The 62,771-nt window shown below is 41.7% G+C and overlaps 3 protein-coding genes across 4 annotated transcripts in view; 2 read left to right on the forward strand and 1 right to left on the reverse strand.

Annotated features, from left to right (window-relative positions):
* rwdd3 (RWD domain containing 3) overlaps positions 1 to 2,812 on the forward strand; it is a 10,667-nt gene extending 7,855 nt beyond the window's left edge. The window contains exons 4-5 of one of the 2 annotated variants that reach the window (XM_028582724.1): positions 2,260 to 2,378; positions 2,525 to 2,812. In XM_028582724.1, coding sequence (XP_028438525.1) covers positions 2,260 to 2,378; positions 2,525 to 2,639 — 234 coding nt within the window. In that variant the 3' untranslated portion in view covers positions 2,640 to 2,812. The remainder of the gene's footprint in view (positions 1 to 2,259; positions 2,379 to 2,524) is intronic. The other variant, XM_028582715.1, reaches the window with a different exon arrangement.
* Positions 2,813 to 18,659: 15,847 nt separating this feature from the next.
* Positions 18,660 to 47,701, reverse strand: pcsk6 (proprotein convertase subtilisin/kexin type 6). Its single transcript, XM_028576760.1, has 21 exons — positions 47,537 to 47,701; positions 45,183 to 45,287; positions 42,508 to 42,618; positions 42,268 to 42,411; positions 40,641 to 40,717; positions 39,566 to 39,654; positions 34,545 to 34,717; positions 34,260 to 34,472; positions 31,147 to 31,247; positions 28,955 to 29,058; positions 28,696 to 28,813; positions 28,396 to 28,584; positions 26,421 to 26,557; positions 26,158 to 26,313; positions 25,153 to 25,255; positions 24,864 to 25,060; positions 22,969 to 23,056; positions 22,777 to 22,880; positions 21,883 to 22,012; positions 20,513 to 20,625; positions 18,660 to 18,892 (listed from the first exon to the last, which is right to left on the reverse strand). The coding sequence occupies exons 1-21, from the start codon at positions 47,699 to 47,701 to the stop codon at positions 18,795 to 18,797; spliced, it is 2,715 nt and encodes a 904-aa protein (XP_028432561.1). The 3' UTR covers positions 18,660 to 18,794.
* Positions 47,702 to 56,460: 8,759 nt separating this feature from the next.
* LOC114558121 (pleckstrin homology domain-containing family F member 2) lies at positions 56,461 to 58,404 on the forward strand. The gene is given in 5 exon segments (XM_075447431.1): positions 56,461 to 56,963; positions 57,339 to 57,559; positions 57,561 to 57,593; positions 57,595 to 57,895; positions 57,898 to 58,404. Coding segments are annotated over 5 exon segments (840 nt in total). The 5' UTR covers positions 56,461 to 56,716; the 3' UTR covers positions 57,936 to 58,404.
* The last annotated feature ends 4,367 nt before the right edge of the window (positions 58,405 to 62,771 follow it).

Raw genomic sequence — 62,771 nt, forward strand, 5'->3', positions numbered from 1 at the left:
GATGCACATTGTGTTATGTCTGTGGAACTGTTCATTAGCTGTGTAACGTTCTGTGTGATATCTGTAAAGCTGAACCAACTCACAGTAGTAAAACAGATTTTATTCTGATCCAAAGACTCTTTTTGTGAGATAAAGGACACTAACAGATTATACCCTGGACAGTGGACACTATCCATTATATCCAAATGTTAATGAGTAATCGTGTTAAATAATCGTGATTTCAATATTGACCAAAATAATCGTGATTATTATTTTTTCCATAATCGAGCAGCCCTAATTCACGGTTTTAAGTTTCACAATAGGATTTTTCTCAGGATTGGTTTTAACAGAATGAGCTGCACAAAGGAGTGAAAGATATTCCTTTACCTGTTACTTATACAAACTGTGCCAAACAACAGATGTGTCCTCTTATCAAAAGTGCAACTGAAATTGTATTTTATCTTAAGTAACAAAAGTTAAATGAAATATTAATAATTAGATGTCTAAAACAAATCCCACATCAAAATAACTAAATAAATAGAAAAAAAATCTCTTCAAATCAATAAACTAAGAAGATGTAGTGACAAATCAAAAGTAGATTACACCCTTAAAACATTACGCACCGTTTTAAAAACTGCATCTTGTAATCTTTACACATTTATATTGATTTTTAACCACTTCACGATGCATCATTACTAGGGGTTGACCGATACTGTTTTTTAAAGGCCATTTATTAGTAATAACAAAATGCAACCTAGGGTCTTTTTGTGAATGAACCCGAGTCAAACTTTCGTTTAAAAGCATAATTTGGACTGAAGCGCCACTTTTGAGATTGACCTTATTTTCGTTTTCGGTCAAATGGCCTTTTAAATGGGAGAGCTAGGGGCACTACTATGATCGCATCAAAATCACTATTTTTAAAACACTGAGAAGGCTCGACACAACATGAAACTTTGCTCGAAGTATCACCAGGAGCTCTACACATGAACTCCAGCATTGAGAACACTGTTTGTGTACACAGAGTTTACTAAAAAAAGGTTTTGAACAACTCACTTTAGCTGTTGTTTCCGCTCGCCGCCATCTTGCCAGTCAAAAAGTGTTGATCACCAAATGCGAATGAACGGATTCCATAGGAGGAATGCTGTCCTTGTCTCCTACTTTAATGCCTAACGAATCTATGTCTTTCTCTCCCTGACCCTGTCTTTCACTATTGTAAACAAATTAATAACATAACTAATTCCACTGGTCGGACTGTTGAGCTCCGTTTCAGACTGCTACCTCCGGTTCAGGCTGATCCTCATCCTCAACACGTTCCTTTTTCAGTAGCAGAAAATACTTTTCAATACTCATCTGGATTGAAGCAGCAAACATTCAGTGTAAGAGTAAAAAAAATGACATAACATTATTTATAATACGTTTATTTGATTCACAGCTGCTACATATAGTGTTTTGACCTCGACAGCCCAACTGCATTTTACCGCAAACTTGCGACTAGTTAACTTTCTAAAGCGGGCAGAATCGCTTGTTTGCTAAGAGTCGGGTCGGAGATTGTGAATGTGTGATTGTGTAAAGCTGTTCACGAGATAGATCCCATACTTTCATGAACTTGTGAATTTCGCCAGCCGTCTTCTCTCCTTTTTTGGAGACAGACGCTGTGTGCACGGTGGGCTCGATGGTGTTTCAAGCCTCCAACGTCGCCTTACAGGCAGCTAACCCTCACCTTAACCCTAACTATAACCATTGCCGCGCTGCCTGGAAGGCAACGTTGGGGTCTAACGGGTCCCGACGTTACCCGATGGGCCGGGTTTGGACAGATATTTAGAAATTATGGTCGGGGTCGGGTCGGGCTCGGTCACATCAGCGCGATAACGAATTTGTTGTAAAATGGTGCTGTGGCTCTTTTTAAGAGAGCTCAGTGCATGTGGGTTTGTGTGTGTGTGTGTGTGTGTGTGTGTGTGTGTGTGTGTGTGTGTGTGTGTGTGTGTGTGTGTGTGTGTGACAGAGAGACTGAGAGAGCAGGGAAAGGAAATGCAGCGGAACATGTTTTAAATAGCGTTTTAAGAACAAATGTGTAACGCAATGTGCGGCGGCCGGTGTTGATAGTGCGGCGCACCGCCACACATTAGTCTGTGTGGGAAACACTGAAACCACACTGTATAACTTGTAACTTTAGTTTCTAATGCTACAGTAACTTAATTGAATGTTGTATGTTTAGTTTGTGAAGGTATTGGTGGAGTCGTGAATGATGAGTGCATTCTGACCGTACTCATGTCTCTTCAGGAGTTCTGTCGCCTTTTGAAGACGGTGAAGGTGGATGTGGATTCTTCAGGCAAGAAATGCAAAGAGAGGATGATGAGGGTTCTCATTGAAAGCCCTTTGTCTTCCTCCTGCGGACATGGGTATGGATCACAGGCACATGACTCTGATGTAGCAGAGGAATGGAATAAAGGCAGGACTTCTAGGACCAGGTGGTCAGTGTTGGATCACACAGCAGCAGCTCTCATTTGGTTTCTCTCTTGTGTTTCTCTCCGTGTCTTTCGATCAGTCTCCAGGGTTTCGTAGTGAAGAACTACGAGTCGTTGCCAGAGCTGGCTGCAGCCTTCCAGGAAATCAACATGACCGAGGTCTACCAGCAGATACTGCCATCATTAAGGGACTGAGAGCACACAGGGTACCATGGTGACCATGGTGACTTGACCTGAACTGAGATGAGATTCAAGGAAGTAGGAACAGGTGCACACAGGAAGAGCTGGCTCCGTTGTGTCAAAATGTGATAAAATCTTTTTTATAATTATATTATTATATTAAGGTCCAGTGTGTAACGTGTTTTCATTATCAAAATCTGTGTTGCCCGTTCACAAACTTGTCCTTTTTCATGAATATTTACCACCACCATCAATTCCAAGTATTCCTTTTGGCTTGAAATTTTTTACATTTGCATTCGCATGAACTTGGGTAGACGCTCCATATTCATGCGCCATCTTGAAATACGTTAGCCGGTAAGGGACATACAGGACATACTCCTCCGCCCTACTGTTTTCGCTGTCACATGATAAACTCACAAGTGCTGCTAACGCTGCTAATGGGTATCGTAGCTTCCCGGCCCCGGCAAGTTTGAAGAAGGAAACATGTAGATACCACACGTATTCAAAATCCAAATTTCAGGAACAGGAGTCTCCTTCTTGGCCCAGAAAAAGAACATTGAAAAGAGCAAAAGACAGGCTTTTTGAAGCGTGAAGGCTACCAAAGCTGTAATACGTACTTTGAACTGCGTGGTGCAAGTGAGGTGATTGTAATATATATGATCTCAATGCTAAATGGGAGAAATTCCTACACATTGGACCTTTTTAAGGGCAAATATAATGTTGTGAGTCTTTGTGGTATAGACAGGTGACGGTTATGTCTGCCTAAAGAGAAGTCCCAGACTCCCCACCTCCTAGTGCCACTCTTAGTTGCTGCTGCACAGCTCCAGAGGCAGAGACTGACACAGAGCCAAGGCCTCAGGCGCTGGCACTGGAGATGCGAACTCGGCTAAAAACAAGCAAAAATCAGCAATATAACTCAACCAGAAAGACCGTCCTAAAAAGGCGGTCCTTGGACTCCAAAGTATCCAATTAGATTCTCACACCGCATGTCCTGAAAAGGATTATTGGTGGATTTCTTTTGGGGGAAAGTGTCTTTTTGCAAATATAAGATGACACTAGACAAAGGAATCGTTAGTAGGTTTTTTGTGTGTTGAATTCCTTTCGAGCACATTAAACTTTCTTTTTTTGCATCTGATTCTGACACTGGATTTTTCTAAGACCTTTTGTGATTTTTTTTTTTTTTTTTTTTTTTTTTCCATACTTTGAGGAAAGACAGGAAAGGTATTTAAAAAGGGCAGTTTGGGGCCGTGCCATTATTCTGGCCTTGGCGTCGGATCTATAATTTACTCCCAACAGCTGCCCAGAATTCCCAATGAAATGTAATGGCCGATACCCAACTCCAACACAACTCTAAAACTGTGTAGCTTCAGCTCAACAACAGACACAAGGAGACCGATGGTCGTTACACAGAATAAACATGGATTCATTACCCCTGATGTGTATTCTGACCATAGACTGTATATTAATGGACAGTGCATGTGTGACGTCACCCATTGGTTTGTGGAGATCTGCTATCCGTCGTCGAGTTTGCCTTTACGGGTGTAGCCATCCTGGTTGCGGATGTAATGATTTTATACACTTTCACTAGCAATCATATCACAGCCACGCCCTAAAACACCCCCGTTTTATCGCAGATTTTAAAATCAACGAGACCATAATTAAAAAAATGATCATTCTGTGTTGCAGAAGACTTGAAACTAGCGATTGAGACCATAAACTCATTATTAAAATGTTTACTGAGGTAATAAATCAAGTGAGAAGTGAGTCACTTTCTAATATACATATACTACTACGAAACTGACCTCCTTTTGCAACCGCATGTGTCGCCCCCTGCTGGAATTCAGATAAAATGCAGGTTTAAGGCACTTGGTATTTGCAGCACTTTGCCAAACTGGATGCGTTGTCCATTAATATTATACATTCTATGATTCTGACGCTTGATTTAATCGTCATTGATAAACCGATTGGTTTGTTCGTAATTAGTCCATGTGAACACAACTTGGGCCAGATCTATAAGAATAAAATCTTTTTGTTGTTGGTCTAAACCAATTGAACTGAACTACAGGTATAAAAGCTAGCGGTGGCGAGATGAAGCCTCATGAATCATTGAAGCTTTCCAGCAAAATGGTTCGCAAAAGAGTTTGTTTGATGTGATCTGTATTTTGCGCCAGGAAAGGCTTACAAATACAAAAGAGCTTTAGATTTAGAATAATAGTGTGCACATGGTTTATCCAAAAAACGTAGCTTACTGTTATGAAAAAAGCCATTTGATGCAAATGCTTCTTTTTGAGATGTGTTTATGGCATTTTGAAGGCATTTAGACTTTGAAGGAGATGTGAGGCATTTTGCATTTTGTGTGTAGAGTTTTGAAAAACGTGTTTAAACAGAAAAAAAAAAAAAAAAAAAAAAAACTAACCGATGAGGCTCCAGGAGTAGTATCAGATCTGTGAGTCATTGTGAAAAAGCGCCACCTGCCCATTAACACCTTGTTGTGGCCAAACATGGTAATGCAGCCTATTTCTCCCGGTCTCAAAGCCGCCATGTAAAGCTGCTTACATTTTTTTATTGCATTATGCTAATAACTTCATTGTTTATTAAGCTTTGACATCAAACTCTTTTAATGACCTTTGGCATAATGTAGATAATAGGCTACCTAGCCTAATCCTCTGTTGTCTGAAGACTTACAGTTGTCTGACTTTGTCTCAGTTTAACAGTTTAAAATTAGGGTAGCCTAATAAAGTATTAATTTCCAGGAGATAAAAAAAAACAGGCTTCAGTGGGGAAAAGTGGGGAAGTGCACCATCAGTGAAACAAGGTGGACATTGGAGGCCTTTAAATACAGCAACGATGAGGTAGCATACCAGCAGTAGTCTCAGATGTGTGAGTCATTGTGAAAGAGCGCCACCTGCCCATTGACACCTATGCCCATTATGGCCAAACATGGTAATGCAGCCTATTTCTCCCGGCCTCATGGCGCTCTAGATGAGGATTCGATTCTAAAGAGGCCACATTAAAAAATAACATAACGACAACACAATCTAATGGGTTCGTATTTTCAGCAGACAAAATAACTGAGAAAGTAGGCTACTACGGTGGCAGCTATGGCTAAAGGAAATGTGATTTAGCTTAGAGCCCAACTCACCATGACCATATACCTGATTAAAGTTCCCATTTTATGGATGAGTCATGAGAATTCGTATACATTATTTTTACGTTGCGTTTATCAGGCGTTGCCCACAATTCCAATGGGCATCCTCAGCCAAATCAAAGACAATAACATGAAAACTAAAGCAATTTAAAATCCGAACTCAGTGTCTGCAGTGACTATGAGATAGAAAGAGTGTGTCCTACATGAAAATGAAAAGAAAAAAACAAATGTCCACCGTCAGTGAAACAAGGTGGACATCGGAGGCCTTTAAATACATCTCGATTCCATTGTACTTATAGCTTTTGGAGCAGCTCCCAGACTTGTAGAGTCATTGACGTAAATATGCATATATGCATGTCTGTCAGTACTGAGACTGTGATCAGTTTGTAAGGAGTAACTACGTTTTTTGACTTTTTTAAGCTTTGTGATATCAAACTCTTTTAATGACCTTTGGCATAATGCAGATAATAGGCTACCTAGCCTAATGCCCTGTTGTCTGTTTGAAGACTTACATTTGTCTGACTTACAGTTTTAAATTAGGGTAGTAAAAAAACAGGCTTCAGTGGGGAAAAATACAGTGCAAGATCTTTAAACCCCATCAAATCTCCCTTTAATAAAGTAAAATTCCTTCAGGAGTAGTTTAAGAAACATTCTAGAAATTATTGGATGCCAATCACCATCAACTCCCCCAACATCTGTCCCTCTGAAGTAGATGAATTCACACATATTGTCCGCTTTTTCTAAACATAAAGACTTTACCGGACTTTACTGTCTCCCTCGACAGCGTTCTAAATGTTGAAAGAGGGCCACCTGACTATTGACCACTTTCTGTAGCCGAAAATGGTAATGAAGTTTATTTACTCCACCTCGTGTTGTGTTAGATGCGGGTTCGAATCCACGCGAGGAGTGGCCACATTAAAAACAACAAAACATGATGGGCTCGTATTTCCAGCAGACAGAACAATTAAACAGTACTACAGTCGCAGCTGAGGCTAAAGAAAATGTGATTTAGCTTACAGCCCACCTCACCATCAGCACATACCTGATTAAAGATTACAATTAATGTCTAAAGAGTTTAAAATTAGGGCAGCCTAACTTGCCTAAGTAATTACTTTGCAGAAGATGAAAAGAACAGGCTTCATAATAGGTTACAGTTCTTTTACAACTACTTAAACACAAAATCATTACGTGTCACCCGATTTTTGAAACCTCTAATTTAAAGACCAAACCTACACACCAAATCTCCAAGATCATAAGCTATTTCTCAGCATTTCACTCAGTTTTCAATTGCATAAAACACACTACACACACTTCTCTACTTAAGACACAAAAATCTGAAAGGAAATGACATGCTTTCCTTTCCCAAACACAACCAGTTATTCAACAGGTCACACACACTCTCCTCACATTTGCAAACACTAATTGCTTAACTGATCACTAACCAATCACTGCTTTAGTATTGGCTTATAAGTAGGTCAAAGGTCAGATTACCTGCTTTAAACGGCCGCTTAGGCCACGTCCACACGTACCAAAACAATCTTTTTTTTATCCGTCTTCCCTGGATTCGTTTCAAGAATAGTTGCGTCCAAACGAATCCATTTGTAAATGACTCAATACGCTACTTCATATTCAAGGCCTATAGGCGGCGCTGTTTCTGCTACAGGAATTCACCAAAAAACGGAGAAGAAGAGCATTGTCACTTCCATTTCCCATCATAGCATGACCAGATTATAACGTTCTCTTAATACATCTGTGGACTATAATAACTTTCACCACTGCTCATTTTATAAAGGCCGGCGCAAGAAAACGTGTATTTGTTTACATTGTATAATATGCTGTTGGATTGCTTTTCATTTTGCAATTCTGTCTGCCATCAGACATGATTGCTAGCTAACATCGGCAGTCAAACAAACATCAATGATCCATGAATAATGTCTTTTTGATAATCTACGGTTTTCTGGCAGTAGCATTTCTACAATAAGCCGTGGTAAAAGTTACTATTATCCGTTCAAGGAGTTGATAAGCAGACAGATTAGCTAGCTAGTTGCTAAGTTGTATACTTCCACTTTATAAACAGCCATAGCAGCTAACGTTAGCTACGTCGCAGCTGTAGCGGTCAGCTACTTTAGCGATGTTTAACGTTGGCTACATAACGTTAGCAATATATCTTGTGTAAAATCCAGGACCGGCAGGGCAGAGGGAAGTGTCAGGGAGCAGAGACAAAGTATTTAGATGAAGTGAGCTGGTTTGACCATGGAGATGGGATATTCTCGCTTAGCTTCGTGTGTAACCGGCGTACACTAGCACTAGTGCGGTAAGAGGTCGAGGGGTCTGGCGATGACATCATCGATACGGGGTCGTATTCGTATTCACCGTCCAAACGAAGCCAAACGAGAGCCGTTTTCGAATTTTTTCACCCTGAGACCAGGTTTAAAAAAAGTGCGTTTTCAGGCAGTGCGTTTACAGGATTCGTTTGGACGGTTGGCCCAAATGATGCAAAACGTGCGTTTGCACAAAAAAACGTTTCCGTGTGGACGGCCCCTTAGTCCCTCTCACGAGGAACGGGAGAGAGCTGCACGTCTTCCGGGAAGGCTGCTCTTGTGTTTCCTCGGCTATAGCTCCGAGGTGTTCCCTCCTCGATGCTCGCTCCTCAGCCCTCAGGACAGAAATCATAGATATATAAACTAGATGCATAGACAGAATATAAGAATGGACCAACAGATCCCGTTGCTCTGGACGGAGACCAGTGAAGGCTATTAGAAGCACTTTTCCGGTGAGCACCTGCTTTAATGCGCAGCCTCCAACTGAGAGAGACAACGTAGATGTGACGTGAGCAACGTGTCTGAAAGTTGTAAGTCTTCTGGTAGCTGTGCCAAGAGAAATCTCAATCATTCCCAATCATACAGAGAAGGAGAGCGTAGGTATAAGGAGATAACATAGGCACATGCTAATTATTGCTAACTAAAATGCTAGTTAACATTAGTAATTAACCCTAAACAGCTACTATGTGACACAATCGTTAGCCTATTTTAACAAAAATGTCTGCTACGGAGCCATAACGTGAGATACAAGGTAATGGAGCCTTTTATATGTTGTTGTGTTTCTAACAATTGACAAATAGAGTCTTTAAACGCTTCAGATGTAAAGTTATTCGCTGTCAAAGTGACGTCAACATGAATGCTAGTCAGTGGAATGCTAACGGGAGGTGATCTCTTTGTAGCATCAAAATGGCAGCATAGGAGGTTTGCGTTCTGAAGCAAAGCTGACCCCCTTGACTAGATGTCGCCTTGAGGTTCTAAGCATGCGTCAAAACCGCTGCCATCTTGGTCTGAAGTTGTCCCGCATTCAGATCAACGCTAAAGATGCCGGACTTTTGTGCTGCTTATTGATGTTCGATAGAGGAAATGAAAAAAAATATAGTTTATGATAGAAAATAAGTTTTATGATATATATGCCACCTTCGACCAGCAATCTGAGCTCCGGCGGCAGTGGGAGGCGGAGAGTTCCGTGGCCGGCCGGAGCGTCTCTTCTCCCGGGCAAAAACACAGCTTCGCCTCGCTGCTGCGCCGGTACCCGCTGATCCAGATCCTGATTGTCTCAATAAGACCCGACACCTCACTTCATGTCTAAACAGTTTAAAATTACGGTAGCCTAATAAAATAAAATAAAAATAAAAAATTATATTATTTTATATTATAACAGCTAACATTCAAACTTACGAATACACGCAAGTCTTCCGAGTCATCATGCCTCAAGTCAGGTCTCGAGTCATTAAATGGTAGGCTAACTACGTTTTTTTCAGCTACAATGTAAGTTAATAGGGCAATTGTGCAGCTTGTAGTTACCTTCACAAAAGTGCTTGTTTTGCCACTGACAGGCTCAGATTAATATTGTAAGGTTCGTCTCTGACCTGCAGCCTCTGCATGTCCTTCCCCCTCTCTCTCCCCTTTCATGTCTTTATCTGTCCTGTGAAAATAAAGGCCTAAAAACATCTTTGAAATCTTATGTGGCAGGGTTGGCTCAGTGGGTAGAGCAGGCGCACATATATACTTGGAAGTTTATGCTTCGACACAGAGGTCCAGGGTTTGAATCTGACCTGTGATGATTTCCTGCATGTCTTCCCCCACTCTTTCTCTCACCTAGCTGTCCTGTCAAGTAAAGGCGGAAAAGCCCCAAAACCCCATGCAAATTTTAGCATTCATTTTAGCATCGTAAAATACACGTCATTAAAGTCGACAGAAACAAAATAAAACTATGAAAAGCCGTTTCAGGTCGTCTTTCCGCTTTTCCAACCGTCCCAACTCTAGTTTTGGTTGAAATAAACACATAGTTTACCGTTTTAAATGTGAAAATATGTTGGCTCTATGCACGCTACAAGTTTTCCTTTTTTAAATGGAGTCTGGTGGGTTTAGCGACTTCAGAGATGTTTCTGGTTTAACAGAAAGGTCTCAAAGCGGTTTTAAAAAGGTCTATCTCTGAAGGGATCCTTTCCATAATGTTGTCCAATACATAGAATATTAATCTGAGCCTGTCCGTGGCAAAACGAGCACTTTTGTGAAGGTTAATACAAGCTGGACAATTGCACTATTAACTTACATTGTAGCTTGTTTCGCTGCTGCCGATTGCTTAATACTGGACAAATGTCAAAGATTGTTGTTCCCATTAGTCACTTAGACACAAAAACATGGGAAAATAGGGTCCAGGTTGAAAAAAAACAAACGGTAGTTACCCTATAACTTACAAGTCCAAAATGAGTCTTGAGTCGACTTGTCACCAAGTTTTAAGTCTCTGGGAAAATCTCTAAGCTGTGTAGAATGAGTTGCTGTATATAATGTAAATGTGATGTACATATCAGAAACAGAAGTTAAGCGATCTAAAATCTTATCTTAGCCTTTTTCATACTATTCATCCTGCACATACACTTATTCTTACTCTTATAACGTTACTGTTTCTGCACTTCATATCTGCTTATATGGTTCATAATGCATATCCATATTTATTCTGTTTTTTCTTATAATATATTCTGTTAACACACTGCATCTATCTATATTATTCTTACTACTATTATAATGTTACTGCTACTACATTGCACATATCTGTACATGTTGTTCATACATTGTTCATATTACATAGCCATATTTATTCTGCTCTTATAAGGTAACTGCTAATACACTGCACATATTTATATTTAATTTATATTACTCTAAACCCCCTTCTGTAAACCAACTGTATACTACTGTCTACACTGCACTTTATTTCTTGACCTGTCTGTCTATACTTTGTATATCGCATTGCACTTTTCTGGTCTTTTTGCACTTCTGGTTGGACGCAAACTGCATTTTGTTGTCTTTGTACTTGTACCCTACACAATGACAATAAAGTTGAATATAATCTAATCTAATCTTATGTATGAATACGATAAGTCTTCAGTTGGGCCACGTAGAGCTTGAAATATAAACTATGAACATCTATTTTACTCTAAACTGTGAGTCTTTGATTTCAAATCTTCAGACGTTTCTGCAGTCTATCCCGTGTGACTACCCTGGTATTAACTCTGTAAACCGCTGCTCTGAGCCATTCTGAGCTCTCTGAGTATCCCCCCCTCCGGTTGCTGCAGGTAGGAGTGGACTCCTCAGCATGGATACCTTCCTCTACCCACACAAATACCCAGCACTGAGCTGATCCATGCGTAGCCTCACCAGCATTGATACTCTTTAGCAGTCTGACTGTGTACCAGCACGCTTCCCATGGCCCATTCTCTATCAATAAAATGTGATTCTGCTTCGAGGCATCGTCCAGGATTCGGAATCTGAGCTGATTTGAAACAGGATGGCCTGTAATTACAAAAAAACAACAGCACACCAGTGTCTCATGCCTCTTGTACAGGAACATTTTAATAAGACATGTATCTGAGAAGTGGAGTAAATCCGACACCTCTACAAGCAGTGACCGTATCAGCACCATAGGCCTATCACAAAATCAATAATATATAGACTAATAAAGGTAAATGTGTCAATATTTAAGCATCTTTAAGCGTCTCAGTAGTTCCACTAAGTGCCTCAAGGACAGCTTTAAGGAACACGATGAAAACGGTTAAGAGCATTCTTCTAAAACACGTGTCAAACTCAAGGCCCGCGGGCCAAATCCGGCCCCTCGCAAATATTAATCCGGCCCGCAATTTGGCAGATTTGCAGACTTTGCAAATTCAGGCTGTGAAACAGGTTGCTGTGAGTTGGCTGTGTGGTATCTTACTTTTAAAAATGTAATCCTAGTTTTGCTTGATTTGTTAAATTCTCTGATGGCTAAGGAGCTTTTTTGCTGACTTTTTTAGGGCTTCATGTTGACCAAACTGTAAGTGAGAAGACTGTAAGAGACTATAAGACATTCAAAAATATGTTAAGTTGACTAAATAAAAGCATGTCAGTAAACTTAACATGTCTGGCCCTTGATGTGATTATCATTTTCAAGTGAAATGGAGTTTGACACCCCTGAAAGATGTTCCCTGATTTAGGATTTTCTCGATGGCGGTGGAGAGCGACATAACAACCATTTAGTGAACCCTCAAGGCTTGGTTCATTGTGTGTCTAATTTATTCTGCTTTCTCCTTTGATTTGTCACCCGTCTGTATATATGAGAAGTCAAACCAGAATCTGGAATGGCTGAAATGTGCTGTGCAGATATGTTATAGACTTTTCAGGTTTGCCTGCAGAGGGCAGTGGTGATTCAAGATCTGAATGTGCTCAGCTGTGGTGGAAGAAGTGTTCAGATCCAGAGTGAAAGTACTAATAACACACTATAACAATAGTCTGTTACAAGTAGAAGTCCTGTTCCTTTAGTAAAAGTTTGAAAGTATCATCAGGAAAATGTACTTATTAAAAGTTAAAGGACTCAATGCAGAAAAATCCTCCCATTTTAGAAAGTGGAAAGGATCCACACATTTGTGTGTTTAATGGTCTAATCATTTCAGCTGGACTTGTAGGCTGTTATATTGTTGGGTAGTGTCATTTATAATAAAACATCAGATTTTATAAACTACATGTGTTTTGTGTGCAAAAATCCTAATGTGTAAAGTAACTACTAATGTAGTGGAGTAAAAAGTAAAATATTTATCTCTGAAATGTAGCGGAGTATAGAAAGTGGCATGAAAAGAAAAGACTCAAGTAAAGTACAAGTACCTCAACATTTGTACTTAAGTACAGTACTGGAGTAGATGTAATTAGTTACATTCCACCACTCACTTTGTTTTTCTCACTTTCTTTTTCTCCCTCTAGCTCTCTCTCACACACAATAAAACCCAATTACAACTACCACAACTATTAAACAACTACAACACTTAAAACTATTACAAATAATCAGAAAGCCAAGTCATTTGCACAAATCTCCAACATAACTTGACCATATCATGACCTTCTTAGCAATGCCTATGGGGCACACTTTAAAAGTGATAGTCCCTTGATTAATTAAAATTTCAGGAACAGGGCCACCCCTCAATCCTGTTCCAGCATTCCTATAAACACCCACCTAAACCTCTCCTTGTCGTTCCCTCTCCCATTCTGCGCCTCTGCCTCCCTCCCTCCCTCCCTCTTTCTGTTTCTTCTTCCTCTCCTCTCTCCTCTCCTTAGGGTCCTAAGGGGGTCTGTCATGCCCGGGTACTATGGCAGATTCCCTGACCCAAGCTTCCCCACAACACAAACAGCCAGCAGGAGAACTACAAGCGAGTTCAAGCCTCGCACACCAATCATTTCTCATTGACACATTGTTTAAAAGGATCTCATCGGTGGCGTCCTGGTCCTTGCTAGTGAATATAATTAGTAACAGTTCTGTCTGTATTTACTGTGGGATGTTCTCAGTTTCTTGCTAAAACTGATTGGCAAAATAGAACTGTCTATTTACAAATGTGGAGCAGATATTGTAATTGTATGTGATATTTTTTAGAACAGCTCGAACATAGTAAAAGTACCAGCAATTAAATCAAACATTCTTTCGCAATTAAATGACAGGCTTAAAGGCAAGGTGGGGAATGTTTAAAACAATACGCGACGCCGCGCATTGAGCTCAGGCTCACACATTGGAGGGATAGAGTACGTACAGTGGGGCAAGGAGGCATTTCATTGGTTCTTTTACTTATAACAGAGTATTTTTACAGTTTGGTAATAGTACTTTTACTTAAGTAAAGGATCTGAATACTTCTTCCACCACAGCTGAGAACATTTAGATCTATTCTATGGGACAAACCTTTCATGAAACGCCACTTCCCTCGGCAGGTAGCCTGGATGCCACCAAATTTAGCCCCGCCCACAACATTTGAAGTCGGGAAGTTCGGTCTGGACTTGGTCCGTTGTGGAGCAACTATCCTCGAACCAGAGCTGTTTGGACCAATCAAATCGTCAGGGCGGGCTTTATACCTTGATGGACAGATGATCAACAGTAACGTAATCAACCACTTCACCAAAGAGCGCTTGGGTTGAATTTGTTTACAATAAAGATGGCTGCCGCTGGAGAATTGAGATGTGTAGATTCCGCCATGGCGTCTGTTATAGAAGATATCTACAGCGCATTAATTTTAAAAGAGTAACAGAAACTGCGATCAAGGCATTTGTCAATCGGAAAGATGTTTTTGCTGTCCTTCTTACAGGATTCGGCAAAAGTTTACACGTCACATACTCCATTTCTCTGATTGGTTGTAGGTCTGTATAATTGAGCGCAGAGGCATTTTCTTTCCTGGTTCGGTTGAAGCACGCCCCATAATCGCAGCCCAGTGGAGCAGTATCTGACTAGAATCTGAGTATGACGACGTCAGGCAAACCTCAAAAGTCTGTGACATGTCTGCACAGCACATTTCAGCCATTTCAGATTCTGGTTTGACTTCTCGGTGATATACAGACGAGTGACAAATTAAAGGAGAAAGCAGAATAAATTGGAAGCACAATTTTTTTTTAAAGGCTTTTCCCTTTATTTGAAAGTGGATAGATATGAAAGGGGGAGAGGGGGATGACACGCAGCAAAGGGCAGCAGGTCGGACCCGAACCCTGCGCCGCTGCAGGACTCAGCCAACATGGGGCGAACGCTCCCACTGGGTGAGCCACAAATTACACCTTTTATATGACGTTAATGGAATCAGTTGTCCTTGTTTACGTATAGAATGGGCTTTTCCAGACCAATGTGTTTATTATGAAATAAACAGAGGCCTGTACTATGAAGCAGGATTTGGCGTTAGCGAGCTAACTTCAGGTTCAATCCAGGATTTTCTGTATCACGAAGGTGGATCACTTGTTATCGGGTTCAATCGCCGTGGTAACTCATGCTGAACGCCTAACCTGGTCGGGAGCAGGTTAAGTTGGAGATTAGAGATCAACCGGTGTTAAAGCACCGCCTACTGACCAATCAATACTCAGTTGATAACGGCGTCACCGTTCTTAGAAGATCAGGCGGAGCTTGGTGCAGAGAGAGAGAGAGAGAGAGGGAGAGAGAGGGGTGTGCTCATAAAAGTTAAAACCTTTAGAGACCGACAACCCCGTTAACATTCACTGATGGGTATCTTTATGAAAGATATAGATTTTAAGAGGAGTGAATTACATATAGGCTATTTGTCAGCTTCTTCAGCCGTGTGTCGCCAATAGGCACATCGGTTAAAATAATGTTTTGATATTTTTTTTATTTTCTCTCACGATCGCTTACCACTGCCAGGGTTTCAACTGAAATAAATAGCTAAAGCAACGACAGTTCATGGAAAGCAAAAGTGTAATTATGGTCAGATCTTGTGCCTGATGGGGAAGTGACCAGTGTAGTCTAATGTAGGCTATTATAGTGGGTGTACTGTAGCCTACTGTATATTGGCCAGAATCTGCCTTTGGTGGAGAAGGGGGGCATATCATAGTGGGGGGCCTGGGTGTCCTCCCCAAGGGAAGTTCAATGACTTCATTGCCTGCATTCCAATTTACAGTAAAAAAAATACCTTTATTCAGCCTATATATAGCACGGATGACAATTCAAAATGTATCAAAAATATAATGGAAAGTAGCCTATGTTGTTACGTGTCATTGGGCATTTTTAAGTGGTTAGCCTATATAGAAATCCTGGAGCTTACTATCACGTAGACTACATCACTGGAAGTGATATTGATAGGAAAAGCGTTGCTTTCCTTCCTGCATTTTGCCTGTAAAACGTGTTTGTGTTGTTCATGTTTATGTAGAATTATAGTTTGCTCTTCTTGTTTAAAATATGCGGCTCTGGTAGATGTTTGCGATTGGTCATGCTGTGCAAACACCGCCTCTTTTATGTGAACGCGCCCGCCGCTGGATTGGGAAACCCTGAGTTGACTTAACTAGTTGATAACCAGCGTTGCGATACAGCTTATGCGGGACCGCGGTTGTTAGGTTAGGTGAGGCCGGATAACTGAAAGAGATCCAGGGCATGTTGATCTTGCTTCGTAGTACAGGCCTCTGGTGTCCTCACTTGCCTGGTTCCCCCCAGTTCTATAAGGAGAGTAAGCCTATCTTCATCATTACCAGGAACAACAACAACACACAGAGGATACAAAGACTTCTGGGTCTTAGATGAGCCAGTTTCAAGTTAAACACGAGGATGTAAACAAGAACACATTGTAGTTGCTTCATCTCAAGAATGTAAACCCCAGGTCACTCACCAGCTACAGCTGTTGTGTGTTTTTCCTCAAACATTTCTGACCATATATGGGATTTCGAAGGCTGGAATATGCTGTTTTGTGCTTTCACTCTCCATCCTCATCCTCAAGAATTGATTTATTTTTGTATTTGATTCATTGTACTACTAATATTGATCACTATTAATGTTGTTAACATGAGGCCAGTGGTGTTTCAGCAGCTTTTCACCCTGACACTTTTTCTGTCTTTTTCAATAAGGACAAAATTTGGGCACTCAGGCATTATAGCTGGATTTAACATACGTACTTGTGTGACTGTTCTATGAAATGTTTTGTCAGATGCATAAAGGCACTAAGACTGGGGGCTTGTTGTCTCTTCCAGGCCCGGCCATGCCACCCAGTTATGTGCATGGCCCACACATCACAACATTTCTGGTTACATGGTGAGTTTATCAGAGCTTTTCTTCAGTGAAAACAGCTGTCTGCTGCTGCTGAAAATGACACTGATGAGAGCAGTGAGAGTGAACAAAACACTGAAGCTGTGCACTGAAAAAAATGAGCTCAGAGATGTTCAAACCATAGACTGTATAATATTAATGGACAAAGCATCCGGTTCGGCAAAGTGCTGCAAATGCGGAAGTGCCTTAAACCTGCATTCTATCTGAATTCCAGCAGGGGGCAACACATGCGGTTGCAAAAGGACGTTGGTTTATGTAGAAGTCTATGAGAAAGTGATCCACTTCTCACTTGATTTATTACCTCAATAAACATTTTCATAATGAGTTTATGGTCTCAATCGATAGTTTTAAGTCTTCTGCAATACAGAATGATGTTAATTTTTTGACTTATGGTCTCGTTGAATTTAAAATCGGTGATAAAGCAGGAGGTGTTTTAGGGCGTGGCTATGATGTGATTGCCAGTGAAAGTGTGTAACGTAAAGTAGAGTGTAAGCAGCTCCTCCCTCACTCCTCCCTCTCGTCTAAAATTGTCACATCCGCAACCAGGATGGCTGCGCCCGTAACAGCAAACTCGACGACGGATAGAAGATCTCCACAAACCAATGGGTGACGTCACACATGCGCAGTCTATGGTTCAAACGCTAAAAATATCCGAGCTAGTTGGCCGGGTTGGCTCAGTGGTAGAGCAGGTGCTCATATACTAAGAGGTTTATGCCTCGACACAGAGGTCCAGGGGTCGAATCCGACCTGTGACGATTTCCTGCATGTCTTCCCCCTTTCTCACCTAGCTGTCCTGTCAAATTAAAGGCGGAAAAACCCCAAAAATAAATATCCGAGCTAGCATGGGGAGAAGTGATAATAAACTGTAGCATCATGTTTTAATAAAGCTGTGGTCATAGCAGTCACTGTAATAGAAGACAGAGGCAGCACTTCTGGATTTTAAAAGTTAAGTGTGCTTTATTATTTACATTTTAACTGAGCTGAAAATATTCAGTTCAAAATAAAAAAAATAAAAACTCATTGAAACAGAAGGGAAATAGACAATAGCTCAGAACTTTAAACTGAGATCATGAAATGGCATACAAATTCAAACTAATTTCATAAACCAGAAATAAAACAAGCGGCAGCTCCATGCTTTACTATCTTTGATTAAAAGCGGTTAAACTTCATATTGTAAAACGCACATGCATTCTAATGCAGTTTTGTACATGTTTATACCATTCAAGTTAAGTACAGAATATTTATACACATTCCATATACTGCTGTTTACAAAATGTTTTATGGAAATCACACCTGCCTTCAGGAACCTGTAAAAATACAACAGAAGATCATTCCAAAGTGAGACATCCACCATTTGAAAAAAAGTTGAATACCCTTTACAAATGAAGAGTAACTTATGACTTGTCCTGACAAAGGACTTCTCTCCATACTTGTCTTATTAGATCTTGGTGCTGCATTCGACACTATTGACCATACCATCCTGTTACACAGATTGGAACATTTAGTTGGCATTAAAGGAATCGCACTAAGCTGGTTTAAGTCCTATTTCTCTGATCGATCTCAATTTGTTAATATTAACGATAAATCCTCCAAGTACGCTAAAGTTAGCCATGGTGTTCCACAAGGCTCAGTGGTTGGACCAATTCTAGTCTCCTCCTATATATGTATATATATATATATATATATATATAATATTATTAGGAAACACTCAATCAAATTATAGAGTGTGGTCTAGACTTACTCTATCTGTAAAGTGTCTCGAGATAACTCTTATTATGATTTGATACTATAAATAAAATTGAATTGAATTGAATTTTGGTTCTTTATGGATGTTTGTAACAGACGTAGAGTAGGTTTGACCAAATGGTAACACTCCACTTGTTGTGTCTTCTTCAGACAGATTGAGAGTGAGAGAGAAGGAGGTGTGAGTGGTGTTTGGCTCCTCATCCGTTCATCAGACAGGTCCGGCAGCAGAACTGACGGTAAAGCTTCTTCTCACAGAGACGGTTGGACTTGACCATCTCACAGAACACCTCGTCAGCTGGCAGACAGATCGGAGCACAAGCACAGAATCAGCTTAAAGAGAAATAAAAACCTTACTGTCTGCTGCCTGTTACAAGTTTAAATTCTTTGCTTATACTGTATATATTAGAGATCTTCCGATACAATTATTTCCTTCCCAATTCTGATTCCGATACCTAGCACATTGGCTGATACAGGTATTGGCAGATACCAGTGCGAAAGAAAAATAAATAAATATAAGGTATATATATAAAAATATAAATATATATATATATATATATGTGTGTGTGTTATGTTTTTACAGCTGTATTCCCCTGTACAGCTGTGATATGATTGCTATTATTGTTGTATGGTCTGGCTCAGGTTAAACTCTTTGTGAAAAATGAATAAATACTGACAGAGAAGGAATGCAATAAAACTTTCTTTGATTATCTAGTTTGACAGTCAGTCATAACGAAAAACGAATATGAATGAACTACTTTAATACTGGCAGATACCGATACCAGCTTTTTAGGCGGTAGTTATTAGGAGGCATTTCTGACACTGGTATCGGTACATCTCTAATATACAGTATAAGTTGATTATGTTTTTCTTGATAGTTGAGGAAATATAATTGAGTCCTGCTGTCAGATATCAGCAGACAAAAACCGAACCCCTTTAGCAGTGTAAGTAGTCGTGTTAGAGGACCTGCCATTGACGCGTCATCAGAGCAGAGCTGAACAGTGATAGAAATAAAGAGGGAATGGTTGGACATAAACTTAGTTGCTAAAAAAAAATCTAAGTGGTCCATGACAACAACTACTTTGTTCGTACCTAAGAGAAAATTGGTAAATGCCACAATTGAACCGACCACTTAAAAGGTAAATTTAGTATTTTCCAACCTGGACCCTATTTTTTCATGTGTTGTGTCTAAGTGACTGATTTATTTATTTAAGCAGCATATATTTTTATCCACTAAAAGTGCTGTTTTTGCCACTGACAGGCTCAGATTATTATTCTAAGTGTCTGACAACATTATGAAAATTATCCTTATAGAGGTCGTCCTTTCTGTTAAAGAGTTACATCATTTTTGCTTTATCAGAAACAGCTCCGAAATCGCTATCACCAAACTCCAGACTCCATGTAAATGAACAGTACTTTTAGCGTTTATAGAGCCAGCATACAGTATTTTCAATAATAATGTAAATGGGTGAATTAGGGGTTTATTTCAACCAACCCAGAGTGGTGATTGTTGAAACAGAGGCTATACAAACCAAGACAGATCGCCAAACTGTTGAGTTTGGCGATAGCGATGCCAGGGATGTTCCATGTTAAACAAAAATTATCTTGATCTAAGGTCTATCTCTGTAGGGATCCTTTCCATAATGGGTTCAGACACTTATATAATCACTAATAATAATCTCAGCCTGTTAGTGGCAAAAACAGCACTTTTAGTGGACGGAAATTGAAGGTGCGCAATGCCCATGACTGTTACAGGGTAGCTTGTTTTGTCTTGCTTAATACTGGATCAATTTAAAAAAAATTGTTGTTCCCATTAGTCACTTAGACACAAAAACATGGGAAAATAGGGTCTAGGTATTGCCAATAGAACATCACCCTAGGGGAATGAAGCCTATGTGGGTTATAATTTCAAACTCACCATTATTACAGGATGCATTCACAATACAAGTCCTGCTGACCAGACTAAAACCCTCTTTGCATTTGGTGCAAGTTGTTCCGGCTCCACTGCAACTCAGGCAGTTTTCCTCACACCTTGAGAGACAAAGGCAGATAACAAACACCTGTTGAGTTAAGTTCCTTCCTTCCTTTATATAAAGAGAGTTGCTTGGGGGTACTCAAACAGTAAATGTATCATTATTTTTAAATAAATATGACTGAAGCTAGCGTATACCTCTCCCTTTGCACCAGTACATGCAAGGTGTATACTTCTAATTTAACTGCAATACAAGAACAATCCAAGGTTTAGATTTTACAGGCTATCAAGTTATACAGATAAGAAGCATCACACCCTGACTGACATGGCAACAAGGCAGGCCTGCTTGGTTCTTTCGGGGAATGATTGTAAAGATTTACAAAGTATATATTGTAACGGCTGGCAGGATGCTGTTGTGTTGACTGTTCTGCACTGCAGTGCAAAGGATCATGAGACTATGTTATTAAAGGATCCTGTCCTAGTTTAAGTGTGTTCATAATGTTCTGTTAGTGTTTTCGTTATGCATTCGTGTTATCTGGGTTTTAGTCTTCATTTAGTGTCAAATGGTTATTTACAGTACGTTTGTTGGGTTACCATGACTGAGACACTGGGGTAGGTTGATGACCTCTGTGTATCGAGTGTGTATACAATGTGAATAAACTACCTTAGATTCCAGTAGCTCTGGCTCTCTGACTTCTTCCACACATCTCGCTACAATATTAATTGCTTTTCCTCTCTAACTGGGATGTTTTGGGACTGATTGGTAGGATTGCTGTGGATGAAGTACACACGGCGATACAGTGGTGAGGTTTAACCATGTATCCAGCTAATTTAAAGTGCTCATCTTATGCTAATTTTCAGGTTCATAATTGTATTTAGAGGTTAGGGTGGACTTTGGGCTTTTTCACTTTGTAAACCTATAACGTGCACAAAAAAGATATATAACACAATAAAGGAAAGGGAAAAAGTCAAAAAGCATAATATGTGCAGATCATGTTACTTTATTAACTTAATTTAATATTGTATGTGGAGTTTTCTTTTGCAGGGTGCAAATGTTCCACCAAAACAAGTTCCTTCCAGAGACTATTTTGCAAAGCCCCCGTCACTACATCTGGAGCTTAACGCTGCCCAATACGATTGTGATTGGTTTAAAATGCAAACAACCCAGAATGTTTTTTCCTCCTATCCCAGAATGTATCAGTGGTGTAGCCAGACTTTACTCCACAGCGCTGTGGAGGTAGAACTGGCAATGCGAGACTATTGTAAGACAAACATGTTAAAATTATGCAGGGAACAACCAGTGATGAATCACCCACCTGTGACACATCTGATGAGGGACTCCTGCTGCCTTTCCAGAGTAGTAGCCAGGAGTACAGGCTTCCACACACCTCCACTCCTGCTGCAGGTAGCCCTCAGCACACTTGATACACTCCTCCTTACCTGGTCCTGGGAAATACACACATATTAAACTTATTGTTTTTTTGCCTAATTCCTGTTGCTTACAAATTATCAAGTCACTATGACTTTATGTGATAAATTCACACTTAAGGAGTGTTAATTCACATACTTTGTACTTTATGCAGCCACATTTTTGCCAAAAAGTTAATTTCAGACCGATGCATTTGCTCAGCCTCTCTGAAAGCAATTCCTTTTTATTCTCCCCCATTTTGTCAATTGGCACCTGCTAGATGATTTTGGTTTGGTGCAGCAACATGTACATGTTTGCATCTGACGACCAGTTACATAAAACAAAAAAATAGCTTCATAGTTATGTGAGAATAGGTAGGCTACTGTTAATTTGGTCGCATATCAATTAATGTATGAAGAAACTGTGAACTAACATTCCTTAACTGATTATCTGTTAATTGTGTACTAATCACATGAAGTCATAGTGACAGGATCATTTGTTAATGGCATGGGTGGAAGTAACCAATTTAATTTACTCTCGTTAATGTAACTTCAAATTCATGATGCATCCTGCAATAATTCCTGCATTAAATCATTATGAATCATGCAATAGTGAAACATGACTTAACTCTAGGATTTGTATGCTGATTATAAAGTGTTACCAAAATATATCCACGACTGTACCTACTGCTGGGCAACACGTGTTGTTTACCTCAGGTTTTTGAATTATCATTTGCCTGTATTAGTTCTGCGGCTTCTGTGAGGGCACTGTAGAAACTGCCCACGCGTGCAAACACACTGACCTGTACACGTCCTACAAGAGGAATGGCATGGGCTGCAGGTCATCTCTTCCAAATGGAAAAAGGTCCCATTGGTGCATTCAGGAACACAAGTCATCCCTGCAAGACTATAATCAAAAATCACTACATTACAACACTTTGTTTTAAACCAAAGTGCAAATATATAAATGGCAGTGTAAGAGTGTGTTTCCATACCTGTAGCCTTCGCTGCAGGCAGTGCATCTGTCTGCATACCTCAGGCATCTCATACACGTGTTATGGCACTTCAGACACTGTCTCTGATCTGAAATAGACGGCATGCACAGCCATCAGTATAGTGGTGAAAATAACTACATCATGTCCAACCTCTGAATCAGCGAACTAGCAGCAGGCCTCAGACCCTTTACTACCAGGCCACCAGGAAACGGAATAATATTCCTGACTGTTTTAGGCCATTTGTGCTGGAATTACCTTGGACTTGGTGGGGTTTGTCTGTGTTGCATCTTCTCTCATTACTTTCCATCATAGTGATTTTAAATAAAAGTAAGTCATTTGACTTGTGCTTTCTTGCTTGCAGATTTCCTTTGGATTGTGGTGGCACCTGGATTGTGGTTGCAGATGCTGCCATGGTCCTGCTCTATGCCCTGCTACGCCCTGCACTGATGCTACTATTAGTATTAAGTCATAGTTCTTTTATCTTTATCTTTACTTTAACTGCCACAGTTCATTATACCATTCCATTATACCCACTGCTATAATTATTATGAGTCATATTTCTGTATGGCCCCCCACCAAGAGTCAGGTTCCGTGTGAGGTTTCTGCCTGTTAAAAAAGGTTTTCCTCGCTAAGGCATGGATACCCGACCCGAGGCCGACGGGTCCCGACGGATCCCGACGGGTCCCAACGGGTCCCGACGTTACCCGATGGGCCGGGTTTGGACAGATATTTAGAAATTATGGTCGGGGTCGGGTCGGGCTCGGTCACATCAGCGCGATAACGAATTTGTTGTAAAATGGTGCTGTGGCTCTTTTTAAGAGAGCTCAGTGCATGTGGGTTTGTGTGTGTGTGTGTGAGTGTGTGTGTGTGTGTGTGTGTGTGTGTGTGTGTGTGTGTGTGTGTGTGTGTGTGTGTGTGTGTGTGTGTGAGTGTGTGTGGTAAGTGGGCAGAAGAGAGATAAAAAAAGAGGAAGCAGACGTGTTGTAGATGTAACCGGAGCAGAGTTAGTGGTTATTCATGTTATAACGTCGGCCCTGGAGGTAGCCTAATGAGTCCCCCCTGGTTTTCAGATCACAGTCGGAAACTAAGCGTTCAGGAAAGGTTAACACATTGAACATTTTAACAGCTTATAAGGTGCGCTTGTTGCCCCGTATGCGCTGATGCGCTCATCTGTTGACATTTCCGAATGCCTTCCTACAGTTGCCTAATAAAAAAGGGCTTTCCACACAAATACACATAGCCTACATGTGTCATTAGTAGCTATGAGAGGAAAAAAGATGAGATTTTAACTGTGTCGGGCTCGGACATAAATTTCTTAATGCCTGTCGGGCTCGGACCGGGTTCGGACACGGTTCTGTTGGACGCGGGCCAGGCTCGGACAGAAAAATTCAGCCCGATCCGGACTCTATTCCTCGCCACTGTCGCACCAAATGTGTGCTCTTAGGGCTAATTGTTGGGTCTCTGTAAATTATAGTGATGTCTAGACGTACTCTATCTGTAAAGTGTTCTGAAATAACTTCTGTTATGATTTGACACTAAAAATAAAATTACATTAAATGTAAGTCATCAGTCTGTCCTCACTTATTACTGTTGCAAGCTTGCTAATATGGATAAGGAACAAAAACATGAGTTTAAGGGATAGTTGTAGAGTTACTTTTAGGTAGGGGAGATAAAAAGTCCTAGTGTGTTTTAAACTACATTTAAACTACATAAAGCCTAATTTTATAACTCAATAACCACACACACCCCTATCACATCCATTTGATTCTTAATAACACTGACAATATATAAGAACGGCCCATGTTGCAAACCCCTGATCTACATGCCTGGTACATATCAGATATTTAATAAAAGGCCAACTGAGTTCAGATTACAATGTGGATGTGTTGACTTACTCTCATCAGCAAAGTAACCTTGGGGACAGGTATCAATGCAGCTGGAGTTGACTGTGTTGAGAAACAGGCCTCTTCGACAGGAGAGACAATCACCGGCTGACCGGGCTACACATCTCTCACAGCCTTTGTAGCAGCGTCTACAGCGACGGGACGCTGTGTCCTCGTAGTGTCCCAGTGGACAGTGGCTCACACAGGTTCTATACACAGTGGTGGGACGGTGCAAAGACAGTTAACAGCACAATAAGGACTTTCCACTTGTCTGGTTTTACTTATTTCTATCAACTCCTACCTGTCACTTTTCAAGCTGCCTGAGCTGAAGTGGACACAGTTGAGGCAGTGGTCACTATCTGGTCCGTCACAGCCCTGGTCTCCACACTCACTGTGGCATGGCCCTAATGAACACAACATTGATTATGATCAACATTCTATCACTAGTTTTAGACATCTTAAGAAAATATGTTTGGTAATTTTTTAAAGCCATAGTACTTAGTTTCTGTCTCCTCCATGAGGAATTCTAAGTAATGACAACCACTCCCACCCCATCCTCCACACAGTCTGGTTGGGTAGTGTTTGGTTCAGAAGCCTTAATCTTATTTTTGACGGTAAAACGTGCTGCTCCATTCCATTCCAATCTAACGTTAGCATATTGCTAACTATTAAATAGCTGCATGCTAACGCCAGATAGCTGTAATCCTGGCGGCCAAGGTCATTTCTCCCCAATTTCGGGTCACATTACTGATGGGACATGTCCCATCGTGTGGTACTTCGTTTAGAAGCCTTTATTAGTGATTTGTAACAGTACAAATGCCCGCTGTATACTCCACTGCAGTCAGTTTCCAGATGCAACAAGTGCAACAACAGCGGAGATTCCAGGATACCCGGAGATGTGGAAACGCGCTGACCAATCAGAGCAGACTGGGCTTTTTTGGGAGCCGGGCTTAAAGAGATAGGCGCTCCAACAGAGCGTCTCAGACAGAGGGTGGATACAGGAGCAGTAGCCATGGGCAGTATGAGAAATATAAAGTGTTTTTTAATATTGAAACATGTAAACATGTTCTAGTACAAACACAAAATACAAGTATGAACCTAAAAATGCTATATAATAGGTCACCTTTAATATAAAATAGTCGCACACTATAGCTTTAATAGATGTGATTAATGCCACAACTGCAATATTATATCTTGTTATTTCAGTTTAGATGTAAAGTTCGGAATAATTCAATTCAATTTGATTGTCATTGACACAATGTGCAGGCACATATGTAACGAGATGTGACTTCTTTAAATCTCTCACCATTGTACTCGTCTTCCTCCTCCAGCTCAGGCTCCTCCAGGATCTCCTCCGTGGCTGGGATCTCCACCATCCTTGAACCAGAGTGCTGAGCACTGCTGGGCTGGTAAGGGTTCTGAGATGTGCCATAAAGGACCAGTGTCCATTCTTTCAGGTTTCCTGTGCCAAGTAACAATAATAATTTTAGATAGCTCTGGATAAGGACACCAACATTAACTGTAGGACATCTAATGCCTGACTGTGCTGATTGTGCTGTTGGAACTCACCCAGCACCTCGGGGTTGCGATGCTTCGATGGTGAATCAACAATCTCCAGAGTCCATGTGCCCTCTGCCCTCTCACCCCAGAAATGAACTGTCATGAACTCCCAGTTCCTGAAGCCCTCATTGGAACTGTCAAACAACCTGTGAGCATAACGATGAGGTGAAATGAAACGCAAGCAAGGTGAACTTAAGAAGATGTTTTGAAAATTCGCACATCCAACAATTCTATTGTGCATGTGTGTTGGAAATATATGACATATCTTCTTAACTTGGGAAAAAGGAAAATCCCACACACAGCTCTTGCTGCAGCATCACTATTTATAAAAAGAAAAACTACTGTTCCGGTCCCTCTAAATGGTGATGCTGCAGCAAAAGCAGTGTGCAGGATTTTCATTTTTTCAAAGTTGAGAAGATAAAAGCTCTATGTTAATGGTTTAAATTACCCCTTAAGGGCCCTTTGCACTGTAGTATTTACATGTGATGAAATCTTTGGCCGGTTTAGAGCTTTGGTCTAAAATTCTGGGAGTGTCATAAATTTAGACCTTAAATCTCTCAATGTTCCCACATTTACGCACCCAGGAATCAAATCAGAATATGATATGAAATTGCACAGAATACACTGGCAGCTGCTTGATAATGTATATTATATTGGCACAGCATGCCAAAAGATTGAGAGTTGGCAACGCTGTTAGCATTTAGCTCAAAGCTAAACCTCACAGAGCTGCTAGTGCATCTGCTATACTTATACATAATATAAGTATAATAATGAATACATAATACACAGCTTACACACACTTTTTCTGGCCATTTATCACAGACTTTGCTTTCTGTTTGTTTCACTTTGTTTTCAACTTGATAATAATAATGATTCATTACGTTTATATAGTGCTTTATCATAGACACTCCAAGCGCTTCAGGCTTCAAACTTGTTGAGACTTTAAAGAGAACTCCACTGATTTATCGCTGCACCCCCTGAACAGTGAACACTGATGACTTAGTGGCTTCCCCAGACACTTACAGTAAAAAAACCATCTACATTTCAAAAGACATTTTTCTATGGTTTTATTCATAAGCATATTATGAAGAGTACCGACAATAAATAGTGCTCTGTGAATATCAACAAAGACGATGAAAGGTCTTTCATCGTCTTTGTTGATATTCACAAGGAAAAGCTAGGCCGAAAGAAAAGGCAAAATAGAGGGATATGTGCCTATCCCTCACACACACAAAGCCCCACGGTTATGCGTGTGTGTGTGTGTGTGTGTATGTGTGTGTGCGTGTGTTTGTGTGAGATGGATTTAATTCTTGGTCAGCCTTTTTATTTGAAGAATGCTTTCCAGATTTAATTTGAATCGTTACTGTTTCGTTGTTGTTGTTGTTAGTAGTATTTAGATGATTACACAGTCTTTTTGGAACATGCCTCATCATGACCTGCAAGCACACACCATGCTCAGAGATTGTGGAGTGATGATAATAAACTGCTGTCACACATCCTGGGAGCGATGTGGCCTGGGCGGTGGAAGCTGCTGAGGAAGCCGCTACAGCGTGCAGGAGGAGAAATGGAGAAATGTGCGCAACCGCCGGCAACAAAATCATGTGCTGGAGAGCCCAAGAGCCGGGGCGTCCATCTTTATGTGCTTGTGTACGATTATTTTCATCATTTGCATGTAGGGTAGACAGCAATCAGTTTTTCAACTTTTTGGCAGGACACCGCTAGCCGGTGAACTGCAATCAATGAGCCATCTAGGGATGTAGCAATTCCCAGCCCCCGCTGCTGTACTGCTCATGGGGACACACACACACACACACTTTCACACACACACACACACACACACACACACACACACACACACACACACACAAACACACGCACAGAGATTCCTAGATTTATATTTAGATTCACAAACCGGCAGAACATAGTGAAAACTGTGAGAACCTCTGCAGATGAAGTCGAGTGGTGTGCAGAGTGTAGCTCTCACCTGTTGGCCAGTAGCTGGGACCTGGTCCCAGACGGAGAGATCAGGTTGATCTCCAGGTCTCCTCGCCGCGGGTGGACAATCAGGACCTTGACCACCACGTGCTCCAGATAAGCCACGTGCTGCTCAAGCTCTCCTGAGCACCCAGAAGTGCTAATGTTGCAGTTCAAACGTTGGCCAGCATGGATGTGCCTGGGACAGCCGTCAATATAAGCATTATGCAATGACATGATAACTGTAAGAATTGCAGTTTCATTTCGGCAGCAGGTTAGCGGGCAGCTACCTGTCTGCAGTTTCCCTCACCTGGTGCGTCGCTCGGGTGTGTGACTGCAAGTGTGCTGAGCAGGAACAGTCCTCCACTTCATGGCCTCCAGCACCATGGCCTCTGCATCCACCAGGCCAAAGCCATACAAATGGCTGACTGGGAGAAAAGACAACGTAAGGAAGGATTATGCTGAGGCCTTTTAGAATGATCTTGGTCCGAGGCTACAGTGTTGTCAAATGTTTTGAGTATGAAACAGTCAATGTACTATGCAAGTATTAGAAGTAGAATGCAGTGTGCCTCTGAATCCTGCAGCATTGGTCTTCCAGTCATCAGCTTTCAGGTGGACTGGTCTGGATGTCTTCACCAGAAGATGTTGCACATCCCTCCATGTCAGCAGAAGGCTGCAGAAACCAAAGACACTGTTCATCTCCACTGGCTAGACAGAGCCACTAGTGACCTTTAGCTTTGTTTCATTGTTATGACAAGTCAATTCAACTTCTTTAGTTTGATTTTGGCAGACCGTTCCATTGGTCAACTTTAGCCTTTACAGTACATTCACACATGGAGGTACAAAAATACAAGAAGAGGCAAGACACCATTCATTGTTAAGTAAGGGTGCTTTCACACCTATAGTTCGGTAGACTCTGTGTGATTCGGGGGTTAGGTTGCAACATTGTTGCATTTTTCATTTGGTCACACGGTCAAAACGGTCGCTTGTTTATTGGACAATATCCGAGTGAAACTCACCGATACTTATGGTCTCAGAAATAATGGAGCAACACCAAATTTTTAACGTCTTGGGTTTTCTGGTTCTGCTTCAGTGTTTCTAATGTTTTAGAAGAAGGCGAACAATAAGCAGCTGACAAATAGCGAGTAAAGGAGAGAGAGAGATGATGATGTTACACAGACTTATGATGTGTGCTCAGAACAGCTTATGGATCTGAAAGTTTTCCCGTAAATCATATAGGAGTCTGTAAATTGTGTTCAAGGTTAAAACTGCAGGCTTCTGGTTTACTTCCTGTATTTGGGTTGGATCGCGTTCTCACCTGAAGTGAACCGAACTCTAGTTCACTTGGAAGAGAACCGAGACCCCTGTTTTCAAGCGGACCAGATTTCGTTTCTTTGATCCGCACCATGAGTTTTCACACCAGCCCAAACATGGATATAATGGACCAAAACAGCTCAGGTGTAAAAGCAACCTAAAGCTAAAAGGATTGGTGATATTTTATGTTTTTCTTATTGTTATCAAATCCCATGAAAACCATTAATAAGTACTGTGTGTATCCAAAGCCTGATATATCTTATTCATCTGTGTCACAGATAGGGTTGGGTACCGAAACCCGGTGATAATATGGCATAAATGACCGGTATCTACCGGACGGTATTGCAACGCGGATTTCGATGCCTCTTTTCGGTGCCACTTAAATGCCTTCTACGCTGCTCTCTGATGCTCTGAAAACAGATGTTAGAGGCAACAGGAGCATCGCTGCACGTGATGCTAGTTAACACTTCACTTGACAGCAGCTAACATTAACCTACCGTTAGCTAGCAGCTGGATTAAACACGGTTAAAATGCTGACAGCTAAACGGTGTAAAGGGTGTCTACAGGTATTTCACTGTAGAGGATTCCAACAGCGGGATATTAAGCAGTGTGCAGCTGAAAAAAAAACAACACAGACGTGATGCATTCACTTGAAACTAGTAAGCCTCGTGGTGCATTCAAGTTATTGTAAAATACCCTATTACCCTATTTTTTTAAGTATCGGTTCAGGCACCGTTTAAGCACCGGCACCGTTTTAAAAGTATTGTTTTAGCACCGGTATCGGAAAAAAAAAAAACGATACCCAACCCTAGTCACAGAGCTGCAGTTTTAAGACAGTTTTAACAACTGAGCATTTTACTGAGCATTTTTAGCAAGATTTACATTGAGGAACCAATGGGCTGTGCCACAGACAAGGTAGGGGAGTCTTGAGAGACGGACTAAAGGAGTGAGAGTGCTGCGGTCGAATGGTCGAGAAATTGCTTTCAACTTAATTGAACTTTGACCCCAGAGTTACAGAAACTGAAGTCACGGTTCATGCTTGTAAGTGGATTTCATCACACACACGGGCAATGGAAAATATAACAGCAACATTATTTTCTCTTGAGAGGAGTATGAGCATCACAATAACATTGACTTAATGTTTATCAAGGAGTGTCTAAGGATAAAAGGAACATAAAGTACCAATCAGGACAGAAGCTCTGAAAGTTCACAGAGAAATCGGGTAAACAACCTGCACACAAAAAATGAAACTAAAATGTAACTAACTCAGAGAAATGATATTTTTAGCTGTAGTTTCTAGATAAGACTGTCTTGGCACAGCATACACAGTTCAGCATCATGTCAGCAGAAGACCTAAACAGACATTAAGGAAGGACAGAAGACAGATGGTGACGGAGAGAACATAGTAATGAGACGATTGTGACAGTAAACAGAAAACTTGACTTACTTGGCCTCCAGAGCGAGAGCTATGATTGCGGCCACAATGGGAGCAGAGACAGAAGTGCCAGTATGACCGTCAGTGCAGCGGTGCCGCAGGTCAGTGGTTACCTGCAACGCAGCACAAACATAGTATAGTTCCCATTGTATGTAATTTATTATTATTATTATTTCTAGTCATAGTTCGATTATCTTTATTGTTACTATGATATGTGTGAATCATATCATGTATATCTGTATCAGTGTCTCTGTGTCCCAAACAGACAGCGGCAGATGGCCGCCCAACTAGAGCCTGGGTCTGTTCGAGGTTTCTCCCTAAAAAGGAAATTGATGGGCCTTTGTAAATTATAGAGAGTGGTCTAGACCTACACTATCTGTAAAGTGTCCTGAGATAACTCCTGTTGTGATTTGACACTAAATAAAATTGAATTGAATTAAATTGTTTAAAGATCTGATTTTGTATGAATTTCCTTCTACAAAGTATTATTAATGTATTGGTGTTTACTGAGAGCCCTTAATTTGACAGCATGCTGATCAGCCTATAGGTGCGTTCATATGTGAAAAACGGTATATCACTGAAAAAAACATTGAATTGCTTATTCAAACTTTCTCTTCCAAACCTGCTCTGTCTTGGGTCTCAGTCAATGATCTTGTAGATAATTTCAGTTTTAAAATTACAAATGTTCTGGATGCCATTGCCCCAACTGTGATAAAGGTAGTCTCTGAATAGAAAAACGATGAGGCTGGTAAAGCTGAAAGCTCTTTTCATATGATACCAATAAGTTCACTATAGCTTTTAAACAGAGATTGGGGCCAGAGAGGGGTCTGGTCTAATATTACAGGGGCACTGCCTCCCCCTTGTCCCCCTTTAGAATGGCCATTGCTCCACAAGCTGACTAACTTTGCTGTTTGTCTGGCCTCCACTTTACACACTGCACTGAGGAGCTGGTTCTCTCGTCACTCTGGTTGGTGTTACACTAGTCTATATCCTTTGCGTTCCACTTCCGGGATTGCTCCGGTGCTGCAGGAAATTCCGCTGGATGCATGTATTTTTCCTTTCCTTCTGCTTTCTTTGTGTTGGAATTTTAAAATTAGTGGATTAATGAGGACTATTGTTGACTGCTCCTCAGATCTCTGCAGGGTAAATTGAGACAGCTAGCTAGACTGTCCAATCTGAGTTTTCTGTCGCACGACTATTTTGCAGCGGCTCTGTGTGGAGTTTAGCACCACCCATGATGATTCTGATTGGTTTAAAGAAATGCCATTGAACCAGAGCATGTTTTCCTCCCATCCCCGAATGCTATGTGGAGTAGACAGACCCTCCTTCAGCGTGCTTTGGAGGAGGATCTGGCAAAGCGAGACTAGCTTTACACAAACCAAAACATACTATTTACACTGAGGAACAAAGTCTGTAAGCCGGCCACATAGAGAGATGGCTTGTAGCCAGAGCCAAGAGGCAGATTATCACAGTTTGTTGTTAACAGCAGCACAACTACTACCTTTTGTGTGTATGTGTATGTGTGTGTGTGTTGTGAACATAAATCATTATGTCTCTTCACTTGGTCATAATTCTCTTATTCTTTTATTCACACACACACACACACACACACACACACACACACACACACACACACACACACACACACACACACACACACACACACACACACACACACAATCTTTGTACACGCTGGCTTCATACTTTTGGAGTACATGCCTCACCACAAATCTCAACACTGTGGTTGGCAAGAGAGCTGTTCTCATAATAATGAGATACAGAAGTCATTGTTTCACATTGCCAGCTCTATCGCCACAGTGCAGAGTAAGATCTGGCTAAACCACACATACATTCTGGGATAAGAGAAAAAAAAAACAATCACAGTTGTCGCTAAGCTTCAGACGCAGCGAAGGTGGCTCTACAAAATAGTCTCAGGAAGGAACTTGTTGTTGGTGGAACAAGAAGGGTGATTTACATGAAGACGGCAACGAAAAAGTCTAAGTGGAGAGAAGAAGATATTCAGGAAATCCATCGCACAAGTTCAAGAAACAGCAAGAGACTCGCTTGTCTATGACCAAATTACAAACCGGCTCGGTGACGGTGTTATCGTGTCCTGTCTGCTGCACTCACTACCCAGCAACACCCCTTGTCTAAACCAAAAAGAGCATTTACAGTAAGTGAGAACGCATCTGCCATGGACAAGTTATGTGCCACGTGTGTTAAAGGGAAACTCTGTTCTATGTCATATACATAGACATAATTCCTTTGACATTTTCCAGAGTTTATATGTAAAAACAGCCTTAGTTAAGCCAAAGAGAAGAGCTACTAAATTATGCTACTAAATGTCATATGAAGAGAGATTGAGAAAATTAAGTTCTTTTTTTGACTTTTGTATACGGAAGATACAGAGGAGACATAATTGAGGTTTATAAGCTGTGCGTTCCCCTTCAGTTAACTCTTGGATAGGTTGGATACATTTTTTTTGTCAAAAGATGTCATGTACAATTATTGAGCTGGTTTGTAATTTAAGTAATTTATTTACGAAATATAAGTCATTTTGAATCATGAAATGGATATGATTTATGAAATTAGTATGCTTTCAAATTTGTTTATATCATTTTGTTTTGTGGTATACAGTGTCTGAGTCTGGAGTAGAGGATTTTATATCCTGTACCAGAAAGGTTCAATCAATTTTTTTTAAATTTCAATGTTAGCAGCTTACAGACATATGCTACGGGGGCAACCAATTTGTTTGGAATTGTAGTATGAATTATGAATGTGTCTAACTGTCTGAGCTACAGTTGATGAAGATAGATAGATAGTCTTTATTGTCCACTGGGGATATTTGTTTTCACAGTCTGTACAGGGCCTCACAAATATATATATACACATATAGTAAACATAGACACCTTTACCCCTAACACCCTATAATGCACAGTTCCCTCCAGTCCGTTCCACTGGCACCCCTGGTGGGCAGCAAATACAACATATAAGTCACACACACACACACACACACACACACACACACACACACACACACACACACACACACACACACACACACACACACACACACACACAACAATCACCAGTGGAACTGGAATTGAAATTGACGCAGTACTTACAATCTTCCTCTCGTTAAACTCTCCACTACTGTAAGTTGTGGCTATGATGGAGCTGCACACCTCCAGGTACCAGGGCTTGTTTCCGTTCTCTGTGGTGCTGGAGATGGAGATGGTGTAGATACTGCTGGTGTAACCGTCACATGAGCAGTGATCACCCTGGCGACCCCCGTTACCTGACGCCCAGACAAAAATGGACCCCAAGCCTTTGCGGCCCTGTGTGACACACATTGATGTGTATTAAATCTGCTCAGAGACATTCTGGTTTTTCTTTGTGACTGTTCAAACCTTGTTGATGCCTTGTTCAAAAGCCTGTTTAGTTAGCGGCCCTGGGCCATCCACCGTCTTGCCATCGTCTTTTGGGCCCCAGCTGGCACTGTAGATGTCGATGTAGTCTGGTCGGATTCCCAGGGACATGGCCTCTACCAAATCAGTCACATCGCCATCCAGCATCCGAATCCCTGTGTCAAAGACGGCATCAATCCCAATTTAACACACTCATTTCAACTGGAATAGATATTCCAGTCTTCTTTGCATATTCATTAGATTACACAGTGAATTGGTGTATAAATAAAGAGATACAAGCAGCATCTACACAAAAGAACAATAATATCTTGCAGCTTGAAGTAAAGTCTCATACAGAAAATTGTTTACTTTTTACTCTGCTATCTTTGTCTGATACTTTATCTGATAGTTGTAGTTATACTTGATTTTACACACAAAGGTGACTCATAAAATACGATACTTTGCCATTCAAACCAGTGGTTCCCAACCTTTTTTGGTCTGAGGTCCCCCCACATGAACTCACGTACCCCTTCATTGATTCCCAATGTATGTTCAAATATATAACACTATTCATTATATAAAAGTGGATATTGTTTAGTATTTTATTCAATTGAACTGTTTAATTTAACCTCCTAGGCTACTACTACTTGTAGAGAAGCTGAATGTTTCAACCATTTATCCATCTGTTTAAGCCAATTATCTCAACCGTTAGCCAACTATTTCAATCGTTAGCTAACTATTAACTACTAAACTTTTAGCTATTTTAAGTGCTCCATTACTTTTCCCTAATCCTTTTGACTGTTTAGTCATTGGCTAGTTATTTCTATCATTCATTCATTAATTTTGCTAAACTTCCGTGCTGGTTTACCAACTAGTTTTCTCCCCATAACTGCAACATGTAGTATTCAGGTGTCACAGTTAACTTAATGTGAATATATGACTATATTCTTCCAAACAAATGATCATTTCATTTTGTTTTTAATTAGTTGAGCTACTCTACAATCTTTCCACGTACCCAACTGCAGAAGTACCCAATGGGGTATAAGTACACCTGGTTGGGAATCACTGGTTTAGACTACTTAAAAGTGGATACATATTTTTAATTAGCACCACTGGGTCCAGCTCACACCGTAAAAATGCTGTTTACAACACTCATTTCAGAATTTCAGTTCTTGCCCACCCCTGCAGACACCTGAGGTTTGATTCTTGGTGGTGAAACACCACTTACAATAAAGTATAAATTGCATCTTTGTGTGATTTGCTTTAGAAAGCATTGAAAAAGACTATATTAAAAACAGACCAGCTGCACCCTGCAATACAACAACAATGATTTAAAGTTTGACTTGATTAATAGTAGGATCAACAAAGTCATTAGGATTCATCATTTGTTATCCATTAATGTCTAAACTAAACTTTGTGCCAATCAATGTAGAAGATTTCAAGATGTCAGGGGATACGTGAACCTTATGATGTGTAATGATGGCGCTAAATCAAAAGTTGGGATCAACAGAGTAATTGTGATCCATCCTGTTCTTCTCCGTGAACCATCACCTTATCGTGGTGGAGAGGTTTGTGTGTCTCTGTGAACCTGAGGGCTGTGTTGTCTGGAGCTTTGTGCTCCTGGTAGGGTCTCCCAAGGCTAAGTGGTCTCAGGTGAGGGGCCAGACAAAGAATGGTTCAAAAACCCCAATGAAAAAGCTAAGCAGAGATGGAGTGACCCTGCCCGGAGGAAGCCCGGGGCCCCCGTCTGGAGCCAGGCCCAGGCGGTGGGCTCGTCGGGCGAGCGCCTGGTGGCGGGTTTGCCACGGAGCCCGGCCGGGCACAGCCCGAACAAGCTACGTGGCAACTCCCTCTCCATCCCATGGGCCCACCACCTGTGGGAGGAACCGTTGGGGTCGGGTGCGATGCCACATGGGTGGCAGTGAAGGTCAGGGGCCTCGGACGGACCAGACCCGGGCAGCAGACGCTGGCTCTGGGGACGTGGAACGTCACCCTCTGTGGGGGAAGGAGCCGGAACTGGTGCGGGAGGTGGAGCGCTACGGTTAGATCTGGTGGGGCTTACCTCTACGCACAGTCTTGGTTCTGGAACCATACTCCTGGATAGGGGTTGGACTCTTTTCTTCTCCGGAGTTGCCCAGGGTGTGAGGCGCCGGGCGGGTGTGGGGATACTCACAAGCCCCGGCTGAGCACCGCTGTGTTGGAGTTTACCCGGTGTGGACGAGAGGGTCGCCTCCCCACGCCTGCGGGTTGTGGGGGAAAACTCTGACTGTTGTTTGTGCATATGCACCAAACAGGAGTTCGGAGTATTCGGCCTTCTTGGAGACCTTGACTGGAGTCCTGCATGGGGCTCCAGTGGGGGACTCCATTGTTCTGCTGGGGACTTCAACGCACACGTGGGCAATGATGGAGACACCTGAGAGGCGTGATTGGGAGGAACGGCCTCCCTGATCTAAACCAGAGTGGTTGTTTGTTGTTGGACTTCTGTGCTAGTCATGGATTGTCTATAACGAACACCATGTTCGAACATAGGGATGCTCATAAGTGTACCTGGTACCAGAGCACCCTAGGCCGAAGGTCAATGATCGATTTCATAATCGTTTCATCTGATCTGAGGCCGTATGTTTTGGACACTCGGGTGAAGAGAGGGGCAGAGCTGTCAACCGATCACCATCTGGTGGTGAGTTGGGTCAGAGGGTGGGGGAAGACTCTGGACAGACCTGGTAAGCCCAAACGTGTAGTGCGGGTAAATTGGGAACGTCTGGAGGAGGCCCCTGTCCAACAGACTTTCAACTCACACCTCCGGGCGGAGCTTTTCGTGCATCCCTGTGGAGGCTGGGGGCATTGAACCCGAGTGGACAATGTTCAAAGTTTCCATTGCTGAAGCTGCGGCGAGGAGCTGTGGTCTTAGGGTCTTAGGTGCCTCAAGGGGCGGTAACCCACGAACACCGTGGTGGACACGGTGGTCAGGGAAGCCGTCCGACTGAAGAAGGAGTCTTTCCGGGATATGTTATCCCGGAGGACTCGGAGGCAGTTGCAGGGTACCGAAGGGGCCCGAAGGGCTGCAGCCTCTGCCGTGAAAGAGGCAAAGCAGCGGGTGTGGGAGAAGTTTGGAGAAGACATGGAGAAGGACTTTCGGTCGGCACCAAAGTGCTTCTGGAAAACTGTTCGCCACCTCAGGAGGGGGGCGGGGAACCATCCAAGCTGTGTACAGTAAGGATGGGACACTGTTGACCTCAACTGAGGAGGTAATAGGGCGGTGGAAGGAGCACTTTGAGGAACTCCTGAATGCGACTAATACGCCTTCTATGTTAGAGGCAGAGCTGGAGGATAATGGGGGATTGTCGCCGATTTCCCAGGCGGAAGTCACTGATGTAGTCAAACAACTACACAGTGGCAAAGCCCCGGGATTGATGAGATCCGTCCAGAAATGCTCAAGGCTCTGGGTGTGGAGGGGCTGTCCTGGTTGACACGCCTTTTCAACATTGCGTGGAAGTCTGGGACGGTGCCAAAGGAGTGGCAGACTGGGGTGGTGGTTCCCCCTTTTAAAAGGGGGACCAGAGGGTGTGTGCCAATTATAGGGGCATCACACTTCTCAGCCTCCCTGGTAAAGTCTACTCCAAGGTGCTGGAAAGGAGGGTTCGGCCAATAGTCGAACCTCGGGTTGAGGAGGAACAATGCGGATTCCGTCCTGGTCGTGGAACAACGGACCAGCTCTTCACTCGCAAGGATCCTGGAGGGAGCCTGGGAGTATGCCCAACCGGTCTACATGTGTTTTGTGGATTTGGAGAAGGCGTATGACCGGGTCCCCCGGGAGATACTGTGGGAGGTGCTGCGGGAGTATGGGGTGAGGGGGTCTCTTCTCAGGGCCATCCAATCTCTGTACAACCAAAGCGAGAGCTGTGTCCGGGTTCTCGGTAGTAAGTCGGACTCGTTTCAGGTGAGGGTTGGCCTCCGCCAGGGCTGCGCTTTGTCACCAATCCTGTTTGTAGTATTTATGGACAGGATATCGAGGCGTAGTCGGGGTGGGGAGGGGTTGCAGTTTGGTGGGCTGGGGATCTCATCGCTGCTCTTTGCAGATGATGTGGTCCTGATGGCATCATCGGCCTGCGACCTTCAGCACTCACTGGGATCGGTTCGCAACCGAGTGTGAAGCGGTTGGGATGAGGATCAGCACCTCTAAATCTGAGGCCATGGTTCTCAGCAGGAAACCGATGGAATGCCTTCTCCAGGTAGGGAATGAGTCCTTACCCCAAGTGAAGGAGTTCAAGTACCTTGGGGTTGTGTTCGCGAGTGAGGGACAATGGAGCGGGAGATTGGTCGGAGAATCGGGCGCAGCGTGTGCGGTATTGCATTCAATCTATCGCACCGTTAGACGAAAAGAGAGCTTAGCCAGAAGGCAAAGCTCTCGATCTACCGGTCAGTTTTCGTTCCTACCCTCACCTATGGTCATGAAGGCTGGGTCATGACCGAAAGAACGAGATCCAGGGTACAAGCGGCTGAAATGGGTTTCCTCAGGAGGGTGGCTGGCGTCTCCCTTAGAGATAGGGTGAGAAGCTCAGTCATCCGTGAGGAGCTCGGAGTAGAGCCGCTGCTCCTTTGCGTCGAAAGGAGCCAGTTGAGGTGGTTCGGGCATCTGGTAAGGATGCCCCCTGGGCGCCTCCCTAGGGAGGTGTTCCAGGCACGTCCAGCTGGGAGGAGGCCTCGGGGAAGACCCAGGACTAGGTGGAGGGATTATATCTCCAACCTGGCCTGGGAACGCCTCGGGATCCCCCAGTCGGAGCTGGTTAATGTTGCTCGGGAAAGGGAAGTTTGGGGTCCCCTGCTGGAGCTGCTCCCCCCGCGACCCGACACCGGATAAGCGGACGAAGATGTATGGATGGATGTGGGGACCATGAATATCTGCACATTTCATAGCAATTTATCCAGTAGATGCTAAGATATTTCTGTCTGGAACAAAGCGATGGATCAACAGACCACACTGCTGATGTGGCTCAGGTGTTGAGAAAAAGGACAGAGAACTCTACCTCCAATGCGAGCATTATAGGCAATCCCAACGACACAGTGGGAGTTATTGGCCACTGCTGCAACTTGACCTGCACACCGAGTTCCATGTCTAAAGAGAGCAGTAAAAAGAGAGCAAACACAAAAGCCTGACAAGTTCAAAGGCAGATTACTGTAAACATTTCTAACAGGCATATCTGAAATTAAATAACTTGACAGAGTGGTGAGAAGGCTTATTTTATAAACGACACAAACATTTATTTTATATCATTCAAATCAGAAATGTGATCACACCAAGAGTGGGATCAAAGACACACTATGGAGACTACTCTTGCTTCTTCTATGATGGATTTCCTCTTGTAGGATCATTAGTACAAAATGGTCTGGAAAGAAGTCTTTGATTCCTTGGGATGACATCAAAACCTGGCATTTACTGTTGGTATTTTAGGTTGCTTTTGCTCTCAAAGCCTATGTTAGATCTGCCGGAAATAGAAAAAGAGGAGGATTTGAACATCAAAGGTGTAGGCATTATTATGTAGGTTGGGCATAGGCCCATTGGATGGGCCTTGAATACTAACAGACTGAATCCAACCCAAAAGTAGGTGCAGTTACCTCATCTGCAGCACTGAAATGAAGGCACAACCATCTACCTCACATGGGGGAACTTTAAAAAGAGGATTTGGAAAAAAATATTTGAAAGCTTTATCCCATCACATAAAAAGCATTATCCCATCACACAAAAAAATGAAAGAAGTAGTTGTGTGAAGAATGCAAACAGAACTTAAGAGATAGCTTTCTCACCTTCACACAGCTGACCAATCATTGCATGAAGTGAGTGTGAAAGTTACAAAAACTGTTGGACACAGCCCCCCTGACAATCCAAAAATGACTGTGTTTGAAGCCCCCTGAGGCACTTAGTATTTCTAAATATTCTGAAAATGAGCCTGAAACCTATCTGACACTACTCTGCTGTATAGTGGGCAATTGGCCTTATATCAAAATGACAGATACATGATTAAAGGACGTAGATGGGGGAACTGCGGAATAGATTTAATTTGAATGTGACAAAGTGGAGACATTGGTGCTATTCATTCTTACATGTTTTCATTGCGGGAGTCATAACGTGGTGTAGGGTCATGGTCATTCCCATTGACATCATAACTTGCTAGATGGTCCTAGAGAAGTGATACATGACAACAGAAGAAATGGCAACAAATAGGTGAGGCTGAGACAATAGACTGTAAAAATAATGGACATAGCTTCAGTGATGTCACCCATTGGTTTGTGGACTGCCGTTTTGAAGCCTTGAGTTTGGACATCGCCAACGGATCCACGTTTGTATCTCGTCAGTTACCCCACTAATAATGCCCGAAATGATACCAAACTTCTACACTAATACAAATAGGTTATGCACTCATAAAACGATGGATTGGAAAGTACACCAGAAGTTTATGTAAATAACAATTGCCTGTTGGCTTCTCGTCTCTGCTGCTGCTGCTACCGAATGCTTAGGGCCGTCTACAAATTACAACACCGAAAAGAGATACAACAAAAATATTTATTAATTTAATGATTAAATAAGGTAATGTCTCCAAACGTACCTCAATTATAACTTGTCTCCTGCTAGTCATACTACAGCACTTACTTTAAAAAACTTAAAAAAGTTTAACACTTTAAAAAGTTTAATTAATAAATATTTTTGTTGTATCTCTTTTCGGTGTTGTAATTTGTAGACGGCCCTAAGCACTCGTCTTACTGCGGTAGCAGCAGCAACAGCAGCATCAGAGAACAGAAGCCAACAGGCAAGTGTTATTTGCATAAACTTCTGGTGTACTTACAAACCTTCCAATCCATCGTTTTATGAGTGCATAACCTATTTGTACTAGTATAAAAGTTTGGTATCATTTCGGGCATTATTAGTGGGGTAACTTACAAGATACAAACCTGGATCCATTAGCTCCCGCGCTAAGCTATTCAGCTGTTAACGGTAACTCTCCCAATGTTCGACCCAGGTGAAAAAAGCTTCTGGGGGGGGTGTCATGGTGCAAAGGACCCTAGGGTGAAATTACTCCGAACCATCACTTTAAGTTACCAGCTAACGCTAGCGGTAGCTAGCTAGATCAATTGGCGAACGTTGAACAAGACATTTTTAGGTGACCAAAATGTTCCAATTTAGTTTGATGAAGTGAAAACACACAGTGAGAGGGTCAAAGTTTTAAGACAAAAACACAGACAACACCCAAAAACAAGTTCAGGTCTATGTTAATGTCCGCAGTGCCGTGGTTAACATTGCAAAGCTTCAGTCCTGAATGGCAGGTCGGCGTGTAGCCCTTCCTCTAAAGCATACCCTGCTTTATCGTCTATTTTAAAATAAAAAGGACCATCGTTTTAAAATGATGCTGTTTTGAAGAAGACTTGAAAATGTTTAGAAACAGATTTCTTTTTGGAGCCAGTGGAGTTGTCCCCTACTGGAAATAAGATAGAATGCAGGTTTTAGGCACTTCCGCATTGGCTTCACTTTTTAGACCCGGAAGCTTTGTCCATTATTTTTACAGTCTATGGCTGAGACAGAGAAAACACCTTACAGTTACTTAAGTTTTTTTTATCTCAATTCTTGTTGTGAGGTATTGGACAAACTTAGGGCATGTGAAAATTAAATCCACAGCACATTTATTGATTTTGAACTGTGTCCATATTTGGAGATGGTTGGATAGATAACACATACATAGTTCTGAGCCAGATCAGGGTGGTTCCTCTCAATGCCGTCATCCAATATGGTGACCACCACGTTCTTGCCGGTGTAGCCCCTCTGCCAGGCTGCCAGAATGTTCATCTCTGAGCGACAACGGCTGCTCTTATCATTGCAGTGCTAAAAGGAAAATTAAAGGCAAGCACCAAACTTCTTAATTTGTCTCGCCAAAATGGAAATGGCAGGATGAATGATAATTCAGTGCACTTTACTTACAATGTACCACATGTTGGACCATTTAGGGTCATTGAAATGAATGAAGCTTGGGTCACTTTGGACATACCTCTTTACTCTTGGTTTTACTACCTGCTGCTCAGCCCAGGCCACCTAAGGATGGAAATGGAAACAGTCAGAGCCACACCATTTCTATGGAAGCCCGCAACTATACATTAATATCAAAACCCTAATTTTCTAAAGTCAAGAACTTTTTTTTCTCAAAAATAAAATACATTTTAATAATGGATTAATAAAAGAATTGGTTCATAATTTATTTCATGTATGTAAGAATACTGAAATTACTGTTATATATATGCATCCTACCCCACTGTAGAATCCTTACCCTGACTTTTGCAGTTACATGAGCATACACCCACATACACACTAGAGCTGTCCATATTCCTCTATAATACCATTCAAATTTCATTCATTGCTAATATTGGAATTATATTTAATGCTCAAATTCAGCTTAATAATATTTACTATACTATTAAGACTTATACGATAGAACTTAATTATCAGTTTACACTGAAATTCATTTTGCGTTCCCGAGCAGCTCCGCTCAATAAAAAGAAAAGTACAAAGCTGCCATCAACAGCCATGACAAAAAAACATGTTTCCTGATATCCTCAGATCCAGATCTGAATTGGCAGCACACTGATTTTGGTTTAGAACAGGATAGACTGATGTATAAAAGAGATATTGAGCCTGTTGTGTCTGAGCGAAAGGAATCTAAATTGCCTGTTAGAAGGCAAAACTTGGTATTCATAATGTAAAACATGCATGGAGTCAGAAGAGTCTGAGCATGGTCTTCTTGTGGGTTATTTGAAGGAGTGTGCAACAGGTTGACCAATGATCTTGGTGCAAAATTTGAGTTGATTATATAATTTTGTATTTTGCACATGTGCATTGCCACATTGCATGTGGTTGTTGTTATAAATTCAATAGACTATCTGTCCAATCTGAGTTTTCTGTTGCATGACTAAAACAACTTTTGAACGTACTAGTTGCACCAAAACAAGTTGGGCGCATAGCACTGCCCATGACGATTGTGATTGGTTTAAAGAAATACCAATAAACAAGAGCACATTTTTCTCCCATCTCGGAATGCTGTTACTACAAACTACAAAGCTAGCAAACACAGATGTTAACAATGAATGGTCTAAAAAATTATTTCAAAATAATAGCAGCTGCTGTGAATGTTTTAGGAGGAAGGAGATGCATTCAACATGTTTGTTAGATCCCAGGGATACACACATGCATTTTGGTTTGCACACATAGCTTTGTTTGAAAGAAACATATGCACCTTTAATGCAGCAGTCTCACATGATCTGCAAGACTCCTTCACGCTCAAACCTCTTTTCTTCTGTTGTGTCCATGCGTTTCACATCTTCAATTTTGAGCATCTCCTTACTTTCTTTTGACGTTAATATCAATGTAAACATGTTTAAGTCACTCAGTCATTTAAGTTTTAATTACAAAAAATCTATATCTTATTCTCTTTTCAAAATTATCATCATTACTCTACATTTAATTCATTTGATTTTACTTTGCTTGAGGATCCTCTCTCAGTTGCCTTGGTGCAATTATTTTCCAGCTGATTTTTGGATTGGATGACGTGTCCTCCGATATATGCTTTAAGGAAGGCTTTAGTTGTAAATAAAATTCACTAAAATTGACAATTGCGTGGCGTTTGTCTTCACTTTTTAAAATTAGCAGTGGAGTGGAGTGAGTCTCCAAGGAACATTTCTGCATGGACAGACAATAAAGCTTTATCCTATGTTAGTGTAGTGTGAAAACAACCACTATTTTTTTCATCCACCTGAAACTCAGTCCAAGAGGTGCAAACCTGTTTTCTTATAACTGCACAAAAACACAGGTTCTTTTTTAACCCTTGTGTGGTGTTCATATTGGTGGTGTTCATATTTAAGGCTTTTAAATCCATACAGCCATAACAATTTATGTAAAAATACTTAACAGATGTTTACTTTAGCTCAATTACCAATGATATATACATAATTTATGGTTAATATTTGCCATTTACCCCTGTGAGATCACATTTATGAGCATATGATCATTTTCGTTTTTTTGTGAGAAAATTATAAAAAAGGTATAAAAAAACATAGAAACAAGAGTTTTGATCATTATTGGTGCTTATTTCTTAGAACTTAATCAGAACAGGTGAAAGTGCAACATAGTTTCATAGCACCTACAATTAAATACACTCGGGTCCAGTAGACCCGAACACCTCATATGTAATAGAATGTGTGTGTGTGTGTGTGTGTGTGTGTGTGTGAGGGGGGGGTGTACCATGTGCAGTCATTGAAAATAAGTTATTTTTTATTTTCTTCACAGAAAATGAGCCAAGGCCAATGAGTTTGAGTTAGATGAAATAATAAATAGCATAATTTTTCTTTCCATGAAAACGGGTCCCACAGACCCTAACACCACACAAGGGTTAAATCAGCTATACAGCATTTCCACATCATAGTATAAACCAGTAAAATGGAAAATTACAGAAATATTTGAACTGCTGCCAGTGTGGTACTCCAACTACGTCCAGGGTTGCCAGGTCTGAAGGGAAGGCTTTAGACAAGAGGAAACGTGTGTTCATGTGACCAGATCTCCTCTGTTGTGTTGTGAGTCCACTTGAAAGAAACTGATCCGGGACTCACCTCAGGATCCATATGGATGAAGCTGTGGGGGCCCTTCAAAGAGTATGCCGCTCTGCGAACCACTCTGCTGTGGTGGAAATGGTAATGGTCCTCCAGACTTCCTATCTGACCGAACACAAACAGCAACATCAAGACAATGACAACAACTGCACTGAAACTCAGACCATAAAACCATGGCTAAATGCTAAATATTCTATCTATCTGAGCTGCTTTCCTCTAAATGGCTTTTACACTGATGTGGTCTGACTTAAAGACAAAAAAAAAAACATAAACCTTATTCTACAAAGCATTCTACATTCAAAACACATTTGGACCATCTGTATAAGTTCTGTCACTCAATAAATATGCTTATTCTCTCTTGACTTTGCACCAAATATGTCATCTGGATTCTCAGCACATGTGCACAGCTGGCACAACTGCAGTCATATGCTTACATCTGTCTTAATTCTCTCCCTATCTCCTTCAACCACACATGTCTTGTGTTATTCTCTTTTACAGACTGTACTCTTACTGTATCTAGTAGATTACCACTTTCTAATAAGGCAACCTTTATAAAGCGTTAAGAACAAAAGTTGTAACTTGTAGTTTTACAAATGTTATTAAATCCTTTACTGCAGGTTTATAGATCCCTTATAAGCGAAGAAGATCATTGTGGCCATTCCTACAGGTGTAGCACAAACAAATCCATAGAGAAGAAGAAGCTCCTAAAGTTCTAATGTTGCAATGTTTTCACCTACAAGGTCTTTATCGAGACTGTCATGACTCTGAAAAAACACATAGGTTGTTTGTACAAGCTGCAATTACGACCTATATTTACGTTTCTGACAGAGCCCTCCAGTGGTTGAGGTAGTTATGACGGGATCAAAGCAGGAAGTAAGGTATGGAAGTATAAGAGCACCATATTTCTGCATAAGGAGGCAGGTTGGGGGTTGAGGGTGTGGAATATGGGTCAAACAAACACAGGACTTCCATTATTAACGGACATCACGTTCAGTGTATCCACGACGTTCCACTTCCGGGATTGCTCCGGTGCTGCCGGAATTCCGCTGGATGTCCCTCATTTCCGCCAGATGTCTGTTACCTTCTGCTTTCTTTGTGTTATAAATCCACCGGAGTTTAGAATTCTGAGGACTACGGTTAACTGCTCCTCAGAGCTCTGCAGGGTAAATCCAGACAGCTAGCTAGACTAGGCTATTTGTCCAATATGAGTTTTCTGTTGCACGACTAAAACAACTTTTGAATGTACACACGTTCCACCAAAACAAGTTCCTTCCTGAGACTATTTTGCAGCGGCGCCGGGACTCTGTGCCGCTCTTAGTGCCGCCCAAGACGATTGTGATTGGTTTAAAGAAATGCCAATAAACCAGAGCACGTTTTTCTCCCATCCCAGAATGCTGTGTGGACTAGCCAGACCCTCCTCCGAGATTACGTTCAGCGTAACCTTCAGGGTGTAAAGTAAGCTTTCCAGGCAGCGCTGCCTGGAAAGCACCGTTGGGGGCAAAAAACATCATCAAGCGTGAAGTAACGTCTGATTTTAAGCCAAATGACAATCATTTTCTAAACCAAGTCTTTTTTTTTTTACTTTACGAATATGACATACAGCGTCAAATGCGTAACCAGAATCTGATTTTAAGCCAATACACCATCTTTTCTGAACCTAACTAAGTAGTTTTGTGCCTAAACATAACCAAACTGACATTTTCACTTTTAAAAAAATTAAAAAATTAACAATAATTTGGTGGCTCCCCCCTGCAGTAACTCTGAGGGCCATTCAGCATCTTTTTTCTTCTCTTTTTTCTTATGTTAACAGCTATTTTGTATATATTTGTTTCTGTATTTATCCTTTATTTCATATGAATGTGCAATAGGCCTATGTTTGTTTGTTTATGTATGTACCAACCAAGGCTACTTAGCATACTTGGCAATACATCTTTCTCTGATTCTGATTTCTGATTCTGACCCAGTCCCTCTGCTAGAGAGTAGGCTATTAATAAATAAATTATTAACTATGAATACATACTTAATAAAAAAATTTAAACATCTTTTAATCGTATATGCTTCAATATCCAGAAGGCAATAAGTCAATCAGTTCTCCCCTACAGGAAAGTGTACACAGTTTTGAAAGCTACAGCCTCCATAGGACATTTAGGCTATTACAACATTTCATGTGAGTGGACTTAATTTATTCTCAACTATTTATAGCCTATTTTCTCAAATGTAGCCATTTTGATTATATCTAATCTTACCAAGTGTGAGATCACAGTGACCATTACAGTTACTGCTGCTACGTCACAAAGTAAACATAGGACATCCATGGCAGTAATAACAAATCGACAGCGATAAACTGTGCTTACCTGTCCAAAGTTGATGTATCCATATTTAGCAGCAATCCTGTCCGCCTGTCCCCGGCCCCCTGGGATCCGCACTGCCCAGTGGTTGGTATAAACGCTCCCGGGTCCCGGAGCCACTGACTCACTCCTTACAACAGTTAATATAATGAAAAGCAAGAAGAAAGCCATCCTGACTCCTGACTTGGGAAACAAAACTCGGTTGAGGAGATACAGATGATGTCGGATCTTTGGGTCAGCTTTGGGGGGAAAGTCTAATAAGTCCATCATGTTGTGGTCAGTCCCGGTAAACTCCGGTAGAAACGACCGGGGCTTGTGTGTGAGCGATCAGATCAGAGCTGTCAGCTGCAGCCAATGGCACACACACACACACACACACACACACACACACACACACAACACACACACACACACACACACACACACACACACACACACACACACACACACACACACACACACACACACACACACACACACCATTAGATCAGCGCCCTGGCTCACTGCTGTTGCTGCTGCTGCTTATACCATTTACCTGCAGTGGTACGTTTACACCACACTAAATGTTTGCGCACATTTGTTCAGTCTTTTGGTCGGTAATTATTATAATTAACGGTCCGGTGTAGATGGCGTGCTTTAAAACAAACACTTTCCCCTCAAATAAGTTGTCCAAAAATCTGAAACTTAAAGTTGGATAATGTCAATCCCTTTATTTAAAACGAATAATCAAACTCATCAACTAAAAAATAGTTCTCCTTTCCATCTTAACAGGGGCGATTTTAGGATCAAACCTATGAGGGCTCAGCCCCGAATGAGAACATGACATGGATAGGGGAGAACCAGGACGAACAGTTTTTAATTAAACGTCATTTACAAAGACATTTTAAAACACTGAAAGCTAATATTTTGTCACTAGCAACCTAAATCTGTCCTCTGTCAAATACAGTTGCATTTTTCAGCTCTGAACGAAACCGTTCGGGAGTTATTTAAGCAGTAGTCTGACGTGTGTTTTTTTTCATTTGTCCCTCCTGGCCTGGACGAATGAAACAGGCGTGGGGGACGAAAGAAACACAGATTAAGCTATGTACACTTCCCACAATTTCAATATTTGGCAACATATCATGAATGCAACTTCAGATAAGTGTTATTTTAGATAGATTGCTGCAGGGCTATACATCTTGGTGAATGTCTTTTAACAACTCATTGCTGTCATCGTGAAGTGCGTATCTCGCGGTAATGGAAATACCATACATTATGCCATTTATATAGTTAGAATAATATAGGTTTCCAATTATATAATGTTCAACATTGCGTGGAAGTCTGGGACGGTGCCAATGGCGTGGCAGACTGGGGTGGTGGTTCCCCTATTTAAAAAGGGGGACCAGAGGGTGTGTGCCAATTACAGGGGTATCACCCTTCTCAGCCTCCCTGGTAAAGTCTACTCCAAGGTGCTGGAAAGGAGGGTTCGGCCAATAGTCAAACCTCGGGTTGAGGAGGAACAATGCGGATTCCGTCCTGGTCGGGGAACAACGGACCAGCTCTTCACTCTCGCAAGGATCCTGGAGGGAGCCTGGGAGTATGCCGAACCGGTCTACATGTGTTTTGTGGATTTGGAGAAGCCGTATGACCGGGTCCCCCGGGAGATACTGTGGGAGGTGCTGCGGGAGTATGGGGTGAGGGGGTCTCTACTCAGGGCCATCCAATCTCTGTACAACCAAAGTGAGAGCTGTGTCCGGGTTCTCGGCAGGAAGTCGGACTCGTTTCAGGTGAGGGTTGGCCTCCGCCAGGGCTGTGCTTTGTCACCAATCCTGTTTGTAATATTTATGGACAGAATATCGAGGCGTAGTCGGGGTGGGGAGGGGTTGCAGTTCGGTGGGCTGGGGATCTCATCGCTGCTCTTTGCAGATGATGTGGTCCTGATGGCATCATCGGCCTGTGACCTTCAGCACTCACTGGATCGGTTCGCAACCGAGTGTGAAGCGGTTGGGATGAGGATCAGCACCTCTAAATCGGAGGCCATCGTTCTCAGCAAGGAAACCGATGGAATGCATTCTCCAGGTAGGGAATGAGTCCTTACCCCAAGTGAAGGAGTTCAAGTACCTTGGGGTTTTGTTCGCGAGTGAGGGGACAATGGAGCGGGAGATTGGTCGGAGAATCTGTGCAGCGGGTGCGGTATTACATTCAATCTATCGCAAAAGAGAACTGAGCCAGAAGGCAAAGCTCTCGATCTACCGGTCAGTTTTCGTTCCTACCCTCACCTATGGTCATGAAGGCTGGGTCATGACCGAAAGAACGAGATCCAGGGTACAAGCGGCCGAAATGGAGGGTGGCTGGCGTCTCCCTTAAAGATAGGGTGAGAAGCTCAGTCATCCGTGAGGAGCTCGGAGTAGAGCCGCTGCTCCTTTGCGTTGAAAGGAGCCAGTTGAGGTGGTTCGGGCATCTGGTAAGGATGCCCCCTGGGCGCCTCCCTAGGGAGGTGTTCCAGGCACGTCCAGCTGGGAGAAGGCCTCGGGGAAGACCCAGGACTAGGTGGAGGGATTATATCTCCAACCTGGCCTGGGAACGCCTCAGATCCTGATCCTGGAGCTGGTTAATGTTGCTCGGGAAAGGGAAGTTTGGGGTCCCCTGCTGGAGCTGCTCCCCCCGCGACCCGACACCGGATAAGCGGACGAAGATGGATGGATGGATGGATTATATAATGTTTCTATAGTACAACATGTTATTTCACTCTGTTCTTATGTGGGTAAGGCCACCGCACATCTAAATAAGTGCGCTTCATGACCCATAGGCCGTCAGTCTCCATAGGATAACATGGCAAAACTCGACCCCCTACCTGATAGCTCCAAATATATTTACATCTTTCTAAAACCACTTTTCCTCTCACCTGTATAAAATATAGTATAAACACAGATATGTGTGCAATTACTTAGAATACATGGGGTTTACGGCCTGGTCGGGACAAATGAAACAGCTGTTTCATTTTTCCTGACAGCAACAATTGACATTTAAACCTATTTTGCCCCTAAACTAAAAAACTCAACTCAAAAAAACTCAACATTCCACACTGTAGGACATTTTAAAACACTAATTCATCTGTCGTATGACCATGACAACGGTACATGAAACAATAAATACAACCTGTCATTAAAAAATTACCGCATCAAACATTTTACATACCGCACTCAAATTGGGTTCGAGGGTCTAACTTTGTAGCAGCATGACGCCAACTTTCCTGGGTCTGGTAGATCTTGTGTGCTGTACGTGCTGACGAAACCGAACATGTCAGGTCGGCCAAAATGAACGGCCGACCTGAATGAAATGAAATGACGGCACCCGACACACCGAACAGATTTGAGTCACTGACCTCGCTAGACTGTCCAACGGCCGATTTTCGGCCTGTGTGTCCTGGGCTTTACATACTTTTACTTAAGTAACATTAATGCAGGACTTTTACTTGTAACAGAGTATTTTTACAGTTTTGCATTAGTACTTTTACTTAAGTAAAGGATCTGAATACTTCCTCCACCACTGTTTGGAAGGTGTTTAACTAAGGTGAGAACAATAATTAATCCAAAAGTGAACAGTTTTGTTATTTAATTAAAAACAAACTTCAATATGCCCTGCACTAATAGCTGAGGATGTGTGAATATACTCAGCTACTGATAATAATTTGTGTTTGCTGGGTTTTCCCGCAACAAGTTAAATAAAACATATACAAAATGTCTCCGGCCTAACTGAAAAGTCCATTCTCAGTGTTTGTGGCCTGCACACACTGGCTGTGATGTGACAAAATCCTTCTGACTGTGTCATACATGTGTTGAACTCAGATTTAAGGTGAGCTCAGAGATGTGTAAGCAAACTCTGCACAGACATTATTCAGTACAGTGAAGCTCACAGCAGAACACATTTCTGACTAGGAGGACTTCTTGCCCACACAAATAAATAAATATTACATTTGCAAATTACAACTGCACAGAAAAACGACCCACCGTGAATCACAAAAACCCACAACACAAATATTATTCCAATAGGCTATATACTTAAAACTTTAGTGCGTTACTTTTTGATATCAATGAACGTCCGTTACATTCAAGCCATTGCCAAATGAGCTGCTACAAAGCTAATCAAGACTATCAGCTCCACACAACTCTCTCTGTAGTTCTCAGTATGGCTATGTTCAGAAGACTTAGGCGTCCGGTGACTTTCCCACGGAGAAACTCAAGTGAAGATAATTACCTCTTCTGAAGAGTCCATCATGTTTTTTTAATCCTCCGTGTCTTCCTTGGCTACTAGCAACTGCGTGGAGGAGGGGTGGGGGGGGCTGCACGGTCATGGAAGGCTTGTGTCATGTGGATGCACCGACAGTGTGGTTGTCATTACTTAGAATTCCACATGGGGGAAACAGAAACTACGCACTATAGCTTTAAATTATTAAAACTGTATAAACCATGCAACATAGAAATGACCCATCATATTTGTAATTTGCTCATTTGGGGCCCCCTGGTGCCCTCTAAGTCCCAAATAGCTGCTGGGTATCAGCTGGCTGTGATTACAGTATTTAACACCAATCTCCAATGTCCAGGTCCATCTTTCTGTCTGTCTGTCTGTTGGTCTGTCGGTCCACCACAACAACAACTGTTGCATAGATTGCCATTACATTTGGTTTCATTTTGTTTCAGATATTCCCATCAGGATAAATAGTATTACCATTTTTTTGTGATTTGTCTAATTTAGAGCCATCATCAGGTTGATATTGTAATTTCGGACTTTTCAGTTTGATCCAAACCAAAATTACAGGTGTGAAACCTCCCCCAGGCCAGTAGGAAAACTCTTAAAAGGAACATCTCAGTATATGGTATCTTTAAAAAAACTGATGACCTCATATCCGTGCTGGTTGGTGGAATAGGCAATTGTTCAGGGTCTCTGCACTCAGTGCTCCACAGCCTTTGGAGCTCCATTTGGAGGATTTTTTTTTATGTCAACATTATGACTGTCCAATGTGAACGGGTCCCTATTAGAGGATAAAGAATCAAGACCAAATTGTGCTTTTAGACACTTTTACAGTAATTCATCAGACTGAATGGTTGCATCCCAACTGCTTCTCCATATACAAGCATAGGCAATTGTTTCTAAAATGTTTCATTACACCCTGTGTGTGGGGGAAGTTAGTATAAACACAGGATTTGGCAGCTGTTTGGCTGGCAGAGGCCCTGCGGAGCTGGCAGACTGACAGGGTTGTGTTTGAAGTTCTCAGGTTGGGTAGACTATGTGTCACTGCCCAATGAATCACCTATTTCTACAAACAGACCAAAGTTTTTATGGACTGTTGGACCAATGTGAACAAATATTGTGCATGGATTCATCACCATGGATCGTTTGATGTTAACCTATCGGAGTTACGTTTCTTCATTATTCTTTGTAGAATTTTAAAAACAAGTCTCACATTCAGTCTACTGGCTATGTTAGGATATCATGACACTCTTCATGTACTGTAGTTACTACTCTTCATGTAGTGACTGTAGTCACATGGAAAAGACTGACTGCTCAGAAAAGCCACTGGCGTTTTCTTGACACTGCTGCAATCTAGTGAAGAATACACATAGAGACAGAGTGAGAGAACAGTATTAGGTTATTTATAAAAAACTAATTTGCCGCCCTGGTTGCTCACCTGGTTGAGTGTGCGTCCTTTCCTGTGTACAGTTGTCCTATCAATTAAAAAGGCAAAACAAAAATACTCACAGGGGCTCCATCCCTAACAGGAAGCAGTGATGGTACCAGCAACATTGCTCAACAATAAACACAATACTATCCTCAGAAAGATTGCCAACCTGGTTAATAGTTCCAACTCCAAATGTGTACTATACATTTAGGAAATACATCTGTATGTAATACATATTCCAATTCCATTTTTTGTCATGTCTTGTGAGGAATGCAACAAATCCTTTGGTCATAATATAATAATGGTAGGGGAATATTAGTATTCTAAAACTGGAAAGTGGCAATGGTTTAAAGCTGTAGTGCGTAACTTTTTGATATTAATGAATGTCCTTTACATTCAAGCCATTGCCAAATGAGTTGCTACAAAGCTAATTAAGACCATGTGCGGTTATGGAAGGCTCGTTTCATGTGGACGCGTCAACATTTTTGTTGTCATTACTTAGAATTCCTCATGGAGGAGACAGAAACTACGCACTATAGCTTTAACTGGCAGAGGGCAGTGAAAATGATGCAGAGGGTATTCTTGTTCAGATGAAAGCAGCTTAACTTCTGTCTCTCCCATTATTAAAGTGGATCCCCAATCGTCCGTATTTGGTTCAAACTATCAAATTACAATCACCATTATATGTCTTCCACGCATTCATTATTTTTCTTAAAGAACCAAAATGATCCATTTCTGACCATGTAACCCAAAGTCGAGGTAGACGTTATTATCCCTGAGGGGTAATTTGTGATCCAGCCAGCAACCAACACATACAATCATTACAAAACAACAACAGTACAGTAAGGATTAACCATTAAGTGAATGTATAGCAGCAGATTTTTAACCTGTTCATCCTGCATCCAAGCAAGCTGTAACTACAACCAGACGGGAGCAACTGAAGAGAGAACTGCAAACTGGGAGATTGGTTAAAGTAGTACATGCAATTTTGTACAAAATACAAGAGACTTTTATTGTCATTGCACTACTGTTTGGCAAGATCACAACATCATTGCACTGGTACTCCCTGACAATTAAATTAAAATTTTAACACAACAAAACAAAACAAACACACAAAATGAAAGACACTGTACTTTAAGGGGTCCCATATTCCCCTAATTGAGTCTTTGTTTCATATGTCATTTTTCTAATGCCATCTCCTTAATCCCCTTACCAACAGGTGTGGATGATTTACTTTTACTTTTCCAGTTAAGCATCTTTGATTGCAAAATACACATACTAATGAGCACATATTGACCAATTTACAGTATACAATAATAATAATAATAATAATAATAATAATAATAATAATAATAATAATAATAATAATAATAATGTGCACAGTATACATTTGTAATAAACATTCTAGGTTCAAAGGGGAAGTGTGCTAAAACCAACAGTCCAACAGCACGATATACCTCTCCAGAAATTCCTAACCTACGTTTCCACCGGGAGTGTTTATTTGATATCATTCAAATATTTAAGAATAATAATTCCTGTGAATCTACTGTATGTCTGTGTTCAACTGTGGTGAGAAGAATCAACACAATGTATTTGTAATTTCACCCAAATCCAGCCCCTTGTGAAGCAGCAGTGTTGGGGAATCTTTTTTGACTTGCAGACCGGGCGCAGTAGGGGGTGCTGTCCTCTACCTTATATGTGACTCTGTCTCCAGCTGGGACTGCCAAGTACAGTAGCTTGTGTGGAGTCATATAAAGACTAGTTTTGTCCTATAAAGTGATGAACATTTGGTTATAAATTTAGCTTTACACTTTGTGTCACAGATGTTTAAAGCTATAGTGCGCGACTACTTTATATTATTGAACGTCCGTTACATTCAAGCCATTGCCAAATGAGTTGATACAAAGCTAATTGAGCCCATCAGCTCCTCAAAACTCTCTCTGTATTTCTCAGTATGGCTATTTTACTAAATGGTGTAGTCCGGCCACTCTCGAGTGATGCGTTTTACGCCACCGCTAAGAAAGGAAACAGCAGCGTTCCACTGAGGAGACGAAGAGGACTGATGCAACAGGTGAGCGCATGGCTGAGAACCTGAAGAAGTGCCTACGAAATGTTTCAGTCAGTGATTGTGCATCTAAGAGAAGACCTACATGATCAGCAGGAGGACTAAAATCCCCAAAAGAAAGTGACCAACGGACCAACCGCATTTCTGTTGCGTAAAAACGAGATAATTACCTCTTCTGAAGAGTCCATCATGTTTTAGTTAAAGATTATTCTTGGGCTTTCCGCCTTTAATGGATAGGAAAGCTGAGAGAGAGGGGGAAAGACATGCAGGAAACTGTCACAGGTCAGTCTTGAACTCTTGACCTTCTGCTTTGAGGAATAAACCTCTACATACGTGCGCCCGCTCTACCAACTGGGCTAACCGGCCACCATCATCAGTGTCCTCCTTGATTTGACGAGATAAATGCTACTAGCAACTGCGTGGAGGAGGGGTGGGGGTGGTGCACGATCACGGAAGTCTAGCGTCAAGTGGATTCTTTGGGCCGACACAAACTACGCACTATAGCTTTGATATACATCTCAGAAAACCCCAATACGAAGCCAGCAACCTGTGCTTCTCCCTTTAGGACAAGTCAAATTGTCCGCTGTGAAAAATGCCTACTACTCTATCTCAACTGCACAGTAGAAGAATAGAATTATCCTCAGCCCATGTTAATAAAGTCATTGTGATAAAAATGTTCTCACGTGTGCACTTAATTTACTGTGCAACCCGGTGACCTGGATGTGACTCGGGTGTGAGGACTAGAAGCACAAACATGTTTGTGTTCGATCACACTGCCGACTTCTGAAAAGAACAATTTAACGTGCATGAAATGACAAACGAGTTGGCAGCGTGCCCGTTTGTCATCTTGTTTTTTTACTGCAGCAGTCAGACAACACTGAACCTGATTGTGAAACGTGAGATATCATCAGCTCAGTTTTACTCTGTAGTTACTGTCACAGAGAAAAGATTCCAATCTCTGTTGATGTAGTATATTGCTGCTTTCTCATTTTGTTTCATCCAAACAATGTTTTGTTGCCACTTAACAGGTTATCACATGTGTAACCTCAGTATCTACCTCAACATCACATACTGTTGCTCAGATGATTAAAAGCTGTAGAATGCTAGTTTTATTTTGAATTCAATTGATAGGTGGAGATGGCGGTGGAACTATGATTACAGATTAAATCAATAGACATGGCTTACGTGATAAAATTAATGGAAAATTCTCAGGAAGCCGTTTTAAAAATGTTTCCATTCTGAAAATAATGGCATTTCCTTGTTATTTTTCTGTGTCACAAATGTAGCTCCTTCCCCGTCACTTAACTAAAGCTGAACTCGCTTTGGAAACTCCCATTGCGCCACAAAGCTTTAAGTACTTAAACACAGAAGCTTGTCTCCTCAGAAAGACAAGACAAACTATCAGAGAAAAGACACTGACAACAGGACTCTTGTTGACTTGTTAACTAGAAACTAAGACACCATGGCTGTACAGCTCATGTTTACTCAGGATAATCGGGACCGGATCCACGCTGTGGAGAACTCATTTGGGCCAAAAGGGAAGCCCTTGTCCAAGCCGGGTCGGGTCCTGATCGGAGAGGGCCGGCTGATGAAGCTGAGCCGCCGGGGGCCACAGCCTAAAGTCTTCTTCCTCTTCAACGATGTGCTGGTGTACGGCAGCATCATTCTGAACGGCCGTTGGAACAAAAAACAGAAGATCATTCCTCTAGGTGAGCAACTCATCTGCTTCTCCTCAACACTTGATCCAACTAGACAAAAACTCCCCTGAGGAAGATTAGGCTTGATTGCTCCATCATTTTTAGGGTTTTGAAATGCTTTGACAGTTAAAAGTGATCCTCAGACTCACAGAGTAAAAGGTGAAGAATGAGAACAAAGGGCCAAAACATTCAGAAGCAACAGGTTTACACTGAGAGACAATTGGTGGTCGGTCTGATCGGCCTACATCTCTGCAGCTACAGGCAGTGACAATGTTTAGATGACATTTTGAAACAAGGGATGGTTGTAACTGCTGGCTCACATGCTTGGTGACCATCTGATAATGTTCCTTTGTTACCTTGTCTTAAACTATTCTTTCATAATTTCAGAGGACATCCAGCTGGAGGACTTGGAGGACAGCGTGACAATGAGGAACCAATGGTTGATCCGCACACCACGCAAGTCCTTCTACGTGTCAGCCGTCTCAGACGAGGAGAAGCGAGCCTGGATGGAACACATCGAGGACTGGCGGTCCAGACTGGTGCAGAGCGGTGGCTGCAGGCCCGGCTCCACCTTCGCCGTCACCTGGATCCCCGACCACGCCTCTGCGGGTCTGCATGCGCTGCTCCGACAAGTTCACCGCGGGCCCAGCGGCGACACCACTGCCGGAGATGCGGTTTCGTGGTCTGCGGTGCGTGCTCCAAGAAGCGAGCGGTAATCCAACACATTCACCCGACTAAGCAGTTGAGGGTCTGCACCACATGTCACTCGAGTCTTTCCACGACGGACGCAAAAACCCAAGAGAGGTCTCGTCAGAGGGGAGACAGCACAGAGAAGATTGGCTCGGATGAAGATGAACTGGAGGGATCCAGTGTGGAAGAGGAGGCAGAGGAGCAGATGGAGGACCATGATCCCAGCAGGTGGATGGAGACCCAGATGGACCCCTGGTCTACCTTAAACCAGACCATTTGAGGCCCCAAACATGAAGCACACCAAGAGTGCTGCAGCCACTCAGAACGCACCTGGCGTTGGACTTTCTATAACATGGACACAACACTGATGCAGCTTTGTGCAATCGGTCATGAACATAACAAGACAATAATGTATTAAGTTAAACTATTTTGTACATACTTTATTTATTGATGTGAATACTTTGTCTGTTCACATTGTGCTGTTTGTGGGAACACTGCTGCTGTGAGATCCTTGATTTGCTGTGATAATGTGGTCAGAGAATTTGGAGTAGAACACTAAAGCTAGGCCTCAGTCTGCCTTAGTCTGACTAGATTATAATTTAAGACTACGTCCTGTGGAAAGGACATCCTGGGCTTTCTAGTGATGTCACACAATTGTGGGTGTGGCCAACAGAACACTTTGATGAAAGTTGATGAAAGTTTGATGAATTTATATTGTGTAAATGTATGGTGCTGTGCATTTTGTGGAAAAGATTGACCTGACATCCACTACAAGGGTCATGTTTTAAAAATGAAATAAATAACTTTTTTGAGTAAAAAAATAAAGTGTAATATGTTTTTTTTACATCACAAAAACCTTATAACTTTGACATCAACAACTTTTTTTTTTTCTGGGACTCAGGAGGATTATGTCAGTGTTTGTAAGCATTTGGACTTAACATGTGCCTCACATTTGTTTTTGGAATGAAGTATGAAAAATAAAGCACTTGATTGAAGTGTTACTACCTCAGCTAACATGTTATCAGTCGAACGTTGGAACGTCTGTCTGTCAGGATATTTCAGAGCTGCTCGACACCTTTTTGTGAAATAATGACCCACACAGATGACACTTTGAAGGTTCATGGTCAAATCGTTGTAGTACCACATATGGATTCTTCGTAATCCTTTGGTCTCTGTTCAGATGAAAAAAGGAACCCCACCATAAATGGTTTTGACATGCAGAATCTCCCATATATGTTCAGTTGATTGACTGGGAAGGCCATAGTATATATGAGTCACATAATTTTCATACGTGTTAAACATTTCAGTAAATTCTCATATGTTGTGGATGTGGGCACTGGGATGCTGATTTTTTTTTCCCATTTTAGACTTGATTTTAAGGTCCTATAATCACATACAAAGCCCTTCATGATACAGCCCCTTCTTACATTTCAGACTTTTTAATTCCTTATCAACCAACAAGAGTCCTCAGGGCCTCGGATACTCTGAAGAGACCCACAAAACAAGCAGAGAAACTGCTTCCAGCTACGCTCCAAGACTCCCTGCCCAGCTACCTTAGATATGCAAGCTCTGTTGACACTTTTGAAAACCAACTGAAGTACTATACAGGCTGTCATTTAGTTCATGTCGTTCGTTGCTATCTTTTTAAACTGCCATTTTTGCGACTTTGCCTTTTTTATTTTATTCATATTAACGTTATTTATCTCATGTATGTTGTCTTTTCTCTATTGTGTTTTGTTTAAATGTCATACTGTAAAGCACTTTGCGCTGCATTTTATATATTAAAAAATGCTATACAAACAAGTTAATATTATTAGTCATTTTTTTGCCATTATTATGCATTCCTTTTCCCCTTTGTTTTGTCCCCTGTCTGGATATTGCTTTGTATGCTTCCTAAGTGCCAATTGGCTTTGCTAACAGTACCAAACAAAGTCCATACAAGTCCAGATGTGTACACTGCAGTGTATGTCCACGGTGGCTGCAATAATACATGCCAGCGTTACTGATAATAAGTACTACAGGGGCATTTATTGATGTGTATTACAGCTACAGTAAAGACTAAGCTTAGTGAGGATCCATCTGTCGTGCATTAATGATTAGTCAGTACTGGATTGACAGTTATAGTCCTGTTGTTGTGAGGCTTTCTCATCATTATAAGTGGTACTGAGTGTTAATTTGGTTTCATAATTGATCAGGCTAATGTGTGTTAACATTCAAATATTGCAAACAACATGCACTTATCTGTGACTGGCAGTGCGTGGGTTTGTCACCAACCGAGAAGTAGGTCACAGGTGGTTACAGGTGTGGTCATCACAACAGACTTTCCCTGAGCTGGAAGTGAAAAAAGTCCCTAGACTGCATAAACATTGCACACCCACACACACTTCTGTGATTTTCCATACAGCAGAAGCCATTGTTCCACATGGGCAACACTTTGAAAAAAAAACTATTGTATTATATAACAGGCTTTTATCACAAGCGGGAAAAGCCGTGACACTGAGCCATGGCTTTGACAGTAGTGTCAAACCTGTTTGACTTACATGCCTCTGGCAAGGTGGCTGCACGGAACAAGGAAATATTGAAGTGTTTCTCGAAGACTCGAGCAGATTATAGCGTGACCCGAACGGAGAGTGACAATGTAATACAGTAATCTCAAACAAGATTAATTTGCTCTCTTGCGAAGACGTGTAAACATACTATTAGGCACTGTTTTTTTTTAAGAATATCCCATTGTGAAGCACTAACAACAGTAGACATGGCTTAATCATGTCATAAGACAATTATGTTTAATTAAATAAAAAATTAAAAAAGACATGTGGCCCATGAACAAACCTGAAGTTGGGTTATAATACAGACGGGTCAGATGTAAAGGGGCTTAAAAGAGAAACTTTGTCTTTTATTTCAACCTGGACCCTATTTTACCATGTTTTTTTTTGTGTCTAAGTGACTGATGGGAACAATTGGTCCAGTATTAGTCAAGTCAAGTCAAGTGGGTTTAATTGTCATTTCAACCATATACACTGTATATAGTGAAACAAAGCAACGTTTCACCATGGATCAAGTGGTGTTACACATTTAAAATATTTGAAAACGACAATATAAACAGCGACATTCGAGACAGGCTACATTTAGTGCACACACATTATAGACTTTACATAAAGTGCAATTACTACTTAAAGTAGAGCATTTAAACAGACAAGGAACAGGACAGACAATAAAAGACAGGGCATAAGTAGACTTGTAACAGAGCACTGATTGAGGTAGGATATATAGAGTTTTAGCAGCATAAAAAAAAGGTGTGCATTTCAGTTCCGTGTGAAAAAAAAATGTAATCATGTTTTTTTGTTCAACAGTCTGACTGCTCGAGGGAAGAAGCTCTTCCCCCTTCTGGAGGTGTGGGCAGTTATACTGCGGTACATTCTACCTGATGGCAGTAAGGAGAAGAGTGCATGGGACGGTTGTGTTATGTCCTTAACAATGCTTATGGCTTTGCGCAGACAGTGGGTGTTGTAAATGTCAGAGAGGGAGGGAAGAGAGGCCCCAGTGATCTTTTCAGCTGTCCTCACAATGCAGTAAGCAAGACCGCTGCAGTCAAGCCGCAATTTGACGGCAATGGGGAATTGCGCACCTTCAATTTACGTCCACAAAAGCTGCTGTTATTGCCACTGACAGGTTCAGATTATATATATATATATATATATACACTCACCTAAAGGATTATTAGGAATACCCTGCTAATACCGTGTTTGACCCGCTTTCACCTTCAGAACTGCCTTAATTCTTCTGTGGCATTGATTCAACAAGGTGCTGGAAACATTCTTTAGAAATGTTGGCCCATATTGAGAGGATAGCATCTTGCAGTTGATGGAGATTTATGGGATGCACATCCAGGGCACAAAGCTCCCGTTCCACCACATCCCAAAGATGTTTTATTGGGTTGAGATCAGGTGACTGTGGGGGCCATTTTAGTACAGTGAACTCACTGTCATGTTCAAGAAACCAGTTTGAAATGATTCAAGCTTTGTGACATAATGCATTATCCTGCTGGAAGTAGCCATCAGAGGATGGGTACATGGTGGTCATAAAGGACATGGTCAGAACAATGCTCAGGTAGGCTGTGGCATTTAAACGATGCCCAATTGGTACTAAGGGGCCTAAAGTGTGCCAAGAAAACATTCCCCACACCATTACACCACCACCAACAGCCTGCTCAGTGGTAACAAGGCATGATGGATCCATGTTCTCATTCTGTTTACGCCAAATTCTGAATATATAATCTGACATTCTTTGTAAACCCTAGAAAGGGTTGTGCGTGAAAATCCCAGTAACTGAGCAGATTGGGAAGTACTCAAACCAGCCCGTCTGGCACCAACAACCATGCCACACTCAAAGTTGCTTAGATCACCTTTCTTTCCCATTCTGACATTGAGTTTGGAGTTCAGGACATTGTCTAGACCTGGACGACACCCCTAAATGCATTGAAGCAGCTGCCATGGGATTGGTTGATTAGATAATTGCTTTAACGAGAAATCTTACAGGTGTTCCTAATAATCCTTTAGGTGAGTGTATATATAAAATCTGAAATGTAAGTGTCTGACAACATTATGGAAAGGATCCCTACAGAGTTAGACCTTTTTGTCAAAGAGTAAAATCCTATTTTTTTAAAACATAAAAACAGCCGAAAATCGGGGGACCGCTGTAATTCCAATGAGACAACCTGTAAGGGGATTGAAGCAGGAAAAGTTCTCTAGTGTTGCTTTAAAGGTCCCATGGCATCAAAATGTCACTTTATGAGTTTTTTTAACATTAATATGCATTCCCCCAGCCTGCCTATGGTCCCGCAGTGGCTAGAAATGGCAATAGGTGTAAACCAAGCCCTGGGTATCCTGCTCTGACAAAATGAAAGCTCAGATGGGCCGATCTGGAATCTGGTCCTTATGATGTCATAAGGAGCAAGGTTACCTCCCCTTTCTCTGCTTTGCCCACCCAGAGAATTTGGCCCACCCATGAGAAAGAGAGAGACATCATGGCTTTCAAACGAGCAAAGTGGCAGTTGGTCGTTAAAAATGAACAGTCCCTTAGAAATTTAGAATAATAATCTGAGCCTGTCAGTGGCAAAAACACACATTT

The sequence above is a fragment of the Perca flavescens genome, chromosome 1 (genome assembly GCF_004354835.1).
Source record: "Perca flavescens isolate YP-PL-M2 chromosome 1, PFLA_1.0, whole genome shotgun sequence".
NCBI classification, from domain to species: Eukaryota; Metazoa; Chordata; class Actinopteri; order Perciformes; family Percidae; genus Perca; species Perca flavescens.

Bases quoted from the DNA above. Each gene is read 5' to 3' on its own strand.
- pcsk6 (XM_028576760.1), bottom strand. From the start codon at position 47,701: ATGGCTTTCTTCTTGCTTTTCATTATATTAACTGTTGTAAGGAGTGAG. The intron at 28,585-28,695 runs GTGAGGGAAACT...CGGCTGTCCCAG, and splicing joins ACACCCGAGCGACGCACCAG to GCACATCCATGCTGGCCAAC. The intron at 23,057-24,863 runs GTAAGTCAACAC...CGTCTATTTCAG, and splicing joins AGGTTACTTTGCTGATGAGA to ATCAGAGACAGTGTCTGAAG.